The sequence below is a fragment of the Oryza sativa genome, chromosome 1 (assembly GCF_034140825.1).
Source record: "Oryza sativa Japonica Group chromosome 1, ASM3414082v1".
Taxonomy (NCBI): domain Eukaryota; kingdom Viridiplantae; phylum Streptophyta; class Magnoliopsida; order Poales; family Poaceae; genus Oryza; species Oryza sativa.
This window is the reverse complement of record NC_089035.1, coordinates 21,372,713-21,444,801: the sequence shown is the minus strand read 5'-3', so window position 1 is coordinate 21,444,801 and position 72,089 is coordinate 21,372,713. Positions and strand designations below refer to the sequence as shown.

The following is a 72,089-nucleotide window of genomic DNA, read 5'->3' as shown; positions in this document are numbered from 1 at the left end:
TCCAGGTCATGTGGTTGATACGATCGCTACAGCACTTGAATGCCATATAACAATTGTTATTTAACCTTACGATGATAAATATATACAGCTGAACCCCGACAACCATGGCAAGTTCAGAATACACCTATATATGACCGACTGCTCCACCAGCCAATCCAATCCATCAGCATATTTATTTTAATTATAGAAAGTATAATTTAATGCTAGGTGATACATATAGATTGCAATTACGAAAATATAACAAGAGTTGGTCAAAGGTGTTGGACTTGCTTGCGATACCCAAAATTGAAGATGAATAAAGAGAGAATCTATTCTATGCCACTGAGTTTATCCCAATTCAACGATTCACCAGTGACATTGTCTCTTTCTACAATATACCGATGACTTTATTAACTGTCTACAATATGCCATTGAGATGGGGCTCTTTTTAAAAAATACCCAAAATACCCTTAGAGACATACATGGTTAACAGTTAATTTATCTCATTAGAAAGTTTCAAAAAAATAAAATTTTTTATATGGCCTCCTCACATAACAGGGAAGTATGTATACATATTTTCAATTTTTTTTGGTATTTTTTTAGAAAAAATATTTTTTTGTGTGGTATACTAGAGAGAAATAGCTTACACAAAAGATAATAGCAAAAAAAATCTTATGTTGCATATGAAAGATAATTTACATTAAAAAAACAACACAAAAAAATGTTTTATATAGGATATAACATATATGCTATATTTTATAAAAATATAAATAGAAAAAAATTGAAACTTATATACTGTGTAAGGAGGCCACATAAAAGTTTCACATTTTTTTGAAACTTCTAATGAGATAAATCAACTGTTAATCTTATATGTCCATAAGGGTATTTTAGGTATTATTGAAAAATAAGCCTAACCCAATATCATATTGTAGAACAATTGATAAAGTCACCGATATATTGTAGAAAGAGACAAAGTCAGTGGTAAATTGTTGAACTATAACAAACTTAGTTGTATAGAATAGATTCTCTCATGAATAAATCAATGAAGAATTCCAAGAAATCCGATATAAACGCCCAACTGAAAGAAACAATAAAACACAACAAAACACGAGAATGTTTATATGAATGCGATGCACATGATATGTCTAACCGTAATGCACATGCTGGATATATATAGGTTATGGACTTACTTTTATTAACTTTTATTTTAAGAACGAGTAATTATTTTACTTAAAGAAATTTGATTCACTATAGAGATTTTATTCAACAGCCCTAAGATATATTGCTTTCATAGAACTAAATATATTTGTTTTCTTAGAAAAATAGTTTATAAGATATATTTCAAGAAATACTTTTATTTAGATTTATAATATGAAAGATTTGGTTGCATATATATTTAATTCAAAAAGACACACTTTAATTTAATTTAAAAATCATCTGAAGTGAATTAAAATAAGTAGCTGTAATAATACATTAGAATATGCAAGAATTAAGTTTGAATAGTTTAAAGAATTTAAATGTCATATATTAATTTTTCTTTATTTTCTAACTCTACCTCTAAATTTTATTAGCCCAACTACTAAATCCCAATAAACACAAGCCACTTAGCCCACCATCTTCATCTGAGTCTTTTATCCCTATGCCATTAAGAAAGTTGCTGCTTACCTGTGTGCCACCAAAAAGTTTGGAGTTACTTGTATGCCATGAGCCCAACTTTCGTTGACCCGTATGCTATTTTAGATGGATGGAGACATAACAGAGGTGTTAGGGGCTCTGTAAAGACAGTTTTGTCCTTGTGTACAATAATGGGTTTAAAAAATCAGAAAAGTGAAAAATAATTTAGAAAAGGCGTTAAAAATCAAAAAATGGAAAATAATTTTTTAAAAAAGGTAAAAATCAGAAAAAAGTGAGAATAAATTTTAAAAATGTTTAAAAATCTGGGAAAAATTGGGAAAATGTGGGAAAAATCTTCTTGATGGCTTGCTTCTTCCTTGGTGTCTCCACTGTCCGTGGAGAGACTTCATAGGATGCAATGTCGTCATGAACAACTGGAGGGTGTTCAATTTGGAGAGCAAAGGGGTTATTGGATCTAGTTACAGACCTTGTGTGAAAGCAAGAAAAGGAGATCAGTGAGGTTGTAAATGACAAGATCAGGAAAAGTGAAAGATCATACCTGCTCGTCACCGAATTGTCAGTACTTGCTGATGTTGGTGGCCCCTTCTTTTTGGCGGCGTTTTTAACTCTCTTTGGCTTCTGTGTAGCACTGGCCACCACCTCATTGTGTGGGAATACCATGCCTGATCCAGGAGTGGCCACAACAATGCTAGTCACTGTGTTACTGGAAGATGCTTTCTTCAGCCTTTTTTTTGGTGGACCCCTGAAATAAAGTTTGGGAAATTGTTATTTTGCATAGGTAAACATCAAGTGTTGTAATTGTGTAGCTATGTCTAGGAAGTCTACCTCTCAGCCTCATATGCAGCTATGTCATCTGGATTGCCTTTCTTACATGTGTACCAATGGTGCCCTAACTAGTGGCATATTGGGCACTTATGTTGCCTTTTGCCAGTACCTCCCTTAGTGCCTAATTTCTTCCTACTACTACCTCCCTCCAAAGCTGATTTCATCATGTTCTTCCTTCTTCCTCCTGCAGTTGACTTAAGCAATGAAGGATGCATGAAGAAGCCATGGGTGGGTTTGGACCACATGGACTTGTCAGGAATAGAGGGCACAGAACCTTCATATGCAATTTTGAATTTCTCAATTGAATAGCACTCATCCACATAGTCTTCAAGATTGGCCCCAGGGATTGATGTGATGTAGGCAATGGCATGTTTGCATGGTATTCCTGACCATTGCCAAGCTCTGCAAGAGCATGTCCTCTCTTTTATGTTCACTACAAACCTGAAGGTACTAGCAGAATTTCCCTTAGCACAAACTTCTGCAATGCCATCAGGTGAGCTTGTGATTACTTCAATGTCAAGGTTATAGCTAGCTCCTCTCAACTTCTGCACTATATGAGGCAAGATCTTTCCTTCAAACTTTTCGGCAACCCTTTTTCAATTATTCCATTTAATCAAGATCATCTGTCTAATGGTATCCATCAAGTCATCCAGATGCAGGCCCTTCTGATCCTTTACCTGCCAACATAGCAATCTAATTGTTAGTAAACATGAAAATCAATGCAAAGAAAGTGTTAAACAAGACAAGCTTACCCATTTATTGAATGCCTCAGCGAAGTTATTGGTAACATAATCCACTTTTGACAAAGTGGAAAATTGGCTCCTGGTCCACAATTTCCTGTGATTTTCCTGAAGATATTTCATAGCCTCTGGTTTGGCTACAGCCATGGCTTGATAATGTTTATCAAACATGCAAGGACTCCAAGAATATGCAGATGCCCACAGGTGATCATCAAAAATTTGTCCACTATGTCTCTTCTTGAAATTCTGTACTAGATGGTACATACACTCTCTATGTTTAGCATATGAAAAAACCACACTCACCCCATACATCACTGCTTGCCCACAATCAGTGCTGAATGTAAGCCCAACTGGGTTGCCTATAGCTTCTTTCAACCTATTCATAAACCACTCCCAATTCTCATTTGTTTCTGAGTCAATGACACCAATAGCTACTGGGTACATCCAATTGTGACCATCAACTGCACAAGCTACACACAACCGGCCCCTGAACCTTCCATTTAAAAATGTACTATCTACTGCAAGATATGGCCTACAACCTCATAGGAAACCATCAACACAAGCTTTCAAAGCAAAAAACAGCCTATTAAACCTTATTTTGTTGTTGATGGTATGGTGATCAATTACAACAAAGGATCCAGGATTAGTATCCTCTATCTGAGCCTTAAATCTATACAGGTTGTCAAAACTGCAGGACCAAGGACCATAAAGTTTATCCATAGCACGTTGCCTACCTAGATAAACTTTCCTGTAGGTTACCTCAACTTTGTGGCTCTCCTTCAACCTCCTCCTCAGCTCTTTGGCACCCAATGTTTCATCTTCCTTCAACCAATCAAGCACTTGTTCACAGACCCAAAACTGTGTCACTCCTACACAAGTGCCTGCCCTCCTAGTGCTTTGACAATTCTCATGATCGTATGGGTTCCTTGTGATCTGCCAATTTAGACATCAATGGTTATTTACTACCAAAAAAAAGACACCAATGCATATAGAGTGTTACAAAAAATTTACCTTCACTATGACTTGATCACTCAAAAGAGTGGTATGAATTCTCCACCTACAGCCCACATTCTTGCCACTGCAATACACCCTGTACCGAGATTTATCACTCTTTTCAATGTTATATTGGAACTCATATTTGGTAGCATGTGTAGCTAAAGCCAACTTAAAAGCATTCATGTCTGAATACATAGTGCCTACTGCCATAGGAGGATCATTCTTGTCATAGTCTGCATCAGGTTTCTGGGAAGGCTCTCTATATGTAACAATGTCATCTTCCTCTATTTCATCTTCCTCTACTTCATCATCTAACAATGTGTCTGGTTCAGATTGACTAGTGGGAATGGGAGGTGCAGGACCAATGTCAATATACAAGCATTCATCATCAACACTCACATGCTCATTGGATGGGTTTGGGCTAGCAAGGGATTCACTATCTGCAGATTTAGTATGGTTTAGTTCAACTGATTGCCCACTCCCAATTTCCCACTATGAAATGTCAGGAGGCTCACTATCCAATCCGGCGTCCATCCTACAGATGAATAATCCCCCACTGTGAAATGTCAGTGTTGAATGGACAGGAAAGAATAGAGGTTTTACCTCGCTGCTTCCATGGGCGGTGACCTGGAGGTGGCTTGGAGGCGACGTGGGCACGGGCGGCGACCAGGAGCCGGCCTGGAGGCGGCTTGGAGGCAGGGGGCGCCGGCCTGGGGGCGAGGGCGCAAGGGCGCGCCTGCCTGGACGCGCGGCGACAGGCGCGCGGCGATGGGGCGCGCCACCTGGGCGCGCGGCGACGGGGCGACGGGGCACGCCGGCCTGGGGCTACGGGGTGACGAGGCGACAGGCCGACGGGGCGACGGGGCGCCGGCGAGGCTAGGCGACGGTGACGGCTCCGGCAAGGTGAGGTGGCGGCGGTGGTGTGCGGCTAGGGTTAGGGTGCAGCGGCGTGCGGCAAAAATGAGGAGAGAGCAAGAGAGGAGAAAGTGAGAGTATAGAGCTGAAAATAGAGTAGGGGCAAATTAGCCATTTTCATACTTGGGTCCCACATGTCGGGGATATGGACTCGTTAAGTTCTAACATAAGGTGGACGGAATGGCACACGGGTCAATGAAAGTTAGGCTCATGGCATACAGGTGACTCCAAACTTTTTTGTGGCAGACAGGTAAGGAGCAACTTTTTTTAATGGCATAGGGGTAAAAGACTCTCTTCCTCTTCTCTCCCTTTCTCGTTATCTTTCTTTTTCTCTCGCTCTCCCCTACGCTGCCACATCCTCAGGTCTCGCCCGCCGCTGTTCCCTGCCTCCGGCAGCCGCCCCGCAGCCGCTGCTGGCCTAAATCGGTTCTGTGGCTCCTCATGAGTCTGACCCCAAGCTAAACCTAACTTCCAACCTCCTCAACCCTAGATGCAGCTGGCAGCAAAACTCCGGCGAGGTAAGGATTCAGGGGAAGTTCCCTGGCTTCCACCACTGCTACAACCACAACTCCTCTCTTCTACTTCCTCCTTCTCTAATCTCTAGTGTTTTGTACTATCAAGGTGGTTCTTGTCACACCCAGAAATTTAGCCCAAATTTCCAGACTATTTTGTGTATTAAATCCCTGTCCAGTACCAGCCAGGGTACACAAAATGACAAGTAATATACAGTTCCAAACGTAAATAAAGCGTAAATACTTACAGAAGAGGCACTTAATCCTCACACCGAAAAGAAAGCAGCAGCAGCAGAAAAGACGATCCTAGCAGGGCTTCAGCTCCACTCCACAGGCAAAACTCAACTGGGGTCTGAGCCTTGGTCTTCTAACTTCGCCTCCAGCTCAGAAGCACTACACTTCTGAAAAAAAGGGAGAATAATAGCAAGGCTGAGTACAACCACCGTACTCAGCAAGCCACACCGATGATGCAGACGTGCAAGGGGATACAAGGACGGCTTGTGGCTATTTGCATAAAGGTGGTTGTAAAACATTTTATTGAGCAAAACAGTAAAACTATTGAGTAATTAAAGTAACATTAAATCTCCACTGATCAACGCTACACCACGTTGAACAGGCCCAACCAACCCACCTGAACTACAGTGCATTGAGTCGATTTTTTAAGGTGGGACTAATCACGGTGAATCTGGTCGACCGCCCATAACCACGGGCACGGCTATTCGAATAGTTTTACTCTGGCCAGAGGTTTACAATTGTAACCACAAGACACAGCCCCACGACATGTTTCCGTGCGCCGACATGCCACCACCACATACCGGAAAGAGGCAGTGACAGGACCCTTCGCATAACCCCCTCTAACCAAGCACACCACACCTCAGGTTTCACCCCCACTCCTCGCAAGGCAGCGGGCAGTCCCCTCTCGTGCCATGGTGAATCCGGAAGCCACATAGGCCGTCGCAGGGCCCATCCAAACTCCATCATGCCCACCCTTACCTGGATGCGTCAGCTAGAGGAAAGCTACACTACAAGCCCAGCCGTTGCCCACGCTGGCTTGTGGAAAGTACGAGGAATTCTTCCAGGGTTTCCCGCGAACCGGTCCTTAACTGCCATGGGTGCGACTAGTAAAACCATGCACCCACAGCCCACCATTCAGTCGCATTTTAGTTGGATAATTACGACCACTGAAACATGGCCGGGTGTCTCGAGCACGCAGCTCGTTCTGATGCTAAAAAGGTCTAATACTGCAATTATCCCATCAACTGAGCTAGTTGTAATTAAGCATGGCTAAGCATATAGTTCTAGCTAGGTCACATAAGTAACATGAGCTAGTCGATTTATTACCCAATGTTGACAAATGACATATATCAAGTAAACATAGCACAAGCAAGCAGATAGGTAATACCCGGATCCCATGTAATTAGCAAGACATGCATGTTTATTTGCAAACGGTAAAATATTTATAAATTGGGATCAACATGCTCAAGGGGAATGTGTGACTTGCCTTGCTTCTTCAAAACAATCTTCCGAACTCTTTTCCTCGCGACCGCGAACTTCCGAAACGACGGATCCTACACGCTAGCACGCAAAACGAGGAAAAACTCTAATAAACACCAAGAAAACAGTACATGAAAAGTAAAAAAACATGTAGAGCTTAATTTTAGATGAATTTTTCAAGTTGAATGGCTCAAATTGGAGTTCGTATGAATTAGATATGAATTTTAGAAGTTTTGAGCCATTTAAATGAATTTCTGGAATTAATACCAATTTATTGCGCAATTATTATTTATTTTTACAAAGGAAAAGCGGACTGCTGACGTTAGCAAGAGGGAGGCGCGGACCGCGTCCACAAAAGGGGCGGGCCCCACACGTCAGCGACACAAGGGGGTACCGGCCCACCGTGGACCGAGTCCACGGCGGCGACCGGCCACGCGGGCACGCCCCCGATGGCCCAGATCAGCCAAGGCCGATCGGACGGCTGGGGACGGCCGGGTGGCGCGGCCTGGCCATCACGCACACAAGGCCAGCGGCGGTGGCGGCACACGGGCCGAGCGGCCACCGGCGGCGGCTGCGCGACGCGAGCAAGCATGGGAGGCGGCCGGCGAAGGGGAGAAAGAGGGAAGGGAAGGGGAGGGGAGGCGGTTCTCACCGTGGGCTAACGACGGAAGAGGGCGGCCGGTGGCGATCGGAAAGACTCCTCAGCGGCGAGCGGCACACGGGAAATGGCGGACGGACTTCGCCTCGACCTAAGGAAGGAGAAGACGGGATTAGGCGAGGAAGGGGAGGCATGAGGCGGCGGGAAAAGCGGCCGGATGAAGAGGAAGAGGTGGGGCTTACCAGTGCGCGAGGGGAGTGGAACTCTGGCGGAATTCCGGCGAAGAGGGGCGGCGACCGAGGAGCGGCGATGTTGGGGACAGCCACGGCGCGGCCCGGAGTGGTTGGGAGCGGCAGCACTCGGCGACCGGAGGTGGCAAAACGGCGGCGGCCTCGGGTTCGTGGTGGAGAGGTGGTTGCGGCGGCAGGTTGGGGAATTAGAGCGAGGGCCGGTGTGCGGCACGAAGCGGCGGAGCTGATGGTGGGGGCGGCGCGGCTTGAGGTGGACGGGAACAGTGGCAAGCGGCGGCCGGAGGTGGCAAAACAGTGGCGGCCTCGATCTTGATGGTGGGAATGGTGCTGCGGGGGTGGAAGGGGAGAACGGAGTGGATGCCGGGGCGCGGCACGACGCGGCGGAGCTTTTGGCGGCGGCGGCGCAGCGCGGCAGCGACGGGAGCGGCGGGAAACGGCGGCGAGCGGCGGAGCGCGGGCTCGCGCGGGGAGTACGGGAGAGGGTGTGAGGGACTCGGGGAGGAGGGGGAAACGGAAGAGGATTGCCCGGGGAAGGTTTATATAGCTCCGGGAGGAGGAAATCGTGGCCGGGCGGGGAGGATTTGAAGGAGGAATGGGCACCAGTGACGTGGGCGAGGTGGAGCTCGAATAGGCGCGAAAATTTGGGGAAAAATGGGGGACGGGGTGGAGGAGTGGGCGGCGACCACGTCCGCACGGTCGGACGTGCGCGCGGGAGGCTGGAGGCGGCGGTTTTAGCGGCGTAGTGGGCGGCAATGGCGGTTGCCGCTGGGTGGCTTGAGGTTGGGGATGACAGGTGGGGTCCACAGGTCCCACCTGTCAGGGAGGGAGAGAGAGGAAGCGGGATGGGTAGGAAAAATAGACTCCAAGGGCGAGCGGGCCGATGGAGAGAGGCCGGCCCGAGAGGGAGAGAAAGGAAGGGGGAAGGGGACGGGCCGCGGGGAGGAGGGAGGAGGATTGGGCCGGGAGCGGCCCAAAGACGAAGAGGGGAGTTTTAAATTGTTTTCCATTTAATTTAATTGGTTAAATGAACTTTGTGCTATTAAAATTATTTCTTGAGCTCCGAAAATTCACAGAAAAATCTGGAGGATATTTTAGGGCACAAAGAATATTACAAAATATTCTTGGCCAATGATTTTTAAAGGAAAATTTTAATTCTTCCAATAATTTCACTTGATTGAATTGATTTAACTTTTATTTAATTTCTAGGAAATGGATTATTAAATGATTTTTAATCCCGAACAAAAATCAGAGCGTTACTGTTCTCCCCCTTTTCTACTACTGATTTATGGTTGTGATGCACTGTTGATACTTGTAGACTAATCCTAATGGTCAACTTGATGACTCTATGCTATGGATTGTAATTACTAGTTCTAGGGTTCTAGGTCAATTGATTTGCTAGATTTGATGATGCCTATATGCCCATGATGAATGAATGCTCAGATGAATAAACCTATGAATTTTATTACTGAAATTAAAACCACACTAACTTGATTATATCCTTATATATGCTTATGAATGAATTGAATGAATGAGTGCGCATATAAACAGATTAATGACATAGTTATGCAATAATTTAATTTCCACTAACATGATTATGTTCTTATACATGCTGACATTTAGAAGTAACTGAAATTATGAAATAGTAACACACTACATGAACAGATCTTTATAACTGTTTCACTAAATAACATATTAAACCACCAAGCTGCATAGTTTGATAATTATAATAAAATATATATACCATGGATTATTGACTGTAGTCCATAAAGCTTGTTCTTGAGGTTAGCAGATAATGATTTGTTTCATTGGACGATGTACTGCTACTATCTATGCCTTATAGATCAACAACTCAATTTATGCAACAATTTATTAACATAGTTGATGAGGGGAGGATTAAACTGTTGATCTGATAATAAACAATTGCTCCAACTAGTAATCTATTTTACTGGAATATGCTACTACATGTTCCTTTTTATTTTAATCTGAACTATCGATGTCTTTAGAACAATTCAGTAAGGTTTAAACTAACTCTTAACTATTTATGAAATCAGGTTCATGGTAAATTTTAAAATATGAGCTAGGGTTCAGGTATTAATTCCTAAGTCTAAGATTTGATTTGCTCTATGCATCAAGTATGATATATCTGTATGAACAAGATCTGAATTTCTAGATTTGATAATAGCATAAGTCTAATCACATACACACATACACATACACGCACACACACATACATACATACATACACAGACACATACATACATACACACATACATACACACACATACACACACACACAACACACACACACAGACAGACAGACACACACAGACACACAGACACACACACACACAGAGACAGACACACAGACAGACAGACACAGGCACACACACAGACAGACACACAACACACACACACATACTCTCTCTCTCTCTCTTTATATATATATATATGTATATATGTATATATATATATATATATATGTTACTACATGGCGTAATTGTAACATCGTGGTGAAATTGTAGTAAACTAGGAATCGAAACAAAAATATACATGCTAACCATATTTTTGTTACTACACAAAAGTGTAAGTGTTACTGCATGGCAGATACATGCTACCACAAGTTTATGCAGTAACACTACAAAACTTATAATATTTACCACACTTTCACAATAACGTTATGATGGAATTGTAGTAATGTATAATAGATAGTAATAACACTTATGATATAGTATTACTACTTGTGGAGAGTTAAATTTCAAAAGACCAATCTTTGAAGGTTCTCTCTATCCTTGCCCCATGAGTAAACTGAGCCAATTCATCTCTCTCTCCATATTACTGGACCTTTTTTTTCTTACTATACATATTCTTGCAGTAACGTTATCAAGTAATCGCAGTAACACATTATGTTACTATGAAACTTATAATCGTTACTACATCTTGTAGTAACGATATTACGTGATTGCAGTAACGCATAGAAGATCAGCAGTAATACTTATGATATAGAATTACTGCTCGGGGAGAGCCAAATTTTTAAAAAACCAATCTTTGAAGGGTAATATCTCTCACATCATGTACTACTTTTAAAAACCGTTTACACCATGATGTTAGAAAAGGAGTGCTTATCGAAAGTAGATCCGTCATGACTATATTATGAATACATTCCAATATTGTTACTGCAAGTAAGACATGGTGTTACTGCACTATGAACATCGCGTTACTACGTCGTTCATATCTGATCCCTTCCCCCTCCCGATATAGGGTAAGACTATTCTACGTTACTACGTCGTTCATATCTGATCCCTTCCCCCTCCCGATATAGGGTAAGACTATTCTACACCCAGGGTATAGAATCCCCATCCCTTCTCATCTGATCCCCTCCCCCTCCCGATCTCCTTACTACGTCGTTCATATCTGATCCCTTCCCCCTCCCGATATAGGGTAAGACTATTCTACACCCAGGGTATAGAATCCCCATCCCTTCTCATCTAATCCCCTCCCCCTCCCGATCTCCTCCCCCTCCTGATCCCCCCTCTCTCGCTCCCCCTCCCTCCCTTCTCTCTCCTCCCCCTCCTGATCTCCTCCCCCGCGATCTCCTCCCCCTCCCTCCCTTCTCTCTCTTTATTTCATTCTCTCTTTATTTCATTTTTTCTGTGTTTTTTTCTCTTTTCTGGAAAAATAAACAATAAATGCTAAATTCAAGACTTGAACCCATGACCTCATAGTTCAAAGCACATTCTTCTAACCAATTCATCTAATGATACTATTTGTTTTAAGAATTTTATGAGAAAGTAATATGATTATCAATTCTAATATCTTTCACTATCGAAACTCATAACATATTACTAGGCTCTACTAGCAACAATGTTGTAAAAGTACAGTAATATGTGACGTTACTGTATAACACATAGGAGGTTACTGCACTTCTGGCAGTAACATCATAGTAAAATTGTAGTAGACCAGGAATCAAAACAAAAATATATGGGTTAAAGCCTCACATGCTAACCATATACTTGTTACTGCACAAAAGTAGAAGTGTTACTACATGGTAGGTGCATGTTACCACTTCAAAGTAGCTATGTTACTGCACGATAATTGTAGTTTTACTATGTCATTTTTACGAGATGAAGATTAAATAGGTGGGCTATAGGTAATGTCTGTAGGTCACTTTGAGCGAGGTCTGATTGATGTAGGAGTGTTTTGAACAATTTCATACATTTGGTAAAACCATGTTACTGCATGTATATGCCCTTGTTACTGCAAGTTACCCATTCTGTTACTGCACGTGGAGGGTTAAAGTTCAAAGTGCCAATCTTTGAAAAGCAATATCTCACAAGATATATATTATTTTTTAAAATCGTTCCCACCATGATGCTATAGTGTTACTGCATGTAGAGGGTTAAACTTCAAAATGTATCTACGTACTCCCCTCTTCAAGAAACCGTTCTTCCTCCCTCTTCTCAAGAAAACCGGTCTCCTCCCACCAATATAGTGTTACTACATTGTTGACAGAAAACACGTGGCCTGGGAGATCTGCTTAACTCCAGTGCAGGTCCAAAGCTCGCCTTCGGATATATTAGCATGCCAGTTGATTTGATCCTGTAATCAACAAGAAATAGAAGCAAAGAAACCATAGTTAAATCTATAAATGATAGCCGATCGGCTAGATGCCGATGACATATCATTTATCCTTAGGCCGATGTTATCCATGTATCGATCGGCAGTCATGAATTAGTAAAGAAGAACTAAATCTACTCGATCGGCTGTAGATATTAACAATATATACTCCTTATATCGATGCATACTTAAATCAAGTGATTGGGAAAGATCGGTCATCATGCCGAGACAGTATAAATCACTTAGATCAAAATATATGTCAATAAAAAGATTAGATATGTTTATAGCATAGCCGATCAGATGGATCTAGCATGTATCGGCTAATACTCCGATACTACTCTATATCAAGATATTAAAGCAAGTATAATATATTGAGCAAAAGCCTAACATACTTAGATACAGCAATATCTTAATATAAAGGGCAGATTTAACATGTCAATAAGGCATATAGAACAAATGAAGTTAAATCAGATACGATCGGCTGAAACTCCGATACTATTCTAATCGGCAACTAGAAGGCAGGCTAGAGATCGATATTCTAAGCACGACTTAATAGATCAAACTCAACTGATGCAGCATTAAGTATGAAAAGAAGAACGATATCTAGACAATCAAGCCGCTAGAAGTTTCATAGAATGGTAGATATCTCATATAATCTAGATCAACGTCAAGATCTAACCTAATCGGCTGTCTTCTGCATACAGATATTGGCCGATAGTAGTCTAGATGGCGATATTGCTAGAGATTATGTAAGATATATGATAACTTGATGAATTACATAAACAAGATTAGAGTGTCATGAAGATGGAAGCACTAATCCTAAGAACGCAATCCATCACGACGAATTTTACCTCTTGTTGAAGATCGAAATCGATGCAGCTCAACCTGAAAGCAAGAACCCGTCGAAACAAAACTAAAGCAAGAAGGGTGGCGATGCGCCGAAATTGTGTTGAACATGTGTGTTAAAAATTACTTGGGACTCGGGGTCTATTTATACCCGAGGATTACAAGATATGCCCATACCGGACACGACCATTATCTCTAACAAACTCTAAGATACCACAAGACTTTGCGGCAGACTTTTGCCCACCCTTATCTATAAGGAATTTACATAAAATATCCTAATTAATAGATATAATTACCTTCCCAGGACTCTATCCATGCATGGCAATCATCCTGAAGTACATTCACTTGAACCCGATGTCGCACACAAGTCGTATTGTCGGAATCGGCTATATCGGCTTATTTAGCTCGACTCAGACTCAGCCGATCTTGTCGTAGCCGATCTAGACTTCAGCCGATTCCTGCCCTGTTTTCAAACTCGATCTCCGCTTCCGACTTTGCTTCGATCTAATCTTCTCTCCGACGCTGATGTTACCAAATTTGGTTGTTAACACATGCCCCCCAAGTCCGAGATATTTGATAATGTTCCGGATTTGCCATAAGCTGACTCCGAGCAAGTTTCGCACTCCACCATTATTCCAGCGCTTTAAATACTAACCGTTACCCCCGAGAAATCTCACGCCGTGACTTCCGTTTTCACCGCTCAAGCGAAACCTTTTCTCTCTTTTCTTGGCGATTCCTCGGCCGCAAAGGCGATTCCTAGGCGACTTCCTTCCCAGCGAGATCTCCGCCCGCACCAATGTCGTCTTCCGCCAACCCACTTGGTGCACCATCGGCCGAACACGCTGAGGTAAGTTCTCATCGGCTAAATCCCCTTCTTTAGTAGCAAATCGATCTTCTCCAATCTGATATCACTCTCTCCCTCTGGATTGCTTTGGATTTGTAGCACCTTTCCAACCTAGTTGCGATTCCCAGCCTGGCGCATGAAAATCACTACTTTCTTGGCCCAGTCGGCAATCCAGACCCCACTGAGTTTATTATTGGTGAAACCAATAGGATCCCCTTCAGATTAACCAACCCGGATCTAGGTCACTGGAAGAACACCTTCAAATCCTGGCCATCCCTAGAGAAAGTTCCACCAGAAAAGAGCTGGACCACATGGTTCAAACGTGTATCAGCCAGCAAGAGGGTTCACTGGGATGAAATTGGAATCGGCCAAGCACTTGACCTTACTATAGCGAACTCAGCCAAAGATGAACACCTGATGGCAGCTGCTTCTTACTTCTGGTCAAACACTACCAATGCCTTTCTGTTCAATCAAGGACCGATGACTCCAACTCTCATAGATATCAGTATGATCACAGGTCTGGATGTTACCTCATCGGCCAACCCTATGAGTTTGAACACAAAGAACCAATATGACTTCAAAACCAAAAGTATAGGGGGTTGGTCAGGCTATGTGGCAGCATACATGGGCCAAGGCTCGGTCACCCCTCGAGAACATGTGGCTTTCCTATTAATGTGGCTAGAAAAATTTCTTTTTTGTGGATCAAGTTGTGGCCCCACAATCAACTGGCAATTTCTGGCTGAAGCTCTAGAAACAAAGAGACAAATTCTCCTTGGGCAAAATTCTCCTCGGCTATCTATACCAGATGCTGAGCAATGCATCAGCTAAGATAGCAGTCGGCTCAGTAGTTAGAGCAGGTGGACCCTAGTGGCTACTACAAACCTGGTTAAACCTGATAGTCATGAAGGTTGTCAATCGGCCATCCGTATTAGAAGCTGAATTCCCAAGACTAGAGCCAATTGTAGATGATGATGGAGAAGAGCGTACTCATCGGAGATGCACATCATATGGAGAATACGCTTCTACACCAACTAATGCCGGAGCAAAACTATCGGCTGAACTGCTCAAGGATTAGTTTTGTAGCTTCTATGAAGACTTTCAGAAAGATGCTAGAATCTGGTTCCTTTATGAAGACTCTGCACAACTTGAGCACCCAGTGGACTTCAGATTCGAAGACATCAACCATGAAGTATACCAATCATGCAGGGAAATCTTCTCGGCTGCAATCAGCCCATGTATCCTTCCTGTTGGCATTCATCAAGGAAGAAACATCCAAGCTTCTTATGAATTCTATCATCCAATGAGCTCAGCTAGACAACTCGGAATGGGCCAACTCCCAATTGGCTTGTTCTTTGCTGACAAGATCCAATGCCGAGGAGGGATTTCATCAACCCTGATGATGGATCGGCTGCTTAGCCTTCAAGGACCCCCTCTGGGCAGTATTGACAACATAGAACTGGCAACATTCAGAAGCAAAAGCTTCGATAGGTGGTGGGGTGAATGGAAACTGCATTTATTCCACCAACCAGCTTCAATATATATGACAGACCTCTTTCCAGATGTTGTCCCTCAAGTAAGTCTCCAACTTTTCCCAATTTTAGCTAAATAACTGTTTGGCCAATTAATCTTAACCAATCGTCCTTTTGGTTTGCAGACAACGGAATCTTCCCCTCCTCATCAAAGCAACAGTGGCAAAGACATCCAATATGCCCCAGGTTTAATTCCTAACGGAGGTGGGCTATCCCCTCCAGTTATCGGCTATGATGCCCCCAAGACCTCAGCTCTTCTTCAAGGGCTCGTTAGAGAACCAGCCGATGCCAGCAAAAAGAGGAAAACCAGATCGTCGGCTGTAAGCATCGTAGCCCCAATTAAGAAGAAGAAGACAAAGAAATCCAAGCCAGCTGATGATCTGCCTACCCTGGATCCATCCATCGAACAAGCTCTGGATGAAGAGGCCATTGAAGACGAGGTTGATCAGGCCGTAGCCGAGGTAAGTGACACTGAAAGAACACCATCGGCTTCGCATAAACAAACCTCTCCAACTCCTTCTGCTCCGGTTCATTTCTCAAGGGTAAGTGTTTCTTGTTAATCCCTTTCATGATTATTTTGTCTTATAGCCGATCACTCCCAAATCTTATAATTGTAGAAAAAGAAGACTGCGGTGAAGAAGAAATCGGCTGCAGCAACATCTAAACCAGCTCCACCAGTAAGATAGTTTTAACTTTCATTAGTTAATTTTTAGCCGATTCTATTTGACACTTGTTTCCTTTTCAGCCTTCACCTCCTCCTTCTCCTTCTGTTCAACAATCATCAAGTGATCAGACTCCCTCAGCTGCGGGAAGTCACCACGTCGAGGAAGAAGAACAACCAGCTGCTCCTGCTACCCTAGTAAGTTTCTTTTATCATAACAAGCATTCAAATCGGCTGTAATCGTTTAACCTCTAATCTGCTTCTAAACTGTCACTGCAGGTATTAGCCGATCTTTTCTCTTTTGACATCAGGGACTACCTTGATGAAGGAGAAGAAGATACCACAAGCAAAGCCTTGGCTCCTTTATCTGATGATGTGAAGAAAACTCTAGGAAGCATTTTAGATCGGCTAGAGGCATCATCGCTAAACAGCTTGGTGGTTGACTGTGGCTCAATCAAGGCTCGGCTACATGAGATTCAAGCTTTAATCCTAGATGAGTTAGCCGATATCCTTACTCCAGCCGTTTCTCTTGAGCAACACCAATTCAAACTGGAGAAAGCCATGTTAAGATTAGCCGAACGGCGAGAACGTAAGGATATTGAGGCCACTATCCAAGCCAACCGACAACTTGTGCATGAAGAGAAGTCCAAACTTGATCAACTATCTGAAGGCCTAATCAAGTCTAACATTGATCGGCTTGAGGCTCGCAAGATTGACCTCTTAACACAACTTGAAGAATGTAACGCTGAGCTGGATATGGAACACAAGAAACTAGCCGATCTCCCCAAGTCTATTGAAGAACAGAAAGCGAGACTCAAATCGGCTATAAAGCATGTTGCTGAACTGACCAAGTCCCTGAAAGTTATCCCTCGAACCGATGCTCAAGATGCCCAAGCCATAGAGGAAGTAGAGCAGATTAGGCAGAAGGCTATATCGGCTATCCAGCGATACTTATCGCGGTAATCTTTGTGTAATAGGACTTAGAATTTTTGTAATCGGCTAAAACATTCTGATACTGTACTGTTGGAACGATCCTTTGCGCCGATTAATATGACTTTGAAATTTGCGCAAACAAAATTGAAAATTTTACTGCATGCTGATATATATATGCCCCCCTAGTTTTACAATGTCGAGAGCATTAATAAAATTATGAAATAACTAAGGGCGATATAACAATATCGGCCAGCTCAAGGCTATGTAAACACATCGGCTATCATGGATCGGCAAAAGTAGCCGATCATGCGTTAACCCAAACACTTGGGTAATATTTCTTCAAATATTTACCATTGAGTGCTCGCCCATAAACTTCGCCGTCAAGCCCTTGCAACATATATGCTCCCTTAGACACAACCTTATGAATATGGAATGGTCCCTCCCAATTCGGCGACCACTTGCCGAATTTACTATCACGAGTACCAATCGGCAAAATCAGCTTCCATACAAGTTCTCCTTCCGAAAAATATTTAGATATAACTTTCTTATTATAATGCCGAGCAGCACGTTCCTTATCCTTAGTAACCTTTGCAAGGGCTCGCAATCGTGACTGAACCAAATCCTCCCTCTCATCAGCCATAAGATTGTAATACTCATCGGCTGTTAAATCGTTTTGCAGCTCCGTTCGTCGAGAGCCGATTCTAACTTCCCATAGCAAAACAGCCTCATGTCCATAAACAAGTTTATAAGGAGGAACTTGAATCGATCCATGACAGGCCATCCTATAAGACCACAATGCTTCGGCCAACCGAGTATGTCATTGCCGAGGATAATCAGAAATTTTTCGCTTAATCAATTTGATCAAACTTTTATTAGATGCCTCGGCTTGCCCATTAGCTTGTGCATAATAAGGTGAAGAATTCAACAACTTGATACCCACGCTATCGGTAAACTGAACAAACTCATCGGACACGAAGATTGAACCTTGATCCGTAGTAATAGTTCCTGAACGAATTGAATAGCATCCCCAGAATCAACCTTCTTCAAAGGAATCGCCTCTACCCACTTGGTGAAATAATCAGTTGCCACCAATATAAATTTATGCCCTTTACTCGATGGTGGATTTATCATACCGATCATATCAATTCCCCAACCTCTGAACGGCCATGGTTTAATAATAGGATTCATAGCCGACGCCGGTGCTCGCTGAATTGCTCCAAACTTCTGACAATCTTGACATCCCTTATAATATTTGAAACAATCCTCCAGCATTGTCGGCCAAAAGTACCCTACACACCGAAGCAACCACTTCATCTTGTGAGCTGATTGATGAATACCACAAATCCCATCGTGAACTTCACTGATTGCAACCTTAGCCTGATCGGCACTCAAGCACTTAAGTAATACCCCATCAATCGTCTGATAATAAAGCTCATCATCCAACAGTGTATACTTTAATGCCCTATACCTTAATTTCCTGGAAGCCGATTGAGATGGATTACTCAAATACTGATGCACATCATACCTCCAATCATCGGCTAACATTGCTGCAATCTCAACTTTAACATCTTTGATCATCGGCTTATACCCCGATGCCCCTTGGGCCAAATCATTAGCTTCAAGATTTTGTTCTCGAGATACATGCTTCAAAGTAACCAGCTGAAACTCTTTCATTAGTTCCAAGCACTTCTCATTATAAACCATCAATGTATCATTCTTGCATTCATATTCTCCTGCCAATTGGCTGATTACTAGCAAAGAATCCCCCATGATTTCAATAGTATCGGCTTCAACTTCCTTGAGTAATTGCAACCCCTTAAGCACTGCCTCATATTCAGCTTGATTATTAGTTGCATACGGTTTAATAGTATAAGCGAACTCGAAACATGCCCCCCTAGGGGAAATTATGACTAAGCCGATGCCACAACCATGAGTACATACCGATCCATCAAAGAATAAAGTCCATGGCACTATCTCAACCGAGCCGATTGAATCATCACGATGTTCTACAATAAAATCGGCTATAGCTTGTCCCTTAATCGCCTTTGGTGATTCATACCGAAGATCAAACTCAGTCAAGGAAAATATCCACTTTCCAACTCGTCCCTTTAATATTGGAGCCGACAGCATGTACCTGACTACATCGGCTTTCCATATAACGGTGCACTCGTTAGATAATAGATAATGCCTCAACCTCGTACACGAAAAATATAGACACAAGCATAACTTCTCCACAGGAGAATACCGAGTCTCAGCATCCAAGAGCCGTCGACTGAGATAAAATACAACTCGCTCCTTCCCCTCCAACTCTTGAATCAACACCGAGCCGATTGACTTCTCACCAGCCGATAAATATAACCTAAACGGTATTCCTTTCTGTGGAGGAATCAAAACAGGAGGAGAGCTGAGATACTCCTTAATATTATCCAAAGCCCTTTGCTGCTCTGCTCCCCAAGTAAATTGCTGATCGGCTTTTAACCTCAATAAGGGTGTAAAAGATTCCAACCTTCTAGACAAATTAGAAATAAATCTTCTGACAAAATTTATCTTGCCGATCATCTCTTGTAGCTCCGTCTTATTTTCTGGGGGCTGAATTTTCTTGATCGCATTAACGCTCCTTTGGGTCACCTCAATCCCCCTTTCATGAACAAGAATCCCCAAAAACTGGCCGGCCGACACACCAAAAGCACATTTTGTTGGATTCATCTTCAAGCCATACTTTCTGGTTCTCTCAAAAACTTTCCTTAAATCGGCTATGTGGTCCTCCACCTCTTTAGATTTAACAACCACATCGTCAATATAGACTTCAACCGACCAGCCGATTAAATCATGATATATATAATTCATGGCCCTTTGATATGTTGCTCCAGCACTCTTCAAGCCAAAAGTCATGACGACCCATTCAAATAAGCCGATTGCACCAGGACATCTAAAAGCCGTCTTATGGATATCTTCCTCAGCCATAAAGATCTGATTATATCCTGCATTCCCATCCATAAAACTCAAAATTTTGTTCCCTGATGCAGCATCAACTAATTGATCGGCCACTGGCATTGGATATTCGTCCTTTGGTGTAGCTTTATTCAAATCTCGAAAATCAATGCACACCCTGACCTTCCATTCTTTTTAATAACTGGAACTATGCTAGAAACCCATTCGGCATATCGACAGGGACGAATAAAACCAGCATCATACAATCGTTTGATCTCAGCTTTAACCGGCTCGAGCATATCAGCTTTGCATCTCCTCGGAGGTTGCTGGCGTGGTCTAACCCCTGGCTTGATAGGTAGCCGATGTTCGACAATCGATCGGCTGAGTCCGGGAATCTCGTAGTACTCCCAAGCGAAGCAATCTCTAAACTCTTTTAGGAGCTCTATCAGCTTGGTTCTAAACTCTGGAGACAAATTTTTGCTAATAAATGTCGGCCTTGGCCGATCGCCTGGACCTATGTCTATTTCCTCCAAATCATCGGCCGACATAAAACCTGGACCTTGCTTGTCATCGAGATCATCTACTGTATCCTTAGCGTAGACATTCGAACCCTTCACAACGCCCTCAAAGTAATAGCTTGGGTTCTCCATCTTCGATTGGCTGTATATCAGAATCGGACACTTTTAGAAAATCTCCATCCCAGACTTTTCCAGATAAACAATCAAGGCCATCCATCTCCCAAAGGGCTAAATCGGCACTGGCAACGTTAACTGACCTGTCGGCCGGCACGACCTCTATCTTGTCGCCTTGCCATTGAATCAAGCATTGATGCATAGTCGAAGGGATGCAACAATTGGCATGAATCCAATCCCTTCCAAGCAACAAGTTGTACGAACCCTTCCCATCGATGACAAAAATCGTGGTAGGAATAGTCTTGCTGCCAACCGTTAGTTCCACATTTAGAACACCTTTGGTTTCAGACGGATTACCACCAAAGACTTTAAGCACCATATTTGTCTTGATGAGATCCACGGCGTTCCTACCTAGCTTCTCTTCAATACTCTGCTAAAAGATATATATAGAGCAACAATGAGTACAAAAGTACTCAGCAAGCCACCACAAAAAATGCAATAATGTACAGGATAATACAAGGAGTGGCTATGGTTACTTTGCGTAAAGCTGAGTTTTCAAATATCATTTCACAAACCTAAGACCTAGTATAAACTGATCAAGTTTTAATTCCATTGTTCATTAAACAGCGACGGTTCTGTCCACCATCCATTGTGTTCCCAAGGATAGCTTCCCGCCACTGGTCGTCATGGTTTTCTGGGGTTTACCCCTTCTCGCCTCTCGAGAAGTTGATCCACCAGTACAAAATCATCATGCAACATCCCACCCAACCAGTTTAAGAATTTAGAGTCTAGCCTAGTATAATACACGTCTCGGTGCTCAATAACCACGAGCACGGCTATTCGAATAGATTTAGTTTACTCACACTGCAGTGAATGTACACTTTACCCGTACTCCGCGACTTGCCCAGCACATGAGCCTAAGTCCCAACGAATGAGACTTGCCATGGCAAAGCCTTTCAACAACCTCACTTTGGCAGTACCCGCTCCATGAATTTTAGTCCTCATGCACTCTAGGCGTCCAAGGTTTCTAGCAGTGAGAGGAGTTCTGGCGCTCCCGGGAAGGGAAGATTCACACATGCATTAAGTTATAGTTAAGTTTAGGTTTACACATGGCAGTCCTACCGATGGCGACACCACTGTAGGCACCCACCCCTCGCGGTCCTACCAATGGCTGCCCCACCGTAGGCCCTGCCTCACACACATCAAGAAAACTACTATGCAGGGAAACTGCCTCCGCTCGGCTATTTACTCTGCTAGGTCTATACCCATACGAGAAGTACGGTTGTACGGGGGTCGTTTCATGCTTAGCTTCATGGCTCGGTCCTTAACTGACCAGGGACGGCACTAGCCTTTTCCGGACACCACCCAAGTCCTCCAGCCGCCCTAGTCGAAAATATTTGTTTAGTTTTCATTTTCTTTCACAAATCATCTCATCAATGTCATGGCAATGTGGCACTCATGTCTCCACATGCCGTATCTCAACTACCTCCCCAAGGTAGTTTCCCAAGCATGAAGCATTTGATAAATATGAGAATGCATGAATCTAAATTAGCATTACTAAGCATTTGTCATAAGTGACTAGGGACTCATACGTAATTATGGGTACAAGGGAATAATGAGATAAGTAATAATCAAAGGCATGGCATAATAACAAGTAGGATATTCATTACTGCATGCAATTTTATTTGTAAACAAAACAATTTCACAATTGGGATCAACATGCTCAAGGAATGGGGTGATGACTTGCCTGCTTAGGATAGTTCTTATTCTTGATATGATCTTGATCAACCTTCACCTCCTGAAAGCTGCATACGTTGCCTCACGACTAACCGATATACAATTTCTATAATATGCGAGAAAACCAATATTCAAGCAACAATCAAATATGCACAAACAAAATATAATTGTTCGGAATATACCTAGGGCTATTCATATCACTCGTGCTTGCTAATGGATTGTAAGGTGCTACGAAGTCTAAACTATGGCTGCTCACATACAGAACTCAATACTCAGGACTACGGAATTATCTATCAACTATTGCTATGTGGAGTTCATGGCTAAACTAGCTTTGATCGTAATTTAAATGGTGACACCCTACAGGAGATTTACCAACGCTCAGTGGATAATTTAATCATAACAAGCGTTCTAACAGGATGGATTATCTAAGCATGGCTCTACAAATATTACTGTATTAGGGTTCCAACGAATTACATGCTATGTAGGTTAGATTAGTGTGGTCCATAATATTATAGTTAAAGTTTATCTCAATGCATAATTTTACCATAAATAATCCTAAGTCACGGTCAAACTATAATTGTGTGAGGTCAAGATTTATAATTAGTGTTTTATCTACTATACACGCTTATCATAGACTCCTCAGTTTAATATATGAAAAAGGTAGGTTATTGTTCTTGTGTATGATTTAAATGGACTGTATAGTAGTTGTGAGTGCAATAACATACTAATATTAGATCATTTACTAAGCATGAGCTATTTACTGTAAGCTATACAGTATATGTGATGCAGGTGGATTTGGCGAGTTGGTACTATTTATCAACTTAAGATTGATTACCAACTTAAAAGATACTATTCCAAGGAACATGACATTAAGTAATTAATTTCGTATAGGTGATTTAATCACACTAGCTCTGTTATTATTTCTCATAAACAAGTTTAAGATTCATCTATGAGTATTAATATTTTAGTAACTTTATGTAACTAATTTTTAAGTCATGAATTTAATTATATGGCTATCGAATATTAAATAAGCACTAGTATTTTCCTATACATCCATTCATTTGAGACATCACTTATACTTAGTTTATGTGGTTGCTACAGTGACAAAACATGTTAAATATATTTATTTGACATCTACTCTACTGTACAATATCAATTTTATTTATTAGCACATTTTTAAGTTGACCATAATCTAATCATTTGATATTAATATATTTTATTAAATAGTGAGTTATATACCATTGGAAAGCTTATGAATTTAGATGAATTTAGGTTCAAGTTTCACTCGAATCGGAGCTAAAATGAATAAGTTATACTAATTTAAAGATTCAAATTTGAGTTAATCCGAGAAATTGTAAAAATGCACTGTTCATAAATGATTTATTTTTAATCGGAAACATTATCCAAAACCCACTGTGGTTGACATGTGGGACCGGCCCTGGTTGACTTAGGGTCAAACCTGCTTGTTTAATTACCATTGGGTCCCGCCTGTCATAGGAACAAAATATATAATTGTGTTTTCTTAGATTTTAACTATAGGGACCCCACCTGCCATTGAGTGGGATAATCACCGTTAGGGATAGGATTACTGTGCGCTAATCACATGTGGGTCCCACACGGTTTCTCTCTCTCCTCATCTTCTTCTTCCTCTCGCCCGTTACCGAGCGAGGCAGAGGCACGGCTCGGCGCAGCCGGCGTGGCCGGCCCGAGCCGGGACGGCAGCGGGCGGCTCGGCGACGGCCGGGGTGAGGCGCAGAGGAGCTCCGACGATCTCCCGCCGATGGCAGCCGGCGCGCGAGGAGACGGGGACGCGCGGCGCCATCAGGCGACGCCATGCCCGAGCTCGGCTACAAGGGGCTTCGGTGCTAGGGACATCCTCCGGCCGAATTGAAGGGTGCGGGAGCATCTACGGCGTATGGGGATTCGATTTCACAAACTATATGGAGAGGGGAGCTCCCGGGATAGCCTACCCACGGAGGGCTCGCCGGCGACGAAACGGCGGCCGGGGCGGCACGGCCATGGGCGCTAATCGCCGATTTTGGAGCCGGCGCTAGCAATTAGATGTATGGAGGACGCTACGGGCACGAGGGTGTACCGCGAGACGGCGAGATGGCAAAACGCGGCAAAGTGGAGCTCGACACGGTGCAGGACAGGGGCAGACAGCGGCGACGTAAGGTGCTTGACGGCTTTTCTTGATGTCCAGCGGCTACCCGGCTTCCCCTATGGCGACGGCGGCAGCACGGCTCTTCCTCCACTCCCTCCAACCTCCAGCTCCGGCCGGGGAGCCTCACAATGGTGATCTGTAGCGGTGGTGAGAGGGTGATCGCAAGGTGTTCGATGAAATGCATACGAGAAGAAGGCTGAGAGGGATGGGGATTTTGTTGAGGGCTTCGCTTAGGATGCAAGCAAACTATGGGGATAAGATCACCAGCACATGCCTAGGCGAGCTAGAGTACTAATGGTGATCGGATAAGAGCAATGAGGTGGATGACGCGGCTGAGATTCATCTCCTTCTCCATTAAGGTTCTGTGGCTTAATCATCACACCTATAACCTATAGACTGCAGGTCTGGGCGCTAGCTGGAGGAGAGGGCTCCATTTTATCCATTGGGCGTGGATAGGGGCGATGGGACGCGCGTGTCTGGGTTATGAAGGCAGGCGTGGTGACGGTGATGCGCGCACATGGGCGATGGCGCAGCTCCGTGTTTCCTGGAGAGAATCCAGGAGAGCGGTTAGAAGTGCGGCTTGGCGTGGCACGGGCCCTGGCACGACGAGGTACGGAAGGGACGACGCGGGCGCGGGCGTGGGTCCGGCGCGATGCGACGCACGGCGCGATACAACGCGATGCGGTTGCGGAGCGGCTAGTGCGGTTTGGCTAGGGTTGGGGTCGGACGCGGCTGAGGGGAAGGAGGCGCGGTTGCGGCGCGGCACGGGCGTGACTGGCGCGGCCGGAAGCGATGTGGTGCACGCGGTAGACGGGATCGAACGGTTGGCGGACAGTGAATAGTGGCGGCTGAGAAAAGAGAGAAAAGGAAGAAAAAGGGAAAGAAAGGAAAGGGAGGGGCTAATCTGCAAAAGTGAATGGGATTGAAATTGAATTGAAATGTAATCAATATATTTTGGTTTTGAGAATTCAAATGTTTGATTTCAATATTTATTTGGTTATTCATTAGTTCCCAAATGAATTTGCTTTCCATTAAATTATCCAAAAATTATCCAATATAACCTATAAGCTTTGATATTTCTTAAAAACTAATTAAATATTCTAATGTGACCTTAATAATACAATAGCACATTGGTCGAGTTTATTTGTATAACAATGTATTTTACAAGGACACGTTTAATCTATTATTCCATAAAAGTAAATTGATACTTGGTACAATATTGACCTAAATGTTTAATTAAACACTCACATAAACATATTTTATATATAAAGTTCAATTTATTTGCATGACAAATTATTTTACATGAGTGAATCCATCCCATGAGAGACTCAATGAAAGTTATAAATATTAATTTAATTATTCTAGTGGAACACTCCTATATATATAAAATCATTGTAGTGGCGACTACTTCGTGGTTACTTAGATGTCATGACACTTGTCGACATGGTTCAAGTATTTAACATACAATTTGTAATTATTAATAATTGACTTGTGTTTTATTTGGCTTGCTATCATGTACACAAATATTTATAGGATTAATAATAATTATCTTATTCTAATTACTTCTTAGTTGTACAGCTTTAGCTTAATCTTCAATCGTGACAATTTATAGTTTGGCAAGCAATAGCAACCATAACATCCAGCATGATGCAAAAGTTTTAAAAAGTTCGAAATTTTAGTGATTTTTATTATTAGGGATTTTCAGGATGTTACACTGAACGTAGCATAGGGCATCAAATTCACCGCGGCCCCACCATCGACCATCATCTTAGACATCGGCTTCCCATTAACGTAGTCGTTTATATATAATGGTTTAAGATGCCGATTCTCTGTCCCCTCGGGTTTCTCGAATACCGCCTGTTCTGGTGACAGGACCAACTTAGCCGATTCCTCTTCCACTTCATCGACATCGGCCTGATCGATCCCGAACTCAGCTGGCAATGTAAAGACCATATTAATTGGTGCCGCTATAACACTCTTCCCTTTTGCCAACCTCTTCACCTCGTCATCTTCAGCATCATTGGCTACGGGAACCTGATTCCAGACACGCCACTCCTGTCTGTCTTGGTTTTGGTTTCCTCAGCCGATGATTGATTTCCTTTTCAACCTCCTGAAAACGCTCCCTGCTCCTCAATCTCTGGACCCTCCTTTTCTGATTCTTCGTGAAAATACCAGAAGGACACCATTGATTCTTCCTGATCGCCTCATCCCCTTGGCCACAATCCTGATTCATCGGACCCAGTCTCTGATGAACAGGGAGTCTCGCCTGTCTCAGCCGATTATCCCTATTGTGTGGTCAGCTTGAGCTCTCGATGACATCACTGCATCCAGGGCAATTTTCGATAGATGGCAACCTCATCCCTTCATTCCAGCAGAATCTGAAAAACTCGTAACCCCAATGAGGATCACCAATAAATGCTGCTGCACTGGATCACCAATAGATGGAGGTGGCAAAAACATGGCAGCAACTTGATCTTGGGTCGGCTGATTCGCGATATGCCCAGTAGGCTGTGGATGCTCCCTTATTAACAACCGAGGGTTTATCGGCTGGCCTGGCGTCATAGCTGCTACAGCAGGTAGAGGAGATGATGTTGGCGCCGTCGGCTGAGTTGTGGGTGCAACGGAGGGAACCGCCTGAGAAGATGGCTAAACATCAGTGATCAACGATCGATAATTCGGGAAGACACCTCCTTGCAAATAAACCGGGCCTGCAGCCTAATGCTCAGCTATTGAGCCATCGGCTATTGTCTTCATCATGTTTGACAATGTATTGACTAGCACTCCTGATTGATTGATCAAAGCATGATGCACAGCGTAATCGACCCGATCTTGAAAATTATTGAAAAAGTCCTGTGCTAGTTCATTGTTACGATTAAGATTTCCTCCTTGTGGTCCTTGAGCACCATCACCTTGAGCCTCATCACCTTGTGCTCCGTGGACTCCTTGCAGATTGTCGCCTTGATCGCTCGGGGAGCCGTCGGTAGCACCTTTAGCACTCGGTTGGGCCGAGCCGCCTGGAGCTTGTTTCACTTCTCCATCTTTAGAGGAACCGGTCCCAGGATTATCAGCAACCACTTTTATCTTATACTTCTGAACAAGCGTTTCCTTGCGGGTTTGCATGAACGAGCTCAGGAACTGATCCCGTGCTTGCTGCATCGTTGCTTCAAACTCCTGCTTCTGCTCAGGCGTGAACTTCTCTGGATCGATTGGCATGACGTTGTCATCAATGATGTCGGTCAATCCCGGCTTCGGCGCCTTGCCTTTAACGGAACCTGGGCTTGATGGTGGCGGTGGCTGTTTCTCGGCCATGAGGAGGGACTGACGTCTGACTTTTAATCAGGTCCCACCGGGCGTGCCAAAAGCGTGTTGACAGAAAACATGTGGCCTGGGAGATCTGCTTAACTCCAGTGTAGGTCCAAAGCTCACCTTCGGATATATTAGCGTAACAGTTGATTTGATCCTGTAATCAACAAGAAATAGAAGCAAAGAAACCTTAGTTAAATCTATAAATGATTGCCGATCGGCTAGATGCCGATGACATATCATTTATCCTTAGGCCGATGTTATCCATGTATCGATCGGCAGTCATGAATAAGTAAAGAAGAACTAAATCTACTCGATCGGCTGTAGATATTAACAATATATACTCCTTATATCGATGCATACTTAAATCAAGTGATTGGGAAAGATCGGTCATCATGCCGAGACAGTATAAATCACTTAGATCAAAATATATGTCAATAAAAAGATTAGATATGTTTATAGCATAGCCGATTAGATGGATCTAGCATGTATCGGCTAATACTTCGATACTACTCTATATCAAGATATTAAAGCAAGTATAATATATTGAGCAAAAGCCTAACATACTTAAATACAGCAATATCTCAATATAAAGGGCAGATTTAACATGTCAATGAGGCATATAGAACAAATGAAGTTAAATCAGATACGATCAGCTGAAACTCCGATACTATTCAAATCGGCAACTAGAAGGCAGGCTAGAGATCGATATTCTAAGCACGACTTAATAGATCAAACTAAACTGATGCAGCATTAAGTATGAAAAGAAGAACGATATCTAGACAATCAAGCCGCTAGAAGTTTCATAGAATGGTAGATATCTCATATAATCTAGATCAACGTCAAGATCTAACCTAATCGGCTGTCTTCTGCATACAGATATTGGCCGATAGTAGTCTAGATGGCGATATTGCTAGAGATTGTGTAAGATATATGATAACTTGATGAATTACATAAACAAGATTAGAGTGTCATGAAGATGGAAGCACTAATCCTAAGAACGCAATCCATCACGACGAATTTTACCTCTTGTTGAAGATCAAAATCGATGCAGCTCAACCCAAAAGCAAGAACCCCGTCGAAACAAAACTAAAGCAAAAAGGGTGGCGATGCGCCGAAAGTGTGTTGAACATGTGTGTTAAAAATTACTTCGGGCTCGGGGTCTATTTATACCCGAAGATTACAAGATATGCCCATACCGGACACGACCATTATCTCTAACAAACTCTAAGATACCACAAGTCTTTGCGGCAGACTTTTGCCCACACTTATCTATAAGGAATTTACATAAAATATCCTAATTAATAGATATAATTGCCTTCTCAGGACTCTATCCATGCGTGGCAATCATCCTGAAGTACATTAACTTGAACCCGATGTCGCGCACAAGTCGTATTGTCGGAATCGGCTATATCGGCTTATTTAGCTCGACTTGTCGTAGCCGATCTTGTCGTAGCCGATCTGGACTTCAGCCGATTCCTGCCCTGTTTTCAAACTCGATCTCCGCTTCCGACTTTGCTTCGATCTAATCTTCTCTCCGACGCTGATGTTACCAAATTTGGTTGTTAACATGCATGTGTAAGATGTGATAGTAATATTGTGGTGAATTACAGTAAATCAAGAATTGAAAACAAAAATATATAGGTTAAAAGTCTCATATGCTAACCATATACTTGTTACTGCACAAAAGTAAAAAGTGTTACTGCACGGAAGGTGCACGTTACCACGTGTTTATGCAGTAACACTACCCAAAAAATACAGTAAAACGCAGTGTAGTAACATCGTGATGTGATTGTAGTAACGTACAACATACAAGTAGTAACAAGTAATAGTATAGTATTACTACTTGTGGAGAGACAAATTGCAAAAAAGTCAATCTTTGAAGAACAATATCTCCCAAGTGATGTAAGGTTTTTTAAAACCGTTTGCATCATGATGCTAGAAAAAAAAGAGCTTATCAAAAGTAGATCCGTCATGACTATATTTCAACTATATTTTAACGCTGTTATTGCACGTAAGACACAGCGTTACTACACAGTGGTCGTCGTATTACTACACCGTCCTGGGACGAGAGCTGAGAAGAGGTGGGTGGTGGGGGGAGTTAGTTGGCGGGTTTGACCGGTGGGAGGGGCCTTTGACCGAGGTGGGAGGTTGGTTTTGGGCCTTGGTAAGGAGGGGGAAGTGGGTGTGACACTTGGGAGGGAGGGGGTATAGAATAGCTATTCTATACCCTGGGTGTAGAATAGTTTTTATATATATATATATATATATATATATATATATATATATATATATATATATATATATATATATATATATATATATATATATATACCTCTCTCCCAATGGCCAAACCCACCTCCCACCTCAGTCAAAGGTCGGTCAAAAGCATCCCACGCCAGTCAAACTGCGGTCAAACCACTTGCTAACTCCTCCTATCACCCACCTCTTCTCGGCTCTGTCTCGCGGAACTGTGCAATAACGCGACGGTCAACGTGCAGTAACACTACGTCTTATGTGTAGTAACAGCGCTCAAATATTGTTAAAATATAGTCATGATGGATCTACTTTTGATAAGCGTTTTTTTCTAGCATCATGGTGCAAATGATTTTAAAAAATAGTACATCATGTGAGAGATATTGTTCTTTAAATCTTGGCTTTTTTAGAATTTGACTCTCCACAAGTAGTAATGCTATAGCATTACTTTTTACTACTGTCAGTTGCACGTTACTACAATCCCATCGCATTGTTACTATAAGAGTGCAGTAAAAATTATAAGTTTTTGCAGTAACTGTGTTTTACTGAATTTTTTAGATAGTGTTACTGCATAAACATGTGGTAACGTGTACCTGCCTTTGCAATAACACTCCACTCTTGTGTAGTAACAAATATATTTAGCATGTGAGACATTAACCCATATATCCTCCACATGCAGTAACATTATAGCATCATTGTGAAAACGGTTTTAAAAATAATACATATCTTGTGAGATATTGCTTTTCAAATATTGGCATTTTGAACTTTAGCACTCCATATGCAGTAACAGAATATGTAATTTGCAGTAACATGGGTATATACATGCAGTAACATGGTTTTACCAAATGTATAAAATTGTTCAAAACACTCGTACATCAATCAGACCTCACTCAAAGCCACCTACAGACTTTACCTATAGCCCACCTATTCGATCTTCATCTCGTAAAACTGACATTGTAAAACTACGATTATCGATCGTGCAGTAACATAACTACTTGGAATTGGTAACATGCACCTATTATATATATATATATATATATATATATATATATATATATATATATATATATATATATATATATATATATATATATATATATATATATATAAACTATTCTACACCCTTGTATAGAATACCTATTCTATTCCCCCCTCCCTCCCTCCCAAGGGTCACACCCACCTCCCCGTCCTTACCAAGGCCCAAAACCCACCTCCCACCTCGGTCAAAGGCCCCTCCCACCGGTCAAACCCGCCTACTAACTCCCCCCACCACCCACCTCTTCTCAGCTCTCGTCCCAGAACGGTGCAGTAACACGACGACCTCTGTGCAGTAACACTGTGTCTTACGTGCAGTAACAGCGTTAAAATATAGTTCAAATATAGTTATGACGGATCTACTTTTTGATAAGCTCTATTTTTCTAGCATCATGGTGCAAACGGTTTTAAAAAACCTTACATCACTTGGGAGATATTGTTCTTCAAAGCTTGACAATTTTGCAATTTGTCTCTCCACATGTAGTAATACTATACTATTACTTGTTACTACTTGTCGTTACTACAATCGCATCACGATGTTACTGTAAGTGTGCAGTAAACACTATAAGTTCAGTAACAATGCGTTTTGCTGTATTTTTTGGATAGTGTTACTGCACAAACACGTGGTAACGTGTACCTGCCGTGCAGTAACACTTTTACTTTTGTGCAGTAACAAGTATATGGTTAGTATATGACACTTTTAACCTATATATTTTTGTTTCAGTTCATGATTTACTGCAATTCACCATAATATTACTGTCAAAAGTGCAGTAATGTCATATACAAGCAGTAACACTATATTGGAGGGAGGAGACCGGTTTTCTTGAGAAGAGGAAGGAAGAACGGTTTCTTGGAGAGGGGAGTACGTAGATACATTTTGAATTTTAACCCTCCACATGCAGTAACACTATAGCATCATGGTGGGAACGATTTGTTTAAAAAAATGCATATCTTGTGAGATTTTGCTTTTCGAAGATTGGCATTTTGAACTTTATCCCTCCACATGCAGTAACAGAATGTGTAACTTGCAGTAACAAAGGCATATACATGCAGTAACATGGTTTTACCAAATGTATAAAATTGTTCAAAACACTCCTACATCAATCAGACCTCGCTCAAAGCCACCTACAGACTTTACCTATAGCCCAGATACTCGATCTTCATCTCGAAAAAATCACATAGTAAAACTACAATTATCGTGCAATAACATAGCTACTTGGAAGTAGTAACATGTACCTATTATGTAGTAACACTTCTAATTCTGTGCAGTAACAAGTATATGGTTAGCATGTTAGACTTTTAACCCATATATATATATATATATATATATTTGAATTTTTATTTACGGAGGATGATACACGCGCGCTGAGCTACGGGTTAGGAGCGGCTACAACAATCCGAATAAGGGATAGTAGATATATTTACTAATTACTGCACACTAAGTATATCGTTACTATATTTGATTGACAATGTTACTACCGGGATGCAGTAACACATGGTACAATTGACAATAATGTGTGAAGGTAAATGCTAGTATAGTTTAGGAATGATTAATTGCTGCACGTCGGGATTAAATGGCAATGCGTCTCATATGTTGCTGCAATAATCTATAATTATCATGATCATGTTACCGTAGTTGAGTAGTAACTGATGTGCAATGGTGTAGTAACATGCATGGTTTGAAGCGTACAATAACGACCATCACAATGTAATTACTAATGTTTAAGTGCAGTAACGGCTTATGAGTTCTCTCGTCTGGTGGAATGATGGATGTTATACATTTGAGGTGTGGAGATTATGGGTACCCCATACCCACACGGCATGGTTATCCGACTAGTTATAGGGGATAACTTATATATATGAAATATGTAACAGATCATGACTTGGGTATTACGTTTCCCTGTATATTATGGAACGGCCTAAAGTCCTGGTTTGATAAGATTGTAAAGTAGATTTAGGAAACCGATACCGTCTTGGTTAAGGTTTCTATCTTGTAACCCTGCCCCCCAACCTATATAAGGAGGGCAGGGAGCCCCTCTAGGGGCATGAGACAACCTGATCGTCAGATCTATACTACACCCGGCGGATTCAAATCCCCAAACAGGAGTAGGGTATTACCTCTCATTGAGAGGGCCTGAACCTGTCTAAATCCTTTGTCTCCACATCCATCCACTTTTAGGTCTCGTGCGCTACCCCGTTTTATTATTGCCGAATTCATGTTTCGACAGTTGGCGCGCCAGGTAGGGGTGCGTCGAATTACCTGTCGAAAAGTGCGATGGAATCAACTTCAGAAGAAACCCCGAGATCAATCTCATCAATTTCGATGGCTCAAATCTTCAATCGGGTCTACCGTTCCAATTTAATCTCTATTAGATTAATTTTTAATCATTGTTTGATTTCCTGATATTTTGACGAATTTCATATACTGGATGAGATCGAAACACGGCCATCATCGTCGCCTACTTGGGTGCCCTTGCCGTGTCCGAGTGCTCCTCTCTTCCTTTCCTGGCAGATGGACGTGTTGCAGGAGTGGCACAGGCCGCCAGGATTCGATTCCTGTTTGCATGTATGATGGTTGATGGGCTCCGCCGGCTACCTCCGATGATGGCATCATGCCGAAAGAACATCGAGTTAGCTGTTAGTTGCTGGGGCTTATACATGTTGCATGGCACGTCGCCGGCTATCACTCATGATCCAGCCTCACTGCTCGACTTGAGTTTTTCGTTTCAATTTGTTATCAATATATATTAGATTGATTTCTAATCTCAGATTAATTTCTTGCTATTTTTTGTTGTTGTTCGCATATAACTACGCGGCACTATTGAGGCGATTGATGCTGGTCATGGACTCGAGGCGTCTCAGCTTTCCGGTCGATCGGCCGCGAGTCCACTCCGCCGGCTTGTCCTCGCCACCGCCATTGCTGATAGCAACAACGACTTCACCACCGGCCTGCCTCCGTCGCCGCCGACTGGTGTCCCCGCCTATACGGTTGGTTGGCCTATTATGCCACCGCTGTTGGGCGTCTACGACTACACCGCCGGCCTGCCTCCGTCTCCGCCGACTGGTGTCCTCGCCTATACGGTTGGTTGGTCACACCACCGTTCATGGGCGTCTACGACTTCACCGCCGGCCTGCCTCCGTCGTCGCCGACTGGTGCCTCCGCCTACACGGCTGGCCTATTATGCCGCCGCTGTTGGGCGTCTACGACTTCACCGCCGGCCTGCCTCCGTCGCCGCCGAGTGGTGCCTCCGCCTACACGGCTGGCCTATTATGCCACCGCTGTTGGGCGTCTACGACTTCACCGCCGGCCTGCCTCCGTCGCCGCCGAGTGGTGCCTCCGCCTACACGGCTGGCCTATTATGCCGCCGCTGTTGGGCGTCTACGACTTCACCGCCGGCCTGCCTCCGTCGCCGCCGACTGGTGTCCTCGCCTATACGGTTGGTTGGTCACACCACCGTTCACGGGCGTCTACGACTTCACCGCCGGCCTGCCTCCGTCGCCGCCGACTGGTGCCTCCGCCTACACGGCTGGCCTATTATGCCGCCGCTGTTGGGCGTCTACGACTTCACCGCCGGCCTGCCTCCGTCGCCGCCGACTGGTGCCTCCGCCTACACGGCTGGCCTATTATGCCGCCGCTGTTGGGCGTCTACGACTTCACCGCCGGCCTGCCTCCGTCGCCGCCGACTGGTGTCCTCGCCTATACGGTTGGTTGGTCACACCACCGTTCATGGGCGTCTACGACTTCACCGCCGGCCTGCCTTTGCTGGATGTCTACGTCCTCACCGTTGGCTCACCTTCGTTGCCGTCGACTGGTGTTTCCGCTTACACGGCTGGCCTATTATGCCGCCATTAGTGGGCATCTTCGCTTTCGCCGTCGACCGCCTTCGTCGCCGCCGACTCGTGTCTTCATTGTTATTGATGGACGACTTTGTTCCCACATTGGCCACTTCTGCCATCACCAAGGGGAATATTACAAAGCTAAGTCATCATTTATTTTATTCTTTATATGATATTTTTCCTTTTCCTCTGCCTCACTACACCAATTGGTCTTCCATTGAGTAGTGAGTCGGGGGCTACAGATGTTATATCATATTTTTTATAATATTTATCTTGATTGCTTGCGACATAATCTGAGTACAAAAGTACCTATCGAGTTATGGAGTTCTATCTTCCTTTGCCAATGGATGGTTGCCTTTGGGCCGATTCCTAGCACCCGGGGGCTCGTTGGATGGACCGAGTAACGCAAGGTGCTAAGTATTATTCGGAATAAATCAAAAGCATAGAGATGAGATAAATTTATTTTCTGCTCTTAATAATTGCAAAAGTACCCGAGTAGTAAATTCTGATTCGTGAAACTTTGTTCCATTAATGACGAACTCATGTCACTCATATGCATGTTTGGGAAGTGCCTAGGCCGACTCCCGGTGCTTGATGGTTATGACTAGTCGGACAGAGTGTTTAAACGTACAGAGTCATCTGCTCGGGGAAATCAAAATTGACAAGAGGAGAAATACATATTTATAAATATTTCAAAATACTTGATTTTTTCTCGAGTATTATATTTATATCAGATACTACTCATCCTATATGTTTGTTCTGCAGGATCCAGATCCAGATATGCATAAAAGGGATTCATGGCTTTAAGCTTATCTCTTACGCTCCAGGAATGGATCAGTCAGAACATCACCGACCGGCTTGCCTTCGCCGCCGCCGACTGGTGTTTCCGCTTGCACGGCTGGCCTTTATGCCGCCGTTGTTGGGCGTCTACGTCTTCACCGACCGGCTTGCCTTCGCCGCTGCCGACTGGTGTTTCCGCCTGCACGGCTGGCCTTTATGCCGCCATTGTTGGGCGTCTACGTCTTCACCGACCGGCTGCCTCGACCGCCGCCGACTGGTGTTTCCGCCTGCACGGCTGACTTATTATGCTGCCGTTGTTGGGCGTCTACGTCTTCACCGACCGGCCGCCTCGTCCGCCGCCGACTGGTGCTTCCGCCTGCACGGCTGGCCTATTATGCCGCCGTTGTTGGGCGTCTACGTCGTCACCGACCGGCCACCTCGACCGCCGCCGACTGGTGTTTCCGCCTGCACGGCTGGCCTATTATGCTGCCGCTGTTGGGCGTCTGCGTCTTCACCGGCCGGCCGCCGCATCCGCCACTGACTGATGTCACCGCTAGCACGGCTGGCCTGTTATAATGCCAACTGATGCTATCTTCTTCACGGCTGGCTACATCGCTGTCACTACTAATAGGCATCAGTATCTTCAACACAAGCTGCCTACGTTTGCCATGGCTGCCGACTGGTTTCTTCACTTCCATGGCTGCATGATTCTGCCAGTGTTGATTGGCCTATTATGCCGCTGTTGTTGGGCATCTACATCTTCATCGCCGGTCGTCTCGTCTGCTGCTGACTAGTGCCCTTACCTCTACGTCTGGTTTATACAGCTACCACTACTGATGGACATCATCATCTTCCGTCGCCGACTGATTATGCTGCCGCCGATTGGTGCTTTTATCTTCACAACTACGCGTCTTCACTACCGGTTTGCTTCTGTTGCCGCCGACTTGTGTTCACTTCATTACGGCAATACAACTTTGTCATCATGGTGGAGCGACTTCATCTTTATTATCTTCGGCACCGGCAAACTCTATTGCTGCTACTTCGCAAGTTTTACTACTTCACCAACCACGACGTCTTTGTGAACCTCGACATCTCGGCATGCAATGCCATGATATTTTACTACAACAAGTGACTCTCCAATATTCAGGATTTCTACTTGGACACCTTCAACACATATCTTCAATCAAGCAATGACTACTCGACGACAAGAAGCTATAATTCTCGACTCTATGTTCAGTTGTTTCTCAACTAACCAAAGAGTCGGGGGCTACACAAATATAATGCTCAAAATTTGACAAATTTTATGTCAAGCTGAAGAAATCAATTAATCAGCCAATGAGTCAACTCCAGGAGTCATTATCTTCATCTTTGCTTCGGAACAGACATTCTACTTCAACAACTTCAAATATTTCGGTTTAGACGAGTTGGGCAACAACATCAACTCTCCTCCAATTATTTGTCTTCACGGTTGGCCTACTACGCAACTGCCGATAGAGGATCTCATCGTTATCATCGGCTGCTACATCGCTATTGACTGGATCACCGACATCGTCATCTTCATCAACATCTTGTTAAGCCTCTTCAACATAGCCTACTCTGCTGCCGTTGATGGGAAACTTCGTCATCATAGTCGGCTATCTCTGTTGCCGCTAATCATCATTACCGTCGGATGCGTTTGTCGCCGCCGATTATTTTCTTCATCTTCATGATTGGTGGATTTCGCCATCACCGTTGATGCGCGTCTACGTCTTCATCGTCGGTTTGCTTTTGTCACCACCGACTGTTCTTTTTGTTGGGCGCCTACATCTTCACTGCTAGCTGACCTGACTGTTGCCGACTGGTTTCTTCGCCTCCATGGTTATGCAACTTCATTACCTTTGATTGGTGTCACTGTTTTTACTACCACTGACATCTTCCGTTACTTCTGATGAGCAATTTCGTCTTCATGTTGGTCATTTCATCTCCATGCCGACTGCGTCAGCTATTGCCAATAGACAATTTTGACTATGACAGAAGGACAAGCTATATGCTCAGGGGCTCATCAACTCAAGCGTGAGGATTATATCTCCAATTTGGACTTGTTCCGGATACATTCCACATGGATTCATAGTCATGAGTCTATTTTCTATGCTCAAAGACTGGACCAATTATTATTCCCCGTAAGGGCTATCAACCGAATACTTGCGCCAGTCGGGATTCAATTATTATATTTATTTTGGAGTATCCCATAAGGGATAATCATTCAGATCAGAAGCTATTCATATGAGCTACACTTGGTCTATATTACCCGGAAGATTTATTACTCGGGAGCATGTTACATGCGTCATCCTTTAAAGGGTGTCGAAGGCATATTTTTTGGCCTAGGCCTAATATGTCTGCAGCCCATATTTTCAGGTGTGGCCTGTCACGTTCTTTTAGGGACTTAGGCACTTTTCGCTTAGGCCAAAGTGCGCGTGATCAAGTGCCCAATACCTTAAAATCCTTTTATACCGCAGTTACTCGACTTTTTAGGAGTTGGTACGATGCATCTTAAAAGGTGTCAAACAGTAAAGCTTTATATAGCTGCCCCGCTGACTTTTTTATATAGTCAAGGTGCTGTTTGGGTTTATCAAGCAATTGATTGGATACAATATCATTGCTTTTTGCCACGTAAGTGTGCATTTTTATTGACCAATATTATGGCTTAGGCTGATTATATATTATGGTCATTTTTCAGGCGGTTGGTAAATCCTTTACGAGTTTACTTACTCGGATGTTATACCATATATGCCATATATTTCCAGGAGTGGTGAAACCATGTGTCTTTTAGGGACTTAAGCACATCTGTTAAAGCAGTGTGCGCATGGCGTATGCCCAATACTTTGGAAATTTCTTTATTCACAGCATTCAAGCTTCTTTATAGTTGTTTTGCTATGTGAACTTTCAAAGATGTTGTCAACTTTAGGTTGTACGCATCATATTTTGCCAAGCAGTCGGTATATCACTTGGATCATATTATTCGGGGATTCACACCGCATATACTATATATTGGTATCAAGTCACTTGGTTGACTATAATTATCAAAAACCACTCGGTTAATTAGATAATTTATTCCTTGACTATATGTTTAGTTTGTTCAGCTAATCACATAGTTGGGGGCTACACCTATTAGGTGCATCTATTCGATGCACCTGACTTTATTTTTCAGCCCTCCACAGTCTTCAGATTTGGTAAAAGTACTCGGGAGACCATGGCGAAGATGATTGAAGCACTCGGCTTTAGAGTAATCTAGTTCGAGAGAAGATTATATTTTCGACTGTGAAGGTCTCAGGGGCTACTGTGGAGATTATGGGTACCCCATACCCACACGGCATGGTTATCCGACTAGTTATAGGGGATAACTTATATATATGAAATATGTAACAGATCATGACTTGGGTATTACGTTTCCCTGTATATTATGGAACGGCCTAAAGTCCTGGTTTAATAAGATTGTAAAGTAGATTTAGGAAACCGATACCGTCTTGGTTAAGGTTTCTATCTTGTAACCCTGCCCCCCAACCTATATAAGGAGGGCAGGGAGCCCCTCTAGGGGCATGAGACAACCTGATCGTCAGATCTATACTACACCCGGCGGATTCAAATCCCCAAACAGGAGTAGGGTATTACCTCTCATTGAGAGGGCCTGAACCTGTCTAAATCCTTTGTCTCCACATCCATCCACTTTTAGGTCTCGTGCGCTACCCCGTTTTATTATTGCCAAATTCATGTTTCGACATGAGGTGAGGAGATTGGTTTTTTTTTTTCACGTAAGTGGGACAGATCGGTTTCTTTGTTTTTCATTTTAGTTGAGGCCGTCCATCAATTGTTATATTTTACCGAACGTGAGCAGGCACATGTATTCAACAAGATATGAGTGTTGTGTACTTTTTGTCTTTTGTTATTATTTTGTTTTGTCCTTTTGTGATTAGGAATAAAGGTTCACTTTTTCCTATTTGTCATTGATTGCGTGTCGCTCTAGCCTCTGGGAAGGATGTTGCTAATACTAATCAGGTGCGTGTTGCGTCGGCGTTTGATTCAGAACGTGGGAGGCAGGACGCACGAGTGCGTGCGGCGCGCGCCAGGCAGAGCGGAAAGGCCGGCGCGGGTGAGTGTGGATCAGATGGGGAGGGGGTGTAAAATAGTCTTACGTGTGTGTCTATATATATATATATATAGCCTATATACTACTCCCAGGAGTAGCTACTCCTATTGTAACCATCGGACACCTGTCCAACTCACATCAGGGTTTCGCCCACCGATGCTGAAAATTGAATTATTTTTTTTTGAAAATTCGGATCACCGCGCTGTGTTCTGCATGGTGAGTCATTTTGAACGTTCTGCATGCATGGTTTGTTGACCCGCACGCATGCACGGCGGTGCGACCAGGAGAGTAGTTATTGTGGATGTTGCTACTGATACTCTATTTAAGTTGACGGTGATGTAGGACAGAAAATGAGGAGCAGAATTATCTTTCGGATTTGTGAGGAAGAAGATTTTGTTCTGCAGGTTTTTGATGGAGCAGAAACCCTCCGGTGGAAAGGGCAGAATGTCGTCGGCGAGGTCTGTTACGTCGCCTTCCGCAGCGCAAGTAGGCGGAGGCTCGTCGGCGCGTGATGTCGAGCAGCAGAAGTCGGCGGCGGCCGTAGGCGCGTCGTCGCCGGTGAGTAGTAGCAAGCAGCACAATCTGGCGAAGGCAGAAGATGGAACCATTATAGCTAATGGTGACAAGGAGCAGAAGCCTGCCGCAGATATGTACACATAGAAGTTTAGTTTTAGGTTATGTTCTGTTGCAAATTTAGTTTAGTTTTAGGTTATGTTCTGTTGCAAATTTTTCTCTCGTTTGTTTGTTTGGCTCTGACTGGTTATTGCGTTATTTGGTCATCAGGAATGGTTTTGTGCGTTGCATGGATACTGCTGCCCGGAGTGAAGTGATGAACAACTCTCTCCAGAAATATGTCATTCATTTGGATGGATGTCATCCTCTTCCCATGAGAAATCCTAGGAAGAGAATTATATATATAGGAAAATTATATACTACTACCGGAGTAGATACTCCCTCCCTGTCCGCCACCAATTTCAATTCGTTTGCCCAGATAATGATAATGACTATTAACGGGTTTATTGAATCGAATACTTTTACCCATTTTCTTTTACCCGTATTTTTTTCCCTCGGGGTCAACAAGATTGTTTCTGTTCTGTAGCAGATTCGAAAATTGAATCAAGATTCCTGTGTTTGTTGTAGATAGAATTTTGTTCGGAGACAGCTAACTAGAGATATTTCAGGGTGGTTTTTTCGCTCTTCAGTTTGCTTATCCAAAGCGAGAAATCATGATGATTATCCCGTCGAGCAGAACATTATCGATCTAAAATCGTTCTCTGCGTTTTGAGAGTTCTTAACCCATCTGAACTCAGATTAGTAGCCTCGCCGGCGGCTGCGTTGCAGATAACGTTGAAAGCTCTAGCATGGAGAACTCCAGTTCCAAGGTTTGTTGCCATATTCATCTGTTATTTTGCAGTGAATGCGGCGCCGGCCATGGCGACGATGAACAGCACCAACCCGACATTGGTACGGTATAGCAGTGTCAGGCTGCAGGCTGCCGGAGAGGAGCGTCCCAATCTTACCGGAGAGGAGCGCCCCAATGTGCCGCGTGCACGCCGGCCAAGCGCCCCAACGCCGGCGCCGTCGAAGCTCGCGGCAGCCATGGATGGATTTTTTGTTTCCTAATCTTTAAGTCCTTTTTTGATCGTATCTCTTACTAATTTGTTTTGTTTATGTTTTTGCATTTGCAGCACCTTTGCAGTCCTGCAGCAGGTGCGAATGTTTCAGGTGGTGGTGGCTCTAGTTCTGTTTTCACTAGAGCCCGCTCAAGCAAGAAAGATTAAATTCCAAAAAAAACAAGTGGCATCAAGGGTAAAAAGGTAGTACAAGAAAAAATTTACACCAGGTGCACTCCTGCTATTCTCTCAGATCTGTTCTCAGGTTTTGGTGATCAGCAAAAAGAGCTAGTGAAGCAGATGGGGTTTGATGGGTTGCTTTCCGTGAGGCTGACTAAACTGAACAAGCAATTCGGAGCATGGATTCTGTGCAAGCTAGACCCATCATCAGGTAATCTGTTTGCGGGATCTAGACATGAAATTTGTTTGACATGTGAGGATGTCAGCCTACTTTTGGGAATCCCTTGTGGACGGAAGGAGATTTTGCCTGCAATAAAAAACGAGGTAAAAGATGTTAAGGCTTATATGTGTGAAATCTTTGAGAAAGATTCCTTTGATGGACTTACCATTGTAACAATTCAGAGGATATTGGAGAAAAAATTTAACAGGACGATGACTGTTCACGAACAGATTGTATTCAAGACTACTTTTATAATCTTCGTTGTAACCAAATTCTTGGCTCCTCAATCTGTTAACAATCACATATCTATAAGGTATATGAAGGCTTTGGTTGATGTAGAAAATATTCACAAGTACAACTGGGCGGAATTTGTTTTGCATGACATCAAAGATGCAGCAGCAGCATTGCAACACAAAATACGCCATCGAAAAAGCATTGGTTACATCAATGGCTGCATCATACTACCTCAGGTGAAATTATCCTATTATTCGTTCGAATTATTTGCCTTTTACTTTCTAATATACTCGCAACATCTTTTCACATGCTATAATTTATACTGCTCAGCCTTTTTATCTGGACAATCTGGATTTCGGGACGGACTCTCCCGAGCATAAAAACATTCCAAGGATTGGCATGTACAATGACTCCATGATAGCAGAATTCATTGAGAGGGACGTAATTCTCAAGAACCGGAATCCTTTCCCCACGTATGGAAAGATGAAGGTAAAATCAACTCTCCTGTCGGTAGTATATTCTTGTTGAAATTTCCCTTGTGCAGAAACTTCCGACTATTGACATATTTTTTGGGTTTCAGCTGCGAAACAAACATGATGAAAAATACAATCTTGGCCATCATACGGGTGCAACAGAGGTGCAATCTCATGTAGTTTGTAAATCTATTCAATAAAAAAAACCATTTTTCCATAAGAATTGTTGATATATCTGTACACGGGCTATCCATGTGGATCGTACCTACGATGCCAGGTCTAACATCGAGCCCCCAAGCTTTAATCTAGGAATAACACAAGATATCGAAGAAGCAAACATGGTGGCATGTACCTCAGGTCATGACATCTCCTATGTGGCTTAAGACTCTGACAAAGAACAAGAACTCAACTTTTTAGCACATACCCCAGATCAGCCAATCTCAAAGTCAGTAGATGCCTCTGACAAATCCGGAGAAGGTAATGCAGTGCACAAAACTCCCTCTTCGCATGGAGGTAATGATACCCACAAGCCTATATCAGTTTTTCATTTTCATTCATAACCAACCACACGCACATAATATGACTCGCTCTTACTGGTCTGACTCATAATAGGTTACCAACAAACAGAACTTAGTAGTTTCTCTCCGTACTCTATGTTGAAAGAGACGAGTGGGGCGAGGATTTTCATGCGTGAGGAGTACGCATGTACAAAGCTCCCACCTAAATCCAAGAGGAGAATTATCGGCGGTCCTTCTGATATCCTATTCGATCGGCTAAAGAGGTCGATTAAACCAAGCCATTCGGTGAAATCACCATTTCTGAGCAAGCAACACTCTTTCGTCAGGCATGACCAGAAGGCACTTGATGATTTATACACATGCAATTTCAATCACTGATGCAGAAGCTCTTAAGTAAGCCACCTATCTGAAACACTTGCTGATTTATACACATATACAACTTCAATCGCTTATGCAGAAGCTCTAATGTAAGCCACCTACCTGAAATGTTACTTTCTTTCACCACTAATTGTAAAGATATCACATTTAACAGGAAAATCTGGGTTCACATCTCCCAACCTGTCCCTATGTCATTAAGCCTACATGACATACAACAGGCTATTTGGCTGGACACTCAAATGCAAGAAGAAATATTCAATGTTCCAGATCAAGTATTAGCAGCGGATGAGATACAGAGATTTGGAGGAACTGATTTTGTAGGCTGGAGACATTTCTTAAATCAAGATTTTGCAGTAAGTGCTTCCAATTACTCTAGACTATTTTAATTCTTAAATATGGTGTGTTTTAACACAATATGGCGTTGTAGATGTTTGCAACAGCTGGTGATGACCACTGGAACCCAGAGGATCATCTCCCCTCATTCAAAGATGACTCCCTGATACCATATGACGTACCTAGTTGCCACCTGGTTTGATAATTAACAGCATCTTGAAAAATTCAGTACATCAAGTGCAAATGTTCAGGCCACTAACTTTTGCAATGCCAATATTAATTTGCAGATATTTATTCCACTACTTCAACCACTGCACTATTCTCTATACGCATTTGATATGGAGAAAACAAAATTATACATTCTTGACCCACTGAGAGACGCCTCGAAAAGATCAGAGGATACAGCAGAAAGACACTTAAAAACAAAATTTCACATTTCATCTGCTCTGAAGGAGTGCATGAAGCTTGCATTTCCAGATTAGGACGAGGATATACCAAACTGGGTTTCTGAGTTCCCTTCGGCCATCCCAGCTGTAAACAATAGGTTCCAGTTCATGCTCCCAATTTGATCCAAATTAATTTTTCCATTCTACTCATTTATGGTCATTGAAATACTAACAATTTTGGTAGGCTGGATTGTGCCTTTCACGTGCTCTACTACATGCGAAACTGGGATGGAACTTGCCTTGTGAACCCCCCAAAATCCGTGAGTTTTCTGTACACACTAGGTTCAACTTAAGTTTCATTGAAATAGCTTCCTTTATAATAAATAATTTTCTATATTAACAACAGGATCAACGAGATCTTCGAAAGGAATTTCTGTCCAACTTATTGTCATTCAAAACAACGAAGCTATTCTGCCGGACTTCGTCGTTCACTACCTGAAGTTATCTAACAAGATCTAAGCATGTTATGCAAGCATGCCAAAATAAAGATTACATTCAGTTACATCATTATTATCTAAAATTTGTTAGTTCCCAATAATATTTGTCTTGTTCTTACTCAACATTTTTCAAGGCTTCATGTTCTCTGCTATTCTCTTCCCAAATAAATGAATTTGTCATTTACCTTCCAAATATCATAAATTTAGATTTTCCCAACATCAAATCCATGATGTTCACCTATGGCAAATTAAATACTACAAACTAATTACATCTTCTGTTGCCGTACATTACGTGATCAGCTCTCCTCCGAACTTAGAGAGCAGACCATGCCATGATCCAAATCAGTGCATGCCTGGCGAAAAAAAGACATGTTCTGCTGGGCGAACATGTCTATAACAGTCATGTTTTGCTCGGCGAAAAAAAGACATGTTCTGCCCCCAGAACAGTATGCCAATTGATTTATGCTACCACGAGGATACATCCCACCAAACAACAGCAGAAACTACTAGCCATGTACTGCTGCCGAGAATACATCCCACCAGAACAATAGCAGAAACTAGTAGCCATGTTCTGCTACCGTGCTAAACCCCATCTAAAAATACACCACAAGCACTCTTTTCATGTTCTGCTCCCGATGCAGAGCATGATGAAAAACGTTTTTGGCTCCCACGAAGATTCATCCGACACTACCTCCAGCAGAAACAATTAGCCATGTTCTGCTCCAATACGATGCTTCCAAAGACTACAACTATACGACAAACTCTGAGGCACAACAGAAAATAGAAAAATACAAAACTTGTGTTCGCAAATTTCCTACAATGTTTGCCAAATGTAAATATTCAAAATGAACTATATGTTCTGCTGACGAAATTTAATGATAATAAAAGTTCCATTTTATGCTAAACGAAATGCTGACACCAACCCTGCAGAACATTGAACAGAATAATTACACTCACTTCTTCCTCTCATAACTAGATTTCCGACCACATGTACTATTGTAGTGGCTCTCATAACTAGATTTCCGACCACATGTACTATTGTAGTGGCCATGACCACCACATTGCTTGCAGTACCTAATCTGCTTCGTTGACTCTTTTTTTCCTTTGGCGTGATTCTTCGACTCGTCCTTGGAGGTACTCTCACTAGCCTTCTTCTTCTTTGCTTTGCTAGATGTCTCTCCCTTCGACATCAATCTGGTACTCCTCGGTCGTCCACGACTTCTTCTAACCTCAGGAGGGAGTATGTCTTCTTCGTTGACATCAGTTATGTCCACATCAACTGAATCCTCACCAGCAGAAACATCATGTCCAATGCCGTCCTCATCGGCTACACAAAAGTCATCAGACATTCCATGCTCCGAGTCAGAACTGTCTACACTATCATCCAATTGCACACTAGTAGGTTTCTTCCCAATTGTTCTATCTCCGCAGTGAATTTCCTTGTTGTTTACAACTTGCGAAGTACACATGACCTGAAGTTCTCCAATCAGCTTTGTCAACACTTCCACTGTCTTCTCATATGTTTCTGAACTAGTACCACCAAGTCTAACCATATCAAGTGCAGACTTGTGCAAGAGGGTGTTCCGATAAGTTCTCGATGATGCCGCCTCCTTATCCTTCAAGTACGACTCCTCCAAGTGCTTGGGGATTGAATCTCTAGCATCTTTTGTCCACCTCTTCAGGATACACTTCTTCGGTATTTCCGTGAAACCATACTGTACCATAACCTGCAAAAACACTATGCATTAACACACAAAAACACAACAGCGTTATGAGAACTGCTTAATATTCAAACTTACTATGATAATATGGGAGCATATAATTCCCAAGTGTTCAAAAAGCTTGCATCCACATGACAGATCTTGTTCAGACAGGTCAACCTGAACCTTAAATTCTTTGCTGCCCCAACTTTGCAAGGTGTCATCACCTATATGGACTAGCTGCAGAACATGCTGATCCGAAGTTTGATAAACCATAAATGAAAAGCTTAGCTTGAACTGTTAACTATTCCTTGAACCTAGAAAATGCACCCCTAGTGTACACCCGAGAAGCATGTTTCTCAATGGGCGAGCTAGTTAATGTGGAAACCTTCTCCTAAAGTTCAAGATAAATGACAAGCATATTATAACATGATGAAACCATACCGCCACAAAAATAGCATCTATAACAAACATTCCGAGTACGCAACGCTACACTCACAGAAACCAATTCGAAATCTCTGCTCCATTCTTGTACAATATTCTGCTCGAAGAACTTCATCTTGGTGAAGGATTGCATTCACGATGACAACAGGGAGTTTGCAGTACACACAACTTAAATAGATAAATGAAAGGATAACATCTCAATTTTATTTCACTTCCCAAATAGCAGAAGATACAGATTTCTCAACTCAGATACTACTCGTTTTTTTCTCATAGAAAATACCATACAAAACTAGAGACAGTTCGTACGACTAATCTACTACCCTGTAGAAAGCAAGCCCTTATTACAATTTTCCTGATCATCACACTATTGGCTACATATTTTCCTTGGACACATGTTCGCAACCATTAGTGTTGCCCCGGGTTGTTTCGTTGCTTCTGAAATTCATGTCACAAGCCGCGCGAATATTACGGAGTGAGCACCAAGCGCATCTCTTCCTAGGATTTCTCATGGGAAGAGGATGACATCCATCCAAATGAATGACATATTTTTGGAGAGAGTTGTTCATCACTTCACTCCGGGCAGCAGTATCCATGCAACGCACAAAACCATTCCTGATGACCAAATAACGCAATAACCAGTCAGAGCCAAACAAACAAACGAGAGAAAAATTTGCAACAGAACATAACCTAAAACTAAACTAAATTTGCAACAGAACATAACCTAAAACTAAACTTCTATGTGTACATATCTGCGGCAGGCTTCTGCTCCTTGTCACCATTAGCTATAATGGTTCCATCTTCTGCCTTCGCCAGATTGTGCTGCTTGCTACTACTCACCGGCGACGACGCGCCTACGGCCGCCGCCGACTTCTGCTGCTCGACATCACGCGCCGACGAGCCTCCGCCTACTTGCGCTGCGGAAGGCGACACAACAGACCTCGCCGACGACATTCTGCCCTTTCCACCGGAGGGTTTCTGCTCCATCAAAAACCTGCAGAACAAAATCTTCTTCCTCACAAATCCGAAAGATAATTCTGCTCCTCATTTTCTGTCCTACATCACCGTCAACTTAAATAGAGTATCAGTAGCAACATCCACAATAACTACTCTCCTGGTCGCACCGCCGTGCATGCGTGCGGGTCAACAAACCATGCATGCAGAACGTTCAAAATGACTCACCATGCAGAACACAGCGCGGTGATCCGAATTTTCAAATCAAATTCATATACCTAGGTATATACTCATAATTTAAAAATTTTAAAAATTTAAGAGAATTTATGTGTTTTATACCTTGGAGCCCGAGCACCATGGAGTCCCATATGTGTATCATATATATATATATATATACACGGTCACGCTACGTGACGCCACACACAAGCGGTGCGCGTATGTGTGACACGTGTCCACATTGCACTTGGTGAATATGGTCTATTGTGTACCTAATCAGTTGTAAAATGTACCTATTAGCTTTGCTGGTTTGCTTGGTACATGTTGAGTCCCTTCAAAGTACACCTGCCACACAAGACAACCTGACGCCAAATTGAAGTCTCATGGTGGCACTGTGGCACAGGACACATCCCTAGTCAACATGCATACAGAATGCCTGTCTGCTGCTTTTTTAATCCAGCGATACCGTGACTCTGTCCAGCATTTTTATACGTATATATTTGTTGAATGGACCAAGCCAATGACGCACGTATGTGCTCTATTATCTTCGGTATGGTTGCTAGTATTATGTATTTAACATGGTACTTCCGTACATTCGATCAACATGGATGGTAAAAAGCACACATATAATTTATTTATGAAAAATAAAATATCATTTCTACGTACAACGCATGTAGCCAAAAGAAAACGATTGTATTGGGTCCGTGGTTACACGAGCCATGCAAAAATGCCATTTTTTATTTATACATTCATTTTTTATATTTTCAAAAGAGTAATTTTATTTTGAAAATTGACAAAAGTATAGCACGCCCTCTAGAGGACATTTTTTTGAAAATCATGCTTCGAAAGGGTGTTTTACTTAAGTGGCAGCCAGGATAGGTGGGAAGGATTTAGATATAATTTTCGTATAATAGTTTTAAAACAGGTCACAAGTCAAAATTTATAACATTATATATTTCAACGTGATCTATATTTTTTAATTGCCGACTTTATTATTTAATATCGTCTAGAAGTCCAAATATGCGTGACAAATATCAAACCATTTTTTTATCTATGTTTCAAAATATCTCCAGCGCAGAGATAAACTCTATATCAAAAGATATAGTTGTAGATCTTAACGAGAACTGCAAGTTTATAATTAATCACTTTTTTATCTAAAATTATTAAGTGTCAAATAAACTACAATGCTACTCTACCAACACTCCCGACTCCTTGGGCCCTATCATTTCATTGCTGCTTATGTTTATATATACTCCAAAATTTAATTTTATAGTTGATTCTGTAGGTCTTTCAGCTGCTTTATTAATAGCATTTTATTTTTGAATTGTTACGGACAGTATATGATTTTTTTTGCCTACTATTGCTAATAAGCTACGAATAACCACAATCATAAACGTAAAAATATAGGCCAAATGATGTGCCCACTCGTCTGTGCAGGAAGTGCAAAACTCTCCGGTATACTATTTATCAAAAAAAAAATCAAAAGCTGTGTTCAAGAGACAAGACAAGTCACGTTGTGTACTTTGTCAGATAATTAATACGAGAGAAAGAAATCGCAAGCAAAGTAGTAGTTGCCATGGAGCCCACATCTCCCCGTCCGTGCGTCAATAAATTGATGGTTCTTTTGCCAGTGAGCCAATTTCACTACAAATATTAGAAAATAACAACTATCTGCTGTCCCTGAGTCCACCATAGAATTCAGTCAATCGTGCTAAGCATCTAATTAGTTGTCACGCATCTTGGTTGAGATTCATGGAGCATATGAACTTTGGTTCATATATGCTTCCCCCCCCCCCCCCCCAACACACACACACACACCCCACCCCCCCAACCCCCCCCCCCCCCACACACACACACACACGCACACATAATTAATATATATATATATATATATATATATATATATATATATATATATATAATCTATTCTACACCCCTCCCTTAGAATAACTATTCTACACCCCCCTCCCATGGGCCAATGCCACCTCCCCCACCCTTCCTTGGCCCAAATCCCCTCTCCCGCCGGTAAAACCCGCCCATTGACTCCCTCCCCCGCCCACCACTTTATTGTCCTCGTCTCACAGGAATTTTGCAGCAACGGAACGGTCATCGTGCAGTAATAGGACAACTTTCTCGCAGTAACGACATTAAAAGATAGTCATGATGGATCTAGTTTTGTTAAGCACTTTTTTAAGAACATTATGGTGCAGACGGATTAGAAAAATAATATATAAAGGGAGAGATATTGCTCTCTAAAGATTGATATTTACTTTTTTTTAGTTCTCGTCTCGCTGGAATAGCGTAGTAACGCGACAGTCAATATGTAGTAACACGGCTATTGTCCACATGATGAACCCTGAGTTCCTCTCGACACTCAAGGCTGTTGTTGGCCCGATCTTTCGATGAGTTGTGATAACTACGATTTGGGAGAAACGTTGACGATCCGACTACAACCGTACGAGACGTTGTGTTGCGCCTTAGCGATCGATACACCTCTCCGTGGGTTGTTGATCTTGCCGGTGCAGATCAACCCTATTCCTGCAAGCAAATCGAAGAAACAAGCAAGAACAAGATAAAAGCAATCTGATATTGCAAATAGGAATTTAATACAAATGATAAGTTGGGGTTCCGAAGAACAAGCAGACAGACGGTCTAGCCGACACGCGCGCTGCAAGCAAGTAGCAATGGCTAAACTTTAATCAAACAAAACCCGAGAAACCCTGAAGGGGTAACTAGCTATATATAGGTGTGGGAGGACGACCTAGGGGTGCCTAGGGTCGTGCTCCACCAGCTTGGGGCGCACCCCACATGGGCCCCACCTGGGCCGGGGTCCCAAATAAAGTTACAAGCCCATAGGCCCATTATAGGTGACGCAGCACCTTGTTCCTGTGATTCCGGCCACACGAGATGGAATTCAGAGAAGAGGCTGGATCCGTTAGAAAGAGGGCTCCGAGAGCTTTCCATCAAGTACTCACGGGCCGAAAACGGAGGTCGTATGCAGATTCGGTGGCCGTTTGAAGTCAGCAGTATAGTAGGTGGCCGAATCGGATTCCAGCACTTGGAGTACTTGATCTCGATATCTTCTTGTTCGTCCATGATGTGAGCAATGGTTGCATCCGTGATAGCCATGGTCACATCTCCACAATAACAACGTTATAAAATAGTCATGATAGATCTAATTTCATTAAGCATGTTGTCTCGATTATCGTGTAGTAACAAGACTATTGTATTATTGTTTAAAGATTAGAATTATAATAGTTTACTTGTACTAAGCTTGCTACTATGTATCTTTATATGAACGAAGAAAAGTACTTTTAGCACTTTGTGTTAACTTGTGACTATGCATATGCACATGTATTTTTAGCACTTGTATTTTGCACAAGATTGAGATTTAATAATTTAGCTATGCACAAGTAGTGGTATTGTAGTAGTACCGTTAATAACATATGTTCTCTGTTACTGCAGTTTTATGATGATGTTACTGTAAAAACCACAGTAACAACCTATAAATTTCGCAGTAACGTACCGTGTTACTGCACTTCTGCGATAATATTACTACCGAATCATAGTAACAAGGTACGATTCCTATAGTAATATAACTGATTTGTTCTCATAAAATTTATATAGAGGTAGAAAGCAAGCAAGCAATAACCCCTAATCACATAGTGTTATTGGGTAAATTGGTCAGGAGAGCTTATTATAAACTATGAGGTCATGTGTTCAAGTCTTGATTTCGCTATTTTAATTTTTAGTTTTCTTTTCAAGGTGAAGCAAAGGAAGGGAAAGAGAATAGACCTGGGGAGGAGGAAAAATATGAGATAAAAAAAGAAGAGATCGATCAAATAGGCGTCGGGAGGAGGGAAAATAGGAGAAACAAAAGAAAAGAAGGTCCCGGTGGAAAAATAGGAGGAAAAAAAAGAAAAGAAGGAAGATAGAAGAGATCGATCCTGGTGGAAAAATAGAAAAAAAGAAAAGAAGGAACGGGAGTGAGAGAGAGAGAGATACGGAGGGGGAGGAGGGAACAGAAAGAGAGAGGGAGGGAGCTCGATAGAAAAATGAGGAGGGGGAGGGACGCGACGCGTGCGGGAGGAAGAGGGGAGGGGCGGCGCGCGGGAGGAGGCCCACGGGAGGGAGGAGTGGGTTGGGTGATGCCGTGATGGGAGGAGGTGTATAATAGTTATTCTAAGGGAGGGGTGTAGATTAGAGCTTTATATATATATATATATATATATATATATATATATATATATATATAGGGATGCGCTAAAGCGTAACTAAAACACTTCCCTTATAACCCCACTCACCCCCACCCCCACCCAGTCGCACAAAGATACGCACATAAGCCCGCACAAGTCAAGTCTGGATTGTTAGTAACAACATTACTAGCAATATTTTTAGTTTCTGTGAGTAAAGTAGTTACTTAATTATGATGTTTTGGTATGTCAGTAAAGAAGTTACTGAAGGTTGTTTGGTTTGCTTCCGCACTAACCCACGGAGTACCACGTGCGTCACTCTTGTAACTTCTGAAGGTTTGACTTAGTAACTCATTTACTATGACTATATGAATATATCATTAGCTAGCAATTTATTATTGATGATAGCGCTGTTCCCCGTGACCCCATTTGCTAGGGTCCGGCTAGGAGAGCTGTGGGGAACGACAATCGTGGCGCGGAGGAGGAGTGAAGAGCGGCAGTTCCCCCCTGCGCATGGCAAGTGTCCCGGTCCGGCCGTAGCCCGGCGGCTCGGGAGTGGGGAAGCGACTTCAGCGTGGTGGCAGTGGAGTTGGCTGAGCGGCTACCGGTGGCGTGGGAGTTAGGAATCAGCGTCGTCGTGGGGGTGGTGTCGGGGATGTCGGAGCCGGCGGCGACTCCATCTCCAGTGGGAGGGTGCAAAGCTCGCCACCAGGAGAGACCACCGCCATCCATCCATGGGTGGTACAATACTGTACCCCCTGGACTTGGACGCGGTTAGGAGGTCCGGCGTTCGTCAAGGCAGTTCTTGGAGGAGAAGGAGTAGGCGCGTCAGGGACCGGCGGGGCAGCCACGATCGGAGTGGCAGCCATACGGCGGCGATGGTAGTGGCGCCGGCCACCAACCCCCACCACGGGATCCCGGCGCGTCCTCCTCGTCGATCGTCGACGAAGATGGCAAAGACGGCGTGCGTGATCATGGCGAGGGATGCCGAGAACGGCATCGAGGATGGAAATAAAGGTAGACATACCTCTTGTTCTTCGCTTTTTCTTGAGATAAAAAGCGTTTCTTCTGTTCTTCGCTTTTCCTGTAGATCAAAAAAGCGATGTTCTTCCTTCTTTCATTTCGCGATCTCCTTCGCGAGAGCGTAAGTGTTGATAACGTGTTAAAGTGTATAAGATTGATTGAGCGAGAGGGATTGAGTGAGAGAGAGAATTGCACACAAGAATGTAGAGAATGAATGAGCGATCCTTTATTGATAACAATGTTACAATATATAGGGAGAATGTAGAGAATGAATGAGCGATCCTTTATTAATAACAATGTTACAATATATAGGGGGGAGAGAGGCGGCAAACAGAGACACAATGGTTTGGGAACCATCGCGTCCGTTGTTAGAATCGCCGTGGGGCGAGAAGAGGTGTGGGGCATGACCAACCGTCGTGTCCCAGAATTGATTGCTCTATCCATATAGATGGATGAGATCACCTAAATATTTCATAACAGATAGATGCTTGCAAAATCACATCCTTGATCGCATTGTCATCACGAAGGAAAAAGTTTCGTGTGATTGAGTAATCATCTTACTATGAGTACCCACATTTTCAATTAGCAAACAATTTACTATTAATTTAATTAGTGCGCAATTACTATTAGTATTTGTGGTTTCAATTAGTAAACGAATTACTATTCATTTAATATGCCCTGCACAAAACCATCTGACCTATCAGAATCCGCAAGGTTGTAAGTAAATAAATTAAAAAACTTTTGATATAGCAACAAATATTATTACAGTCTTATCTCAGTAAATAAATTACTTTGTGCTTTTCTTCACGCACCTTCATTGAGTAAATAAATTACTCTTAGACTTTTTTTCAGTAAACAAATTACTCCTAGACTACAGGAGTAAAAGATTTATTAACATCCGGGAAATGTTTGGACAAGATTTTATATTAGAACAACTATCTGATCACATACGCAATACGAAACATTGGTAGAATGCACAAATACAAATAAAAAAATTACAACAACACCAACAATGATGGATATGGCCGGCACCAGACTCAGTTATCAACCACAAGAAAATCAATCCACCAGCTCATGGTCCAGCACTACTATTCCCATCATTGTTTATCCAATTCTGGCAAGGGGTGAAGGTTGGCCACCGGCGACGAGCTTTGACGATGCCCATGTCGAGGATGACGACCAGGATGGCATTCCAGTGGCGCCACCACCACTGGCATAATCTTCTCTTGTCGTCCTTTTCTAGTTTCTGAACACAAACAAATTCACGATTAGAAAGAAAATTCAGATCTGAATGAGCTCTGAACATGTACATCTTCAGCAGACCAATTACCAACCACCTTGCCATCGAGTTGTGCCTCCTGCAAGGGTGCACACTGCAGCTGCTGACGTCTGCAAGAATTAGAATTTAGTAACATCAGTAGAATTCAAACCTCAGCCTGAAGAAGTATGTTCTATCAAAAACATATCTAGTCAGAAGTTCAGAAGAAATCGATCGATGTGCTCCTTTCAACAACAAAATTTGGAAAACTGCTATCCAATCGGAAAGAGAGAAACTTGCAAAATAAGGATATAATCTCAAGTTTGAAAATCACAGACCACAGGGAGAGGACCGTGTTCCAACAAAAAGAAATCAGACAAAAAGCATAGACCATAATATTGCAGGATGCAGATGCTTCAGAAGAACATTTCCGTTTCATCACAAGCACGGGATGCAGATCGCTTCTGCCCTTGGACTAGATATTTGCCATTTTTCAAAAATATATATTTTTCTCAAATTCATTTATAGTCTGATATAATTTCGCAAGTGTAAAAGGTACTAATTGATTATAGTCTCAAGCTATCGTGTTCCTCGTAGATAACGAAACGCTTACAAACAAAATTCAGGGATGTTGTTGCAGTAACAAAAAAAAAAATGTGCATTATAACCAGCAGTAGCCAAAAGATCTGTCAGGGTTATGGATACTACATACCTAATAGTAGTTGACTAAATCTCGGCAGGACCCACCACATACTATGTCCTATACGGAAATAACCTGCGACTACTCGGATTATATCCATATTGGTTTTCCTAGTTCTACTTGGACAAGGGGACACCTATGGGTATAAATACAAGACCCTCTAGGAGGAGAGGAGACACGACCACCTCAATCGACACCCACCATAGAAGACACAGAACAATAGATTAAGACATAAGATCAACGTACAAGCCAACATACACCAAGACAAGCCGCCGGATATTGACTTAGGGATAAGCACGGCTAGTTCCCTACGGTGTCTCCGGATACTGTCAGGAGAGACGAAAGCGTTATCTCTGATCTCGCCGGGCACGGATTCGAGGAGGAAGACTACCCTGTTATCGACTACGAGTCAGACCTTCAGACCGCCATGTCGACAACAGTTAAATAGGCTACCCCAAATATTATACTGGTGTGATTATGATGAATAAGAGCAACGATCGGCTTCGGCCAACAGGATGTAGGGTTATTACCTGATAATTCAGGGGCCCGAACCTGTATAAAAACCCTCGTCTCCGTCTCTTTTACCTCAGTCTCGCGTATACCCTAGTACCAACGATCCCCATACCATGCAAACACCGGAATAGCGACATCAAATGTCGACAAGATCCATATTTCCTAGACTGTCAATATTGCTAGTAAAATTCAGCATCGGTAACTTATACGACACGAACACAAGCCCAACCATAATTCCAGAATCATGTGCATAATATTTAGCATTATCATATCGGTAACTAATATAGCGATGCAGATCAGGGCTGGCGATGCTGATCAACTACAAAAGGTAGTAAATCTGAGTTCAGCTCACAAGTAGTAAACTCTGATTTCAATTCAATCCCCTCTATCTAGCGGAGCCTCATCCCATCTTGTTGGCCTTGCCATGGCAGGCAGAAGCACACCAAGAGAAAGCTGCACCCAGTCAACTGTACAAAATCAAGAGCATTAGCAGAAAGAATTCGATGGATCGACATATTGTACACATTTTTAGAACAGAATCAAGACCCTAATCAACATGACCATATGCAGTGAGCACCTCAGAAAAATGAATCCATCTGGTCCCTCAGAACACCAGATACATAATTGTAGTGCAAAAAACATAACCTAAATTGCCCATGCATAACTTGAGACCACCTTTTTTGTATCCAGATAAGTATGGCAGTTTGAATAAAGAAAAGGTTATGTTAATTTCGTCTAGCATATCAACTAATAGCACATGAACTAAATGTTGTCAGAAGACTAATTAACCGAGAGCAAGATTTCAGCCTACCGATCAGAAAGCTAAATTTGAACTGTCAAATGCTAAACTCGAGTTTTGTTTAAAACAAGTGCAACAAGGGACTAGTTGAAGATTACCCTTTAAGCGAACAACTCAATTTGACATGAACCCGAGAAATTTGTGAATTCACAAAGATCCCCAAGTTCCTTTTTCTTTTCTTCCTAACTTGTTCCTATCTGTTCTTCCTCTTCTCCCTCTATTCCTTCCTGCTGTTGGCAACACCAAGTAGAAACACGCTGTTGCAGCAGCAAAACGTTAGCGCAGCAGCAAGACGTTAGCACAGCAGCAGCGACAAGGATCAGCAGCAGCAGTAGATGAAATCGCCAGCAGCAGAGAACAGCAGAGGTCGGCAGCAGTGGCTCACCAGAAAGAAACCGAACCGAAGAAAACCACCGGCGGCGATGGCTGGCAATGACAGACAACGGCGGCGCAGCAGCAGCAACGATGGGAACACATAATGCTAGGGCTGGAAACCTACCGATCTCCCATTTTCCCCCTTTGCCACCTCCTACCTGTTGCCTCTCCAGATCCAAAAAAAGGGGGAAATGGTTGGAGGGAGGAGGGGGGGCGACGATGGCCACCATCGTAGGAGCAACGCGCCTCCGGCGTTTCCTCCGCAGCAGATATGGAGGTCACCGTCCCTGCCTCCTCGCCGGACATCGAGATGGAGAGCCCGTTCCTGCAACCAGCGGGAACGAATCCAGGACGCTGCATCATCCCTGTAGCCATCGAGAACCTGCGGTGGCGGCGAGGAGGGAGGTGAGCCATCGACGCCGGGTCGTCCCGTCGTGGGAGGCGCCGGAGGAGAGAGAGAAGGGGAGAGCGAGAAGGGGAGGAGGGAGAGCTACCGACCTACCTCTGGCCAGATCCGCCGGAGGGCAGAAACCAACGCCACCCGCCGCCGCCGCCCTGCTGCCGGCAGAGGAGTGGAGGAGAGGGTCCCGATCCGAAAAAATAGGCTCAGGATTCAGGATAGGTAGTTTGCTACTGGGTGGGGAAATAACGGCAGGTATATACTCCAGTAAATCGATTACTCAGATTATGCTGATTAGGTGTGCGTGGGTAGGGGTGGGGGTGGGGTGTTGGGGCATGGCCCCCGCGGGGGGGGGGGGGGGGGGGGGGGGGGGGGTTCTGCTGTACTATACTACGCCCCATGTGTAGCATATACATATATATACATATGTACATATACACATATGTACATGTATATGTATACTTGTATGTATGTATGTACATGTAGATGTGTGTGTACGTATGTACATGTGTGTGTACGTATGTAGATATATATGTACGTACATGTATGTGTACACATACACATGTACATGTGTATGTGTATATACATGTATATATATATCATATATATATACATATATATATACATATATATATACATATATATATATATATACATATGTATATACATATATATATATATATGTATATAGGACACTCATATGGGGCACCATGGTGCCCGGGCACCATGGTATCAAATACACAAAATCACTCAAATTTTTCAAAATTTTCAAATTGTGAGTATATACCTAGTTATAATAACTCGATTCATACCTATACCTATCAACAAAACAACTCAAATTTAACTTTATTTCACAATCCATGATTACATACCTAACTAATTATATGTATGGATGCTATATACCTAGAATCAAAATCTAACAAAAACAAGTTCAAATTCAGTTCAAACTTGCTTTGAACTAGTTAGTAAAGTAGCTAATGTTAATATCTAAGTAATTGAAAAAGTTTCATACTCATTTGAATTAGGTATATACTCAATTTCAACAATGGTGCCCGGGCACCATGGAGCACCAAACAAATTTACTATGTATATATGTATATATATATATATATATATATATATATATATATATGTGTGTGTGTGTGTATTGATTTGTTGTGAATGCATTTCTATGCTATCCAAATTTCCTATAATCAAAGCTAGGTTCTTTGCATCACTAATCTCTTCCTTGTACTGGACAATGATTTCCTCCATTATCTATATGAAAATATAATTATGCTCAACCAGAAATATCTTCTACTTGTCATTCAGATAAAATTATTTATATCCTACTAGTTACATGCACTGTTGTGCAACTCAAACAATTAATATGAACATTTTTACTGAATCAAAGATGCTCTTGTTCATCTTCTAATGGATGCAAATGCAACACACAACTCCTACACATACTAGTATATACATCACATAAGATTCATGTCATGATACGATTTCAGTTTCATTTTAATCTTCTGATTACCTGCTGTGGTTTTAAGTGACTGATATGTGGTTCCCTTCTCTTGTTCTGCAGCTGCTCCTCTGGATTCTGATTCAAGGATTCTCCTGATGGAACTCTAATCCTGGAACTAAAGCCCCTTTCTTTACTTGAAACTCAGGTACTTCTTCTTGGCTCTTATTCTACTGGTACTGCTTCCTGCCACCCTTATTGATCTGCTACTGGCGATTTTCTCCCTCCTCTTGAAACTGATCCCCTTGATGGATTTTTGCTCCATCTTGCTTCTTGACTTGAGTTTCTTGCTCCTTCTAAATCTCAAGCAACCACTACTTCTCCCTGGCTGCTACGACTGAAAAGTAGTGTGGTTGTGGTGTTGAACTACTACATCAGCTATCTCCTCTTTGAGCTACAGCACTTGCTTCTCCTAGAGCTGGAGATCCTACTCCATCTACTGCTTGCTGGATTGCCTTCTTCTTGCACCATTTTTTTCTCTTCCTTACCTTCTCACTGATTCTAATGGCTGCACTGGATGGCTGGTCTTTGGTCTCTACGACCAGTGAGCTGGCTGAATGAATCTCACATATAGATACTCTATGCAGGTGAACTACTGTGACTAGGTGACTCACCTGCTTTAGTTTGGTGGCTGTTTTACTGACTGACACCTAAGCAGTGCTTGATCGGTGGGGTAATGTGGAATTTTACTATTTTTTTCTAGTTAGATAAATTCTGATACAATGAGGTACTTTTGCACTTGAGTCCCTCGGGGTCTCTAAAATTGAAGGTTACTCTGAGATTAGGGACTGATTTGTAATTGTTCTAGAACGCATAATCAGTTTTGCAAGGTTACCAATTCTCCATATATTTTTGGTAGATAAATTTATGCTTCTATATGATTTAGCTGTGCATCTATTTGCTTGCTGGGATTAAAATAATTTGCTCTATTTTTATTTTCATTTTCTCAATTCCTCTATTGATTTGTATATAATAGTTATGAGTTGAGTATGTTACAGAACATATGCAAAGCATAATATGGATGTATGCATGCATGTATGCAGATATACACTGATCATTTGTGAATAAAGTGCCGTAACTTCTATTGTGATTTTTATTGTGCATATGTGTATCTCTCGGTGACTACTAATGTGCGCTATAGTTCATGGCTAGCAACGCGGCGATGAACCAAAACTAAATTATCCCACTCCTACAAGGTTTACTCTAACTAACAATAATCAATGATGCATATGGAGATGACTTGATAAATAAATGACAAGAAAACGATCGAAAAACCATTTAATATCCAGAATAGAACAACAATCAACATATTTATAGGTCCTAGCCAGCATCGTGGCTCAATCAACATTGCTCTCAGCTAGTGTGACTAAGTCATTAGCATGACTAATACTATAGCTAAAACCTGGGATGTTACACGGCCGCTCCTTTGTCAGGTGCGGAGATGCTAGCGGAGGCCTGACGCCTTCTCGAAGCTGGTACTAGGGAGGTGCTAGCCGAAATTGCCTAGGCAGGTACCCGTGCTACGTCCTCGGACGAACGGTCGGGAGGTGCTAGCCGAAATTGCCCAGGCAGGTACCGGTGCTACATCCTCGGACGAACGGGTAGCCCAGCTCGAGCAGGAGCTCGAGGTGACGCGCGAGGACCTTTAGAAGATGAAGGATATCGTGGCGGGGAACGAGGCACAGCGCCAAGGGCTGGAGAAGCAGATGCTGGATCAGGGAGAGCACCTGGAGTCAATCCGAGATGCTCTCCGCAAGAACTACACCAGCCTTCACCAGCTCGTGGAGGAGCTTGGCGCTAAGGTCACGATCCCTCCGCATGGCGATGAGACCATGCTGGTGTCCTCCTTGTGCGACCTGGTCAAGGAGATGGAGAAGATCCCTGGCAAGCATGTTGCCAAGGTCGCCGAGAACACCTGCACCGGCCTGCGCACGGGCGCATGTCACGTTCTCGCGTGTGTCAGGCTCGCGCACCCCGAGATCGACCTCAATGAGGTGTTGACCAGGGGCGGGGCTGTCGACACGCGCGAGGACATGATGTCGGAGGTCGCAGAGCTGGGGGAAACCGTTCTCCTCCCTTTCTATAAGGAGTAATCCGTCTTGTCATTTGTTTTCTCCTTGAACTCTGTAAACATATTGGGCTTGTATGGTCCTTAGATGGAACCTTTCCCTTTTGGTTTATTGGAGTTATTTTATGTGCTTTGTAGATGTCGCGATATCGAGGACGTCTAGCAAGGGGGACGTCCTAATACTTCCAATGTCGTGCCCAACACCGTGATTGAGGCGCCCGTTCCAGATGTTGAGGAGAACGTTCCGATTTGCACGGAGCATCGATGATGTTCTCGCACCATCTTGTTCGGCACTAGTCTCACTCCTATTGGTATTTCTTAACCTTACAAATAAAATCCGCAAGCGCACGGAAAATACAGATGTAGCACTTCACCTGGGACTGGGAGTATTCTCAGGTATCGATTTCCACAGGGAACGTGTGTGTCAGCTCTTCACCAGGTTCGTCCAAGGATACGAAGCTAAGGATAGGCAAATGGTAGACATGATTCACCGGTGAGAAACAATGTCTACGAAAAGCTTAACTTTAATCCTAACGCGATACTTCAGGTACTGGCCAGCTCGCTGCTCCCAGATATCGCTCTACTACGTACCCGGACAGGGAGGACTTAAGTGATCTTGAGGGCTGTCACCACCTCTACACTCACCACACACCTATTGTGTGATACGGAGTAAACACCGAAAATCAACTACCTAGACACCGCGTCTAAGTAATTAATAACTTACTTTAATGTTAGCTACAAACTAAAGCAATCACTATATTTTACTTGATTATAGTGAACGATGATCCCGCACGCTGATTAGGAACTAACCAAGTGATAATTCTCACCAAGCATAACTAAATTACTCAAAAGATATTTCTATTATAATCAGAGTAATTAACATAGCAAAAGAAGTAAGAAGAGGATTACCGACAACTTCGGAACTCCTCCGACTTCTTCTACTCTACTCTCTCCCTAATATAGTATAATAAAGTACAATAGAGTCTCTTATAATTCAGCTCAAGCTTGGAGTGTGTGAGTGAAGTGAAGAGGTGAAGTCTTTATGTAGGGCAGGTATGACGGTTGGGAGAAGGCGAAATATCCATTCTATCATCCAAACGCCATCAGGGAATCATCTGGACTGTCCCTGCCAAACCCCAAATCAGATGGCTGCGGGAGTGGTCTAGCCCAACAGGCCCACTTTTTAGCCTGTTGCTCCTCCTCAGCCTCCCTTATCTATTTCTTCGAGTGGAAGGCCCATTTGTTGATGTTTTGTGTAGTTTTTGGCCCACTTGTTGTATGGATAGGATTTCACCTCCACTTAGGTCTGATTTTCATCCCAACTTCAGCGGTTTACCACTTAGGTCCGATTTTCATCCCAACTTCAGCGGTTTATTACCTGTATGCACATATACACCAACACTCGTAGAATATGTTAGAATCAAACCTAATCACTATGTTGGATTTTTATTCTTTCTGTTTATGTAGGTATTGGCGACATAGAATTGGCATTTAATAGCCGCCAACAAAACCCCCCCACACTTATCTCTTTGCTCGTCCCTGAGTAAAGGTTAGAGCTAAAGTTCAAAATAAATTTCTCCAAGATATAATACAAGCACATAAATTATTCATAACTATTCTCATACATGTGAACTTCAGCGGTGGCTATCTTACCATCTTGGGTGATTGGTAAATGGAATAGCCGTGAATTTAGTCCTCCTCATAATCTATATCAGACTTTTGGGGTTTTATAAATTTTTGAAAATCAGCTTTTTCTCCTCAAAATGACTTGCCCTCGATCACTCAAATTTTTTGCAACATCGGTGGATCCTCACCAAGGCATATTTTGCCGAAATTATTCCCTATTCTAAAGGATGTGTATGTGGAGTTTAGTAGGAATAATTCGGAACACACCTGCATCATATATATTGCAAAACCAAATATATGGACTCAAAAAGATAGTCGATCATACTCTTGGATCAAATATTGCACATTTTTGGGTGGAAAGTGTATGATATGTGGAAAGAATGAAAAATAAAGAAAATGTTTCTCCTTTGTATATACCTTCTTCAATTTTATGCTTCATAATTGTAGAGGGGGCATGGCTATTTTCTTTCTTTTTTTTTCATGTTGCTCCATATTTTGGAAGAGCAAAATATTTTTTTATAGCCATGTCTTTTTCTTCTTTTTTTTTTCTTTTCCAGGGATTTTTCTTAGGAGAAGAAGGCACAAATTGAATGGAGAATTTATTCATCAATTTTTTTAGTGGTGGTGGAAATGGATGGAATGGTGCCAAAATCGAGTTGAAAAACCTATCGGTTACCTTTGAAACATATTTAACAAATCACCGTTGCTTGGTCTACCGCTTCCCTGGCCAATGAGTGGGGTTTTATATACTAGACCTAAGGCCTGACTAATCTTATCAATCGACTTGTTTACTACTTCATGTTTAGCCAGTGGCGGAGCTGGACAAAAAAATCAAAGGGGGCCAGCTGGCTTTTGACAGTTCAAAAAATTGGTAATTTCTCCTCTCTTTTTTTCATGCATTGGCAATACATAAAAGCGAATAGTTTGCAAAAGTGGGCAATATACTTACATGTTCATTTAAACTTCACGGCACGAGTCTTCACTGTATTGAAATCGCTGCTACGAGCCAGTCATGTTCATTTAAACTTCACGGCATGAGTCTTCACTGTATTGAAATCGCTGCTATGGGCCAGCCGAACTGAATTGGGACATACGGTGGCCTGTTGGACCTGGGCACCATATATAGGAGTAATAAAAAAATTCTTTTTATTGGGAGGGGCCATGGCCCCTGCCAGCCCCCACCCCCCCCCTCTCAGTTCCGCCACTGTGTTTAGCCTACCTTGAGTTTTAGGTGGTTAGCTAATTGAACGTGAGACGAACTAATGTATATTTATGTATCGATTAGTAAAAAAGTAGTACTTCCTCCGTCTCATAAAAAATCAATCTAGTTACCAAATGTGACACATCTTAATACTACAAATCTGGACACATATACATACATAGATATATATATATATTTAGATTAATCGTACTAGAATATCACATCTGATTCTAGATTCGTTTTTTATGGGACGGTCAGAGGAGTACATGTTACTGGCTGGCTATCTATTTAAATGGTCGGTTGCATGGTCTGTGTTCTGCCTTGTTGGTCAAGCTCAATCGTCAATCACGAGGCAACCACACCAACTAGCGTACGTGAAAAGAACACGATCGATCTTCAATTTTTTATATAATTATTTTGTTACCTGTGATTGTTGTTTTTTGTGGCCTTTGTGGCTTGTACTATCTGCAGGTTGCTATGTTAAATGTCTTGAAATTATAGAACGACTTTTTTTAAAAGAAAAAAAACTAAATTCAAGGAGGTGATCTACTGGAGCAACAACATGCACCCTACCTGCAAGTATGCCCAAGTAGCAAAATTCCACATCACCATCTAGATCGAAGTCGTCCATCACTAGCTTCTACTGCGGTAGTATACTAAGCAAATGCTCCATCACATAAATAAAATTATAAAAAGATGCACTATTATTATTGTTTCTGAAAAAGTACAAGGGCATGTAAGTCCAGCCCTTCCTATAATAGTACATACATAACTTGAGAATTACTACAAAATTACGAGTACACCGTTCTTGTCTTTTGGAACAATTTTTTTCCTGATCATTCTAAGGCTTAATTCGTATTCTCCCATCATTTTGCCCGTTCTTCTCCCTTTTGGAACTATAGTCATTTTCTCCAATTTTACTGCATTCCTGAGGATAAATCTTACTAGGGCAATTTGACCTCCATTACCATTAAATCCGGTCATGCAAGCTCTCTTGAGATTGTAGTAGGGGCGATGTATAATCACGTCCCTAGCAGGGGGGTCCTCACAAATATCTGCACACGTCATCTGCACACAAAATTATATGTCACCTTCTGTCAATACAAACAAATCAATAGCATGACAACCAAGTGCACAAAATCTTCACTAGCTAGTGGCAGATATGCAATAGCCCCCCACAAGCTAAAGCAAGTGCATATAATTAAGAGTAAATTTCAGAAAACTGCACTTTTATTGACTAAACTATCACTTTGCTGCAACCTTTGCGCCACTTTTTAGAAAACTGCAACATTAGCGTTAGAAATTATCACATAGCTGCAATTTTTTCGGGATTCCCTGTTACTGACATTCCGGGCCCACATGTCATACATATATGCTTGAGGGAGGGAGGAACGGAGCGCCACGTCAGCATGCCACCTCATGGCTTTTTTTACTGTAGCGATGCCACGTCAGTGCGTGTTCGGGAGGGAAAAATCGTGGTCCGGTTGCACCATTTGGCTCGGTCAGGGGCACAGGCCGACAGGGTCAAAGGCAGGTCCAAGACCTGATAACGACACATTACTATTGCCCTGATTCTCACCGTACTACTGCCTCGATTCCCAGCATCGACTAGGAAGATTGCGGTGGTGATGGTGGGAATCGGGGGAGTAGTAATGTGTCGTTATCAGGTCTTGGACCTGCCTTTGACCCTGTCGGCCTGTGCCCTTGACCGAGCCAAATGGTGCAGCTGGACCACGATTTTTTCCGCCCGAACACGCACTGACATGGCATCGCTACAGTAAAAAAAGCCATGAGGTGGCATGCTGACGTGCCGCTCCGTTCCTCCCTCTCTCGAGCATATATGTATGACATGTGGGCCCGGAATGTCAGTTACAGGGAATCCTGAAAAAAATGCAGCTATGTGATAATTTTCAATGCTAATGTTGCAGTTTTTTGAAAAGTGTCGCAAAGGTTGCAGCAAAGTGATAGTTTAGTCAATAAAAGTGCAGTCTTCTGAAATTTACTCTATAATTAACTACCAAGCAAGATTGCTCCTTAAAGCCACTTCACAATCAAGATACTCAACAAGGTAAAACTATGGATTGTTATTGATTTAAGTACATATCTTGTACAAACCTTCAATGGAATTCAAGATAACTAGCTAAAATAAATATGAATTATATCCGCATGATAATATTGTTTGGAAGAAATTTTATTTTAGATTTGAAATAAGATAGAACCAATATATAGGGCTATTTTGTAATATTAATATTAAAGTACAACAATATATAATAGAGTTGGTGGGTGGTAAATTCACTACCACCGGCATTGCCCTCTTTTAGAATAGTATAGAGTATGAATTATTATGTGTTTTGTGCCAATAGTCGCATACTAGCTAGTAGTATTATGTTGCTGTGTTTCAGCTCATGGCCACTTTGAGATTTATGTGGTCTAATAGGCTGGCCTGCCCCCACAGTTCCAGTATCAAAATTTTGACTCAAGGCAATACTTAAAATTAAATAGACATATAAAGCAAGTGTGGGCACATTAGACAGGAGTAAAGTATAAAAATGAGATTACAGAGTATTTAAAACTACAAACAGGATGAAGGTGCAGATGGCATAATAACTCACATCCAAATGAAGGTCCACTAACAAAGGAGCAGCTTCCAAAAGATATGCTAGCTGCAGAACTGCGTTTTTTCCAAAACGTTTAGCACTTCCAAAGGTTATCCTCATGATCAGATGCCTTAAATTGATAAATTTAAGAGGGGGCTGTGTAAATCCAGGTATCTGAAAGACGCCAAGGAAATTCTGAAACAAATACACACACACACACACCCACACACATACTTGATTGAAGATTTTGGAGGGTATGCATTGGGATTAAGGTACCTGAGTCCTCACAAACACTTTCACATGTAGTCTCTCAACATGAGGTAATCCATTTGGAAGCCCAGTGAAAACATACTCAAGGTTGTCCTCAATATGAGACGCAATGCTTGCAGTCTTAAGCTTCAAGCATTTGTGAAGTGCAATAATCACTTTAAAACAACCTCTATACTCAAATGTGGTGAGTTTGGGGGCATGGAGCTCAATCTTGTTAATCGCACAACCTTGTACACGCAAAAATTCCAGCCGCGGCAATGGTTCAGAAACATGCAAATTATGTAGCTGGGAGCACATTAGGATTTCCAACCATTCTAGGGCAGGGCATTTCGGTAAGAAGTACTGGAAGTTGTCCAATACAAGCACATGCTTCAAAGTAAGCATTGTAAGATTAGCAAAGCCACAAAAGTCAGGAGTTGGGCCAAAAGTAACAGTATCAAGTTGAAGAACCTTAAAGTGGGATCCATTTCTGTCATTGAAAAGATGACATGGAAAGCTGTAACTGTTTTCTCGCAATCCTATATATGGAGAAAAGTTCAGGACGAGAACCCTTGCTTTCGATGCAATAGCAAAGGAAACCCATCCATCAATGTCACGTGCATGCTCCTTCCACAGCTCAAACTTCACACCAAAATCACTCACTCCTAGACCACTGTGTTTCCTCAAGATAAAATTGATTGTGTCAATAAACCCATTGGTGCTCAGCGCTCTCAACTGTCGATCAGAAGTTCCAAACAATTCTTCAGTGCCAAAAAGAAGATCAGGATGGAAAATCCAAGCTCTTCTGAACACACTCGATACCATGCTCATCTGAACAGCTTGCTTCAATGTTAGTTTTGACATTATCCTTGACAGAATGTCCTGGTGATGAGTGTGGACAAAACATCAGGCAGTCCCTAAAGCACATTTAGTAGAGTTGATCCTAAGTTTAACGTACATACCTCAGGGAGAGATTGAAAATCAACCCATTGTGATCTTATCCGCTTGCTGTTATATACTTCAGCACATGGGCTGAGCGCCAATCTCCTCCTTTTGTTTACTGGACAGATCCCATCCTCCATGTGTGCTCTTCTGGCTGGCATGCTACTACCTATGAAGACTAGAAACAATGAGCAATGGTTCAGGATGGCGCATATGCAAGAGTGCAAGAAATTCCTTTAGCAATGATAATAAACAATAAGTTGTCTAGCTATGAATCTTTGGAGATGATGCATTCCAGAGATTAGATGTTATCAATATAATTCTTAAACTTATTACGTAAACACTGAACAGCTGAAGTGCAATGGTAAGAGTTCGCTATCGCAGTTAGTATTTCTGTTCATTTGTAACCAAACAGGGAAAAAAAATGAGGAAAAGGTAAGGGATGATCTATGGGTTGTTAACTTGTTATCAAAGGACAGTGAAAAGAAAAGGATAAATAGCTCCTAATTCCTATCTGAGTGAAAACTAGAACGTTCCCAAGTTTACAACTAGAATATGCATGCGTTCAATGAAGTGAACAAAATTTGTCTTGGACAAAATGAGAATAAAATAATTTTCCTGAGAATGAGTTCAAACACTGGCATTAGTGGTGATAAACACCAGTATAGTCTAGTTACAATCCCACTTGTTATTTAGTCATGACAGATGGTAAGATAAATTCTCGCCAGCCATCCAAGCAAAAAGTAATCTAAATTTTCAATAGAGGAAGAGGGTGACTGTAATCCAGAAGGAGCAGCTTTTGCAATGACGTAATAATGCAGGTGCCACCAGAAACTTGAGTAAAAGAAGAAGAAGAAGATTATGTCGCTGTTAATTTCAGGGGAAACGGTAAAAGAAGAAGAAGATTATGTCGCTGTTAATTTCAGAGGAAACGGTAGGTTTGAGATTTCCTACAAATCTAAGAGAGGATTCGGAAGGGGAGAAGGTCAAGCTACCTGCGGTGGTGGGCGGCGGCGCCTGCTGTGTCCATTGCTTTGCTGCTCAACCCCGTCCCAGTCCGTCCATATCTATAAGAAGAAGAAATATACTACTCCTACTACTAATCCGGCTTGGTTCCCCTCCTCGCGAGACTCGGATCCAAATCTTGGTGGCGGCTGACGGGGAGGAGGCCGGGAGGGATCGGCGCCGTCGTCGTCCGGGATGGATGGGGTCACCGCCGCCGCTTCCAATGCTCCCCACCCCAACCACAAGGTCACCCCCGCATTGCCCCGAAATTTTCACAAAGGGTTTGTTTAGTTGGAAAAAACAATTTCCCCCGGATATTTGACATACACTCCAAGTATTAAATGTAGTGTAATAATAAAAACAAAATTACAGATTTCGTCAGGAAACTGCGAGATAAATTTATTGAACCTAATTAATTCGTCATTAGCAAATGTTTAATGTAACACTACGTTGTCTAATCATGGTGTAATTAGGCTTAAAAAATTTGTCTCGCAATTTCTTGGCAAATTGTGTAATTGATTTTTTTTCTACATTTAATACTATATGCATATGTTTAAATATTTGATGTGACAGCGTGAAAAATTTTATTTGGTAACAAACAGACCCATCATTCTACAAAACTTATTTGTCTTCTCTATCTCTACTATTATAAAAATTGAAGATATTTTTGCCAGTATTTTGGTACGTCATCCTTATTTGAGTCGGTTTTTAAGTCTTTTTTTTAAATACAGGTCCATGTTTGAGTCGGATTTTAAGTCCGTTTGCTTTTGGAAATACAAAAAAAATTGTATAAGAAATTTCTTTAAAAAAAAACTTACATGCTAATTTGAGATGAAAGTTGAACTCATGATTTTCTAAAAAAAATATCCAAACAAATTCCCACGGTGAATTTCATTCTATCTGAACCGTATATCAATAGTAACATTAAAATAACATTCACCCGTTGCAACACGGGCATATTTTCTAGTTATTATAAAAATTTAAAATATTTTTGTTGGTACCTTCATAAGTCATTCGTGTTTAAGTCGGTTTTAATTTTTTTATTTCGGTTTTAATCTCTACTCCTCCAAATCCATAATTTTAAAAAGGCGAAAAACTCAGGCGGGAAAAGAAAACGCGCACAAAAAACGCGAAAGAAAAACATGGAAAAAAAAGTCCGATTCGTACCGGAAACAAAAAAAGTGGCAAAAAATGTTGAGTAAAAAACAAAAAGGTCGACCTAAAAAATAAAAAAATCGCCGACTCCAAAAAAAAAAAATAGTCGTGCGGAGAAACCGATTGGTATTTGTCCGTCTCTTTTATCCAGCTTTTTTTTTCCACTTCTCTTTTTTCTTCCATCCGGCTTTTTTTTCAATGTTCTTTCCGGTTATTTTGCCATCGTCTTTTTCCTTTTATTCATTTTTTTCGTCCCTATTTTTTATTCGTATTCTTTTGCAAGCTGAAGGGTGTGCGCACATGGTTAAAATTCTTTTTTTAATCTACTCGGTTTTTTCCGTCGTCGGGCTGAACCCTAGCACTATGCCACCACCGCCACATCTATCAACCTCCTCACGCTTTTTCTCCTCCAATCTATTGTAAAAATCAATTCTCCACTACTCCATCATCATTTTCCATATAATTTATCTTTTCAGTTCCGCTTTAATTCACCAGATTCAATATCTATTTAAAAGTCACCGTTTATATCCCACAGTTTTGTGGATTCACTCCAATTTTAATAAAAATGAAAAGAGGAGATTGAGTGAATCAAAAGCCCTCAACCAATTTTGAGAGATCGAGAAAAATTTGACCGGATTTAATGGGAGGATCGGTTCTGGCATAGTACTACACGGGACTGTCTTCCGGAGGTTGAAGATGGCAGCCGACTGTGCAAGTTAGGCCTATAGTTCTATTTTTGTGCTAGGTTAAAGAGAAGCAGGCTGTGGAGATTATGGATACCCCATATCTACATGACAGTTATAATTTAGTCGGATATACGGTACCAAATATATATAGAATATCTTTATGAGGACTCGGGTTAGTTTTTAACTTGTATGTCAAGGAAATACCTGAGATCTTAGTCGGTTACGATTGTATTTTATTTGTAATTACATATTCCGTTAGGGATATGGACTGTACTTTGTAAAGCGGACTCCTTCCCCTATATAAGGAGGGTCCGTGTGCCTCTCGGGGCACGATTCTTTTTCCCAGTTTATACAATTAATAACACACTCGGCGGAATCATCCCCGGACAGGAGTAGGGTATTACTTCTTGAATAAGAAGGCCTGAACCTGTATAAAATTCTTTGTCTCCAAACCCATCCACTTTCCTAGCTTGATAGCCACCCCCTTTTATTATTGCCGAAATCTTGTTTCGACAGTTGGCGCGCCAGGTAGGGGTAGCGTCAAGTTTTTGCCGACTAAGTGCGATGGGTTCTGTCTCCGGCATCGACGACTTCGCCTTCCTCCCAGGCAGGCGTTCCGGTTCGGCAGCCTCAACTTCATCACCAACGACTTCGGCAAGATCTCTCTCCTTGACTTGGATTCGAACCAGTCGGGAAGAGATCAGGTCCCCGCACCGTTCGGTATTCCGAACTCGGCCGAGGCGTACTCCAAGATCATCTCTCCCGAGTCGGCTTCAAACCACTCGGACGAGACCCAATCTACTCCACCGCGACCAGATCAAGACGACGGGTCCTATCCCTCAATCCTGATGAAACTTCCTGATGATTTGGCTGCTGTCTTCACAGCCAAGACATCTCCCACTCGAAGATCTAGGCGAGCTCCGGCTTCGGCCCCGATCCAATCTAGATCCAGGGAGGTTGGCGTTATACTCCAACCTCTTAGGACAGTCTCGACAGAAGAGTTGGATGGCTACCTCAGCTCCCCCGGCGTCGGTTCTCAACCAACCGAGGTCCTCAACTACGATGACTTCGGCTACCACTACGACCACAGCGACCTCGACAACTTCGACGACAGCTTCGAGGATAACTACACGCCCCTCTTCTTCGGCGTATTCATGGCTGACAACGAAACGGAGGAACAGCGCCGAGCCCGAGAAGCGGACCAAGATTGCGCACGGCAAGAAGCTGAACGTCGCCGACTGGAGGAAGAGCGACAGTGACAGGGGCGAGAACGACTACAGCGTGAGCAACAAGATCGCGAACGGATTGCAAAGGAGGCTGAAGATCGACGGCAACGCGCCTTGGAATCAGGGCGACGAGCGAGAGAGCTCATTGAGCAACAAGACATCGATGGAACAGCGGTCTTTCGCACCCCCAGCAGAACGCGGTTGCAGCAATCACTCTCCTCGACACCCTCCTCAAGGAAGACGCACTTAACCAAGC

The 72,089-nt window shown here is 42.6% G+C and overlaps 1 protein-coding gene and 3 long non-coding RNA genes across 12 annotated transcripts; 2 read left to right on the top strand and 2 right to left on the bottom strand.

The window, feature by feature from the left end:
* Nucleotides 1-22,778: 22,778 nt before the first annotated feature.
* On the top strand, nucleotides 22,779-25,828 carry LOC136357062 (uncharacterized). The gene is made up of 2 exons (XR_010742099.1): nucleotides 22,779-25,155; nucleotides 25,232-25,828. It is a non-coding gene; the product is annotated as an uncharacterized lncRNA (long non-coding RNA).
* A 17,698-nt stretch (nucleotides 25,829-43,526) lies between these two features.
* Nucleotides 43,527-45,156, top strand: LOC112939589 (uncharacterized). Its single transcript, XR_003243346.2, has 6 exons — nucleotides 43,527-43,801; nucleotides 43,941-44,139; nucleotides 44,214-44,315; nucleotides 44,407-44,663; nucleotides 44,750-44,825; nucleotides 44,912-45,156. It is a non-coding gene; the product is annotated as an uncharacterized lncRNA (long non-coding RNA).
* A 9,112-nt stretch (nucleotides 45,157-54,268) lies between these two features.
* On the bottom strand, nucleotides 54,269-57,806 carry LOC9269908 (uncharacterized). 8 transcript variants are annotated; one of them, XR_010734814.1, is made up of 6 exons: nucleotides 57,673-57,806; nucleotides 57,185-57,556; nucleotides 56,898-57,056; nucleotides 56,353-56,467; nucleotides 54,867-54,918; nucleotides 54,269-54,775 (listed from the first exon to the last, which is right to left on the bottom strand). It is a non-coding gene; the product is annotated as an uncharacterized lncRNA (long non-coding RNA). The 8 variants fall into 8 exon arrangements; XR_010734815.1 differs by having other exon boundaries at nucleotides 54,864-54,918; nucleotides 57,677-57,806; XR_010734810.1 differs by having other exon boundaries at nucleotides 57,677-57,806.
* A 6,844-nt stretch (nucleotides 57,807-64,650) lies between these two features.
* Nucleotides 64,651-69,026, bottom strand: LOC4325855 (F-box/FBD/LRR-repeat protein At1g13570). Of its 2 annotated transcripts, none has more exons than XM_015768697.3 (5): nucleotides 68,757-69,026; nucleotides 67,782-67,939; nucleotides 66,847-67,701; nucleotides 66,586-66,744; nucleotides 64,651-65,041 (listed from the first exon to the last, which is right to left on the bottom strand). In XM_015768697.3, the coding sequence occupies exons 2-5, from the start codon at nucleotides 67,920-67,922 to the stop codon at nucleotides 64,757-64,759; spliced, it is 1,440 nt and encodes a 479-aa protein (XP_015624183.1). In that variant the 5' UTR covers nucleotides 67,923-67,939; nucleotides 68,757-69,026; the 3' UTR covers nucleotides 64,651-64,756. The 2 variants fall into 2 exon arrangements, with proteins under 2 accessions (XP_015624183.1, XP_015624175.1); XM_015768689.3 differs by having other exon boundaries at nucleotides 67,782-67,930.
* Between the last annotated feature and the right edge of the window lie 3,063 nt (nucleotides 69,027-72,089).

Excerpts from the sequence above, each read along its gene's own strand:
- LOC4325855 (XM_015768697.3), bottom strand. The coding sequence starts at position 67,922 with ATGCCAGCCAGAAGAGCACACATGGAGGATGGGATCTGTCCAGTAAAC. Across the intron at positions 66,745-66,846 it reads AAGTGTTTGTGAGGACTCAG|ATACCTGGATTTACACAGCC; the intron begins GTACCTTAATCC and ends GGCGTCTTTCAG. Across the intron at positions 65,042-66,585 it reads TAGTGGACCTTCATTTGGAT|ATGACGTGTGCAGATATTTG; the intron begins GTGAGTTATTAT and ends TTTTGTGTGCAG.